This window comes from Capsicum annuum, chromosome 9, assembly GCF_002878395.1.
Source record: "Capsicum annuum cultivar UCD-10X-F1 chromosome 9, UCD10Xv1.1, whole genome shotgun sequence".
Lineage (NCBI taxonomy): Eukaryota > Viridiplantae > Streptophyta > Magnoliopsida > Solanales > Solanaceae > Capsicum > Capsicum annuum.
Window position 1 is genome coordinate 13,252,276 of NC_061119.1, and position 72,089 is coordinate 13,324,364.

Sequence of the window (72,089 nt, forward strand, 5' to 3'; positions counted from 1 at the left end):
TCTTCTTTTTCTTCTTTTTCTATTATAATTATTATTTTTCTTTCTTCTTCTTCATTTCTTTTTTCTCCATTCTTCTTTTTATTCTTCTTCTTCTTCTTCTTCTTCTTCTTCTTCTTCTTCTTCTTCTTCAATGGCATCCAAGAACTCATCAATGACATTTCTTTTTCTTTTTCTTCTTCTTCTTCTTCTTCAATGGCATTCAAAAACTCGAATTACGTGAGAATGTTGAACAATTCAGATTGGAAAATTTGAATTAATTTTTGGGTTAGAATCATTCCTTAGCTCTCAAAAAATTGATTGATGTTCAAAATGTTGAAATCCATCGAAAAAAACAAAGTCGTCGGAATTTTAAATTTTGCCGGCACCGTCACTGTCCAACGGCATTTCATTGCTAGAAATTGTGCACTATTGAAGCTGCACCATTGAAGGCGGCATCATTTTGTGAAAATCGAATATTTTTTGGACATTAATTGTTGATTTGATTTTGATAAGATTACCTATCGTGTGAATTCTATATGATTCATTTTGCCATTGAAGAAGAAGAAGAAGAAGAAGAAGAAGAAGAAGAAGAAGAAGAAGAAGAAGAAGAAGAAGAAGAAGAAGAACCCATTGAAGAAGAGGAAGAAAAAAATAGAAGAAGAAGAAGAATTGAATGGCATATGACGTAGCATGATGTGGAATTAATTTTTTATAGTAAAAAAAAGTAATATGACGTAGAATTATGTAGAATGACACATGGCGGTGCATGTAGACCACAAATTAAAATAAAATATGGGTATGATCTTTTAGATGGGTAGATATTCCACTTTAAAATAGTTCGGGGGAGGGTAATAATTCCATTTTAAAATAGTTCAGGGGGCTCATAGGACCCCTGCAAAGTATAAGTGTGTAGTTGAGATTTGGGGTAAAGGTTGGGGGGGCTTTTGACCATTTTCTCTTGCAGAAAATCTTAAACAGAGAATAGGAATGTTCATGGAGTGTATCAGACACAGTTGAGAAAATATGGACATTAATGGCAAGCAAGCAAGTTTAGTACCAACATATATTCAGGTTGGGGAATCAGCTAGCAGATTATTTAGCTAATTTGGCAATATGCAGAGGAAATTTCACATTCCCAAGCTTTTAGCAACTAGAGTCCAAAGGTAAAAAAAATAGTTAACAATGACCAATTACAATGCCCATATTTAAGATTGTCACCAACAAAAGGGTAAGAGGGTTGGGAAGGTTGAAACTTAGTTTTTCACATGCATTAATTTACAAGCTATGGAGACAACAAAAAAAATGAAACAACTATTTAGCTTACACTACAACAACCAACAAAAAGGGATCATAGCAAAATGGGAGGGTCAATTGGTTAGATGAAAGATGATAAACTTGAAAGACTTGTTACTCTCTAAATACTAGTGATTTCGAGCATCCCATTATCTCTATACCAACCATATCTGCAGATTTGGAAGTGTTATATAGAGCAAAGTACACGAATACAAAAATGAAAAATGATCAATTTCATGCATACTCAAAAAAACTAAAGGCTTCAGTTGACAGGATCCTTCAATACATTACAAAATGAAGATAGTAGTCCCATCCACCGAAAAGCACAACTACATCACAAAATAGCAAATAAAAAGCAACGTAAAATGAAAATAAAGGTAAAATGGAGAACAAACAAACAATACGCACTTCTGCAAGCTGAGAAATGCATATATCAGAAGCATCTATTGTATGGAGTTTATCATCCAAAGCTTCAGAAGGATGAATCACTGATTGAAAAAAGGTGACATAGTTGGGTATTATAGGGCTGGAGAGGAAAAAAAGCGGAGTCTGATTTTGGAAATCCTACACATCTTTTTATATGTAATAGAATGGTAGGATGGGGTGGGGCAGGTTGAATTTTAGGAGTAGATTTAACTTTTTTTTTTATGTTTTTCGGAGGGTTGCACCATCTGTTTAAAGAACAGGTTTTGTTTGTTCTTTGATTTATAAAGCCCCAAAAATTTAATAAAAAAACTCTATCGACTATCAGGTTCTAAATACGTACCATATACACCACGTACATGAGTATATTACCCCATAATGCAACTTATTTCATATATACTCTGAGGAGTTATCGGTTAATTTATCTTACATTAATATAACTTCAACAGTACATTATTACTTCAATCATTTCAAATCCAAGTATCCAATATATACTTGGGTACATTCAGTTAACTTTTGACTTACATCATATATATTATGTATATATGTACATATATACGTATACACACACATACACACTTATATACACCCAACCCTACACACACTCTATCGACTATCAGGTTCTAAATTAATATTATATACATCACATACACGAGTATATTACCCCGTAATGCAACATATTTCATATATAATCTGATGAGTTATTAGTTAATTTATCTTACATTAATATAACTTCAACAGTATATTACTTCAATCATTTCAAATCCAAGTATTCAATATATACTTGGATACATACATACATACACACACACATACACTTACTATCGACTATAAAGTTATAAATACGTACTATATACATAACATATACACGAGTATATAATTACCCTATAATACAACGTATATACTCTGATAAATTATCACAATTATTCTAACTTCAACAGTGTATTATTAATACCTCAATTGTGTGATATCAACGTATTATTGAATATATTTAGATAGATTCAGTTAGTTTTTGACTACTACGTGCATCAATCACTACATGATATATACGGACACAAACACACACACATATATACTAGATATCGAGGGGTACGTGATATGTTGTTTTTTGTTTTGTCTCAATTAATGTGATACAAATATAATTTATATAATTAATCATAATTTTAATATGTTTTTAGATATTTTAAGCTATTAACTATTGTAATTTGTAATACATTTTATGCAATTTTTAAATAGTATATGTTACTCTCTTTGTCCAAACTTTTGTGGCATTGATAGTCAATTATATTTTAAAAATAATTTAAGTTTTTAATTATTGTAATCTATAATACTTTTTTTCCTATTCCAATTTAAGTGGCACTGACATAATTTTGAGGGTCGATTAAATATGTTATGTCTTTTAAACTTTTTAAGCTGTTAATTATTGTGATTTACATATTTTTATGTGTTTTTTTTAAAGTATATTACATATTATTTTTTTATATAATTAAGTTTTTAATTATTGTAATTTATAATATTTTTTATGTGATTTTCAAATAATACATATTACTCTCCTTATTCAAACTTTTGTATTGATAGTCAATTATATATATATACACACACACGCACGCACACACATATATATATTGTGGTAAAGCATGTAGGTGTCCGTCGACATGCCTGCTTGTTGCATGATTTTACTATATCACCCCTAATTAATTATTATATGTCATCTGCATATAGAAAAGTAACGATATTTGATAAAAAGAGTAAATTATATATTTATGACATGCTTGCATATATATATATATATATATATACATACATATATGTATGTATGTATGTATACACGTATTCCTTATACTATGATGAACTATCAGTTATTCACCTTACATTATTATAACTCCAATAGTATATTATTACCTCGATCGATTGATCGTATGATATTAACGTATTCAATATATAATTGGATATATTTAGTTAGCCTTGGACTACTCAATAAGTACATCACTACATGAGATATACATACATACAAACACACAAACACACAAACGCACACTCACATATATGTATGTATATATATATGCATACACCCACCCACCCACACTCCATCGACTATCAAGTTCTAAGTATGTACTATTTTCATCACATACACAAGTATAGTACCCCATAATGCAACGTATTTCATATACACTCTGATAAGTTATCAGTTAATTTAGTTTACATTAATATAGCTTCAATAGTACATTATTATTCCGATCATTTCAAATCAAAGTATGCAATATATACTTAGATACATTCAGTTAGCTTTTGACTTACATCACTACACGATATATATATATATGTGTGTGTGTGTGTGTGTGTATGTGTGTGTGTATGTGTGTGTCATACATGAGCAACCTTGAAAGGCAAGTGTAGAAGAAAAGTAGGGTACACGGTAGAGTTATAATAAAAGTATAAGGTAAAAGGATAAAAATAAGATTATTAAATAACAAGAAAGGATAAAATAAGAAGGAAAAAATAAGGTTGTGACACAATCATACAAATCAGGTGTTACATAAAATGAGAACGATGAATTTAATGATACAATAAAATATAAATAACAATCAAAATAAATATTGATTTAACCCAACTATATAGTATAATAGGTAACAACCATACAAACAAGTTGTAAAGGGCGGGCTGCATAGATAATTAAGAACGCGACGATTGACCTGGAGAGGAAAGAAAACTCGAAAATGTATGAAATACTAGTATAGATACCCGCGCGATGTGCAAAGAATTTTTTTTAAAGACTATTTATTAAAAATATTAACTTCTTCACACAAAATTGAACAAATTTTATTGTAAAAACTTAACATATTTCAAGTCCAATGAACTATAAAAATAACCATTAATAGCAAAATTACAATTGACACTTAATAACCAATCACAATTATAATTGCTCTATATGTTTTAATATAAAAAGATATTTTCTTTATATTCTATTGACTAATTTTAAAAATAATAAAATATTAAATATTAAATAATTATTAATTATATTGTTGGAATTTTAACTTTATATTTTTAATCAATTAAGACTTGTAATTAATCCCTTACCTTTCATTTTATTTTTATTTTTAAATTTATTAATTCAACTTCATCTACCAACTGTACTTTTTTTTTTTGGGGGGGGGGGGGGGATGTTATCTTTCAATTCAATTCAAACACTAAAAGTACTTAACTTTGTCAATTACAAAACTTTTAATTTTAAATTTTAGATTTCACTGCTTCAATTTAAAAACTAATTAAGCTCATATAATTTATTATTTTTTCTTTTATATTTCAAACTTTGTTCTATTATTCTATTTTTTTCATTGTTTGATTTCATCATTAATACCTTTAAATATTTTATTTATACTTATTACTATATCTTCTATATCAATTCAATTAAAAGTTTTTATGTTACTTTCAAAACCACCCATGCCACCAAATTTCACACTCATCCTTCATCTCTGTTCCACCACCCCACCCTCAATTTTTATTTTATTTTAATTTTTTTAAAAATTATTATTGAATTATTTTCTCACCCCACCCCAAATCCGCTCTCCCAACAAATAAATAACTTTTTTATGCTACTTATTTATGTTGTTTCTTGATAATATTTCAAACGCGGAACATTTTTAAAAAAATATTCATAAAAATGTCTGTTTATTCACATTGAAATAAAATTTTATTTAATTTTTAACATACTTTAAATTAATTATGAAAAAATAAAACTAAAGATAATATTAATTGTGAAATTACAACTAATACCTAATAACTAATCACATTTGCAATTATTTTAAATATTTTGATGTGCAAAGAAATAATATTAGTGTTTTATCATAATTCATTAAATAATTTTAAAAAATAATAAAATATCAAATGTTAAATACTTGTGAATTTTGTTGTGGACTATTATCTTTATATTTTTGATCAGTTAAGAAACATAATTACATTTCTTTTCATATCACATTTTAATTTTTTTGTCTATCAATTTAACTTCAATAACTAACTTCGCTCATTTTAATTTTTTTATCTTTCATTCCATTTGAACACACCAAAAGAATTTAATTGTGCAAACTACAAAACTCCCAAAAGCATTCTCAATTCCAAGACTAAGCACCTACAATTTTATTTTTTTATTTTAAATTTTCAGATCGTTTTATTTTTTATAAGTTTTTTCGTGTTTGATTTTGTTATTTATAACTTTAGGTATTTATTTATTAAGTTCTCTCAAAACACTTTCAAAATGACCTACTCCATCAAATTCCACCCCCCTCCCACTCCCCCCCCCCCCCCCCCCCCCCCCCCCACAACATTTTTATTTTAAATTTTTTAATTTTTTTATTAAAAAAATCTTACCTCACCACCTCTTACCCCTAACCAGCCATCCCAAACAAAAAGAATATTTTATTTTTTAAATAAATTATTTTTCTTTACCCCACCCCATACATGCTACCACCCACCCCGACCCTCTACACAACCCAAAAGCATTTATTTTTATTTTATTTTTAAAAACTAGTTTTATAATTTTTTTCTACTATCGCCCTGCCTTGCCCCCCCCCCCCCCCCCCCCCCCCAACACACACTTACAAATTTATTTTAATTTAAATTTTTTTAATTCTTTCTCTACCCTTAACCCCAGTCCACCTACATTCACCACTCCCATCTACCCTACCCATCGCTTCACCTCAACTACTACAATTTTCTATCCTTCCCCTTCATCACAATATTCATCACTTCACTCGTATTCATTTTATTATTTTGTATTAAATATAAAAAAGAAAATTAGAACAAAAATTTATTGTACTAATAAAATATCAAGTGTCAATTTATTTGCTATTACTAATACCAAATAATTACATTAAATAAGATTATCTAATTTTTAAGTTCAAAATCAACTAATAGCTACTAATTAGTACGTTCGTTATCCTAAACAAAAAAAAACTGATTAAGTTCAAGCATGTTATCTCTTCAAATATATTATGCTTTTTGTGTATTTGAAAATAATTTGAGATACGAAGGATTAGCTCATCATTGAAATAAAACAAAATATATAAGCATCATTTATGGTCAAACATATAAGCATACTCTGTTAATAATGATCATAAATTCATATACAAAGGTTAAGAGTAAACATTTAATAATCTACTTTCAAGGAAATCTTTGTAATAAAATTGATATGTGAATTTAGATAAAGAAACTGTCATAAATTTTAACAAACATGAAAGCGATAAAAAGAGAGAAAGATAGAGCTATATGATTATGGTGAAAAAAATAGTGACAATAATATTACTTCGTTAGTCAATTCATTGAAAAAGATGAGATATTAATATCAATTTAAATTGATAGACCTTGAACAGTAACAAAGAAAGATGAAGATGAAAACATTATATCATTCCTACATACAAAAAGAAAAATGTTAAATAAAATATATTTTTTCATAATAAAAAACGAAGAATAAAAAATGTAGTAAATAAATCTATGAATAAAACTGATGAAATAGGAGTATATATAATAGTATCTAAGTGATAAAACTTCATTCTAATTAAAAATTCATTTAAGTTGAACTTCTATTGCAAATTTGTTAAAAGAAAGATTAGTTTACTATTCTTCTTTATCTTCATTGTTTCAGTATGATACATATTTATATTATAATCTATATATTTGAATTGAGATGAATATTGAAATCAATGTGATAATATTATTTTATTATTATTAATATAAATTACAACGTGAGGTCTCTTGACTCTCGTTTTCAATGTTCAAAGTCATTATCCAATCAACCAAAAAGAATAGAAATTTTTTGTTGAATCGGTCAAAGTAGCCAAAAAACTAATCCTTTAATTATAACTATTTTAGTGGGTTCAATTATTATTATTATTATTATTGAAATCGACAGAAGAGGACAGAAGAGGGCAGTCCCCCAATCCGTATAACAACGGAAAAAGGACTTAACATCGCCATTAAATGGCCTGAAAAATGAAGATTCAGATTTAGAAAGAAATTTCAAGTTGTAAATCAACTAGGTGTTTTATTTTGAGTTTCGAATCCGGATTTTCAAGTCTAGATTCACCTATAAATTGAAGTCTTTCTATCTCCATGAGGGACAAGTTGGAGCTGAACAAAAAATTTCAAGATTAAGAGAGCAACAAAAATCAGTGAAAAAAAAGAGTTTTTGTTTAATTTTCTTCTTTAAGGGAAATTCGAAATAGGTTTCTGAGATAGAAGGAGTTGGATATTGGTTTGAAATTCAGAAGAAGAAGAGTTCCGAGGGTTCTCGCTTCCGTTTTGGAGTGGTTTTTTTCAAGTTGGTCACTTCCCCGTCACTCATTTCGATTTTGGTTCTAGAGTAAGTATTCTTCGGGTTGGAGTTTAATCATTGGAAATCCCTTGACGTGAAATCCCAGTTTTGCTGCCCCAAAAAAGATGCGGTCTTCCCCTTTTAAATTTTAAGTTTTCATCTCTACGTGCTTTCTTTTTATTCCATTTCCTTTTTGTGTGAATATTTGAATTCATTCCAGTCTTAAATTTGTGATTGTTGTTGTTTCCCGTTACCTTTATGCATTGAAAAAATAAAAATTCTAATTTTGTGAATTTATCTTATGGTTGAACATTTAAAGTATCAATGAATATGTGATCCTTTTGGTTTTGAATCGACTATTGTGGTTTGTTTATCTAGTTCCGTGAACATGATTCTATTTGAAGCGTATTGATTTAATACATATGGTTGATCTCTCTGTTCTATTTATCGTCAAAATATAAGCCTGTGAATTATGGAAAAGTATGTCTTCTCTCCGTATTTCACTTTTTTAGTAAACTCCTTTTGTGCGCTCTTATTATTGTTGTGATTTAAATTTTAGAAAGGGGTGCGTGAAATCGTCCTGTCTCGCCTCATGCAGCTATTATGAGTGGTTGTTTGTGGTTATGGTTTAGTTTCATTATTCAAGTGACAGAGAAAATATGGGTTCACTCTCTTTAGTTCGACTCTTTCTTTACTTTGTTGGGATCTCACAGCTGTGGTTCGGTTCGTACCTTGCTCTTTTACTTATTTATGCTTCTGCCAAGAGCACCTCTTTTATATTCGTGTGTATGAATGAACCAGGATGTGTGTGTAAGGCTTTGTTTTTCTTTTACTTCCTTTTCAGATCTCAGATATGTGTTAGGATGTGGTTATAATTGATTAGAGGTACATAATTCCCATCGTGTCTTTGTTGCGCGAATCCCTTCTCCATCCCGCTAATCTATTTCAGTTTCAGGAACACATGAACTTATTATTATTATTTTCAAAGTTATGTCTTTGTTGTTATTCTGAAAATTATTTTGCCTAATTGTAAATATGCGATTTTAGTATTTCGAGTTTGTAATGGTATGGCTAATTGATTTCCACTGAAACCAATTCCAGAGAATGATTTCGTTTTAAATTTCGGGGCTGCTTTGTCGCTAAGTATGCGAAATGTGTGGAACACCCCATAATTTCCATTATCTTTGTCACTGTGTAATTGTTTTAGGATCGAAAATCATGTAGGTCATCAAATTTCTACTTTTTCTTACGTATGTAGCATCTTTTGCCGCTTTGCAATAGGTTAAGTGAGTTTCATGTGGGGGGTTGTGTTGTTTAAACGCTGAATAATAATATGGTTCGAAGTTATGGCTTTATTTTGGGGAAGTCTTGCACTTAAATAAAAGGGTAAGGGATGTCCTCTTTTAAATCTAATTGTTCTTAAGCTCCAGATGTTCTTTTATAGAGTCAAATTTATTTTCTCCTTATGAAAGGCCTTCCAAGGTAAGATTTTATGGGTTGAGAGTGAGTATATAGTTGTACAGGTTGTTGGGTTTTGACGTCTGGGGTGCATTCGAGATGAAATGACATGTATACCGATCTTAGTCTGTTTTGAGTTGATAAAACTCTTTAAAGTGTCGTTTATTTTCTTTGAGTTTTCAAAAGTAATGTTTTTTTTTCACTGCGTCTAGTTTTCAGTGACTTTCTTTGGGTTACAATGTCGATAGAGAATCAATGGTTTGAGGTAGAGAGTAAATCATTTACTTATTCGTTCATTCACTTTTCATTTGCTTTTATGTTATTTTCTAAAAATCGGAACTAAAAGAGATACATATTTATTTAGATGTGTTTTCATCTTAGGATGTTTCTAGTCTATTCTGAAATTTAAATGTTTGAACTATTCTTACGAAGGATCCTTACTAATTTTCTGTATCAACTTGGGACTCTAAGTAGCTAAAAGTTCTTTTTCTTTTGGGGTAAGCGGAAGACATATTTTTTACAATGAGTAGAGGAACTTATGGGAGCTAAGACTTTGTTTAGCCTAGATTTGTACGTTAACTTCCACTGTTATCTTCTAGCTTGGTAAATATGAGTGTGACGGCGTTTCTCAAGCTGAAATTTAAACAAAGAGTGATCAGAATTTTTATTTTTAAATAGGGAGCATAGCCTGTATCATTAGCATGTTAGGCATATTTATATCTATATTTTTGAAGAGGTCTTCACATAGACGTTGAACACAACCTCTTTAAATGTATTTCATAGCTGTACTAAATAGGTATTGAAATACTACTTTGCACCACTTTTAAGGGGTAAGGATGTGAGTAAATTAGTTATAAGTTTATCTTGAATTCACAAGATTTCCTTCATTCTGCCTAACAATAGAAATAAACTTTGCATGTTAAAGCGATATTTAATCTATTCTTAAATATCCTCATGTGATGTTTTTTTTACTCGAACCGATTTCTAATCCTTATTTCTTTTATCTTACATGTACATATAATCGGGAGTTGGGAGTTCCAAAACGGAACTCGTTTGACCCAAGCATCGGGTCAACCGCTATTAGGATTGCAGAGCTTCGGGATCGCACTACTTGAAAATTCAAAATCCGAAACGAAGTCTAGTTATCCCCCTTTAGTTCGTTCTTCGTTAAATTATTCACATGCTATTATTATTATTATTATTATTATTATTATTATTATTATTATTATTATTATTATTGTTGTTGTTGTTGTTGTTGTTTTGCAACTAACTTTATGTTCATCGTTGTGTTGTGATACCTTTAGTAACTCATCGTTTATAATCTCTTTATTTATGTGCCTATTTTTATTTAAAAAGTGAAATATTTTTTTCATTAGCGATTAACGCCTAATTAATTTGTAGAAGTGATTTTTAAAGATTAGCGAACCTTAATTTGGATCAATCGTTCAGCCAAGTCATCTTTCCTTTAAAAAAAAATTAAATTTTTTTTTTGCTAATAAATGGATGTGGTAATTTTCAAATTTTGTTTTAAAATAATTTTTTTCAAAAATGTTTAGTAATAAATGAGTCGCCAATTTTATATTAACCGACTTTAAATTCATAAGTCCAACATGTCAATCTATATCCTTTTTTATGAACATTATTAGAATTTTACAAATCTCCAAGGAAAGAAATGCAAGGTATAAATATTCATTCGCCACCACTCATGAGGTACATTATTTTCGATACTTCTAAAATTATTTTCATCATTATTTTTATACATATTAATTGCTAATGCTACTATTTCATTACCTACACCATAATCATCATTTTTAAACTTCATCAATATCATCATTATTGTCATACTGGATTACTACCATTATCGTGATTATTATTATTATCATCATCATCATCATCATCATCATCATCATCTTTACTATTTATTATCATTGTCACTATTTTGCATAAGCCCAACATGATTATATGTTTTCACACTCTTGAAAGTAGATTTCGTAAATAAATTTCATGCTATAAAATATGTTATTGATTGTTTGAATAATTAAATTAAATATTTAAATTCACATATCTTCTAAAATTACCTCATAGAACTAAAAGTTTTTTTTTTTTTTAACATATAGAAATTATATTATCATCCTATTCATTAAGCATGTATATTTTCATAACAATTACATTACTTTCCCGTACATGGTAGCATCATGTTTTGTTACACCTTAAATTTTAGTTCTTTTTATATAAAATAACAAGTAGAAAATAATGATGAAAATTTTCTTATCACCATTTTCGCAAATAAATAAAAGCAATAATTTTCCTAAATTAAGCGTAAGGACTATCTTCGGATAGGCTCTGAGGGGTGCCTAACACCTTCCCCTCGAGTAACCAAAACCCTTACTCAGAATCTCAAAATATTCTCGATAGACTAAAACAGAGTTTTACAATAAAAGTAGTTTTTCCTAATTTTCCTAAAAAGTTAGGTGGCGACTCTAAATATAATTTTTTTTAATTCCAAGAGTCACGACACACCACCATACGTCGTGTGTTGTTTCGACCGGTTCGAAATAGGGCTCGACATATATCATCTCCAATAATTTTTCATGTATCCTGATAAAAAGCACCTGTCATTCGATCTGGTCCTCCTGCACTATGTCTATTTATCCCCATAACTGCAACTTCAACTTCTTCTAGACTTGGAATTCTATTCAGTTTCTCATTAGGTGCACTGAAAACTATTGTTGGCAATTCTTTCAACATTGAAAAATCTTCCCAATACTGTTGTTTGGTGAATTATTTCTAAAAAAACTCTTACAACAATATCAACAATCTCTGCTTGATCTTCTAACCATATACCTTCTCCATCCTGAATTCTCCCCACTTTTAGCATGTTTTCTCCCTCAAACAATTGTATGAAAGAATTTAGTATTTATTTTTCCATCCTTAAATCATTCAAAACCTATTTTCTACACCCAAAATTCTTCTTCCTTTCTAAGTTATAAGCTTAATTATGCCTAAGCTTTCAACAACTTTTCTTTGTTGGAACCTGATGGATCTTCTTCAAACTGCAACTCTCTAACTCTAATGATTTCCTCTAGAGTTGCAATTTCTTAAAAGTTATTACCAATTCTTTCCTTACTCTATTGATTTAAGACAAATTTAGTCCTTTTCGGTTTGTGATGAAACATGGTAAATGATTACTCAATACACCAGTTTTTCAAGTTTGCCTTATCACTTTCATACAAGATTCTTCCTTAAGCCAAGAGTTTAGGAATCTAAATAATTTAACAATTTGCTTATTAACACTGTTGAGCTGTAATAATAAAGGTGTATGATCTGACCCACTTCTAACTAAATGCTCAACTTCTATTACTAAAATACACCCTGCATCTTGTCATTACATATCACCTTATCCAATCTTTTAAATATACAATTCGTATATGTTTTTTCATTCCACCATGTGTATTTAATTCCCTTGAATCCATAATTTTATAAGTTACACATACTTATGCAATGCTTGAAGTCTTCTGTTTCAGCTATAGTTACAGGCAAACCCCCAACTTATCTTCATCTTTGATTATTACATTAAAATCTTCTCCCACTAACCAGAGGTCCTGAAATGAAAGAGCCATATCTCTCAAAGATTCCTACAATGCTTGTCTCTCAGTCTGTGTACACTTCGCATAGACTAATGTAACTATGACTGTTATCCCTTCTTTTAATTCTCTAGCTTTAGTGTCAACTGCTGTTCCTCATCTCTGATCATAGTAAAATTTATAATTGGATCCATAAATAAATACCCATATCTTACCAGAAGTATTAGCTATTGCATGCTTCATCCCCACTCTTCTTCTGTGTTCTTCTATATTGTGTTTGTCTTGGATTAACTCCATCAACCCTATAAAGTAAAAGTTATGTCTTTTTTGTAGAGATATCAATCTGATGAATGTTTTTTGACTTTTCACTGATTTTATATTCCATATCAAAATATTCATCTTGATTTAGTTTTGGATGTGTGCCTCCTTGTCTGCATTGTATTTGTATTAGTGTATCTACCTTTCTTATGTTGCTTGCCCTGCGTTGCTTTAATTGTATCTATTTGCTCTGGAGATTGAATTTTCTTTTTTTTGCTCTATATTTTTCTACAAATCATTACCATCATCCAGGTCTTCTTTCCACTTAATGAATTCCATTTGATTTCCAGTTTGTATTGCTCGGGGTAAAACCCCTTCTATCATCATTACTTTTCGAGTGTTATTATCGTGATCAACTATCAACTATTTCTTTGAACCCTCCTCTTGATCCGCTACATCTTGTTGTGTATGATCTTTGTCTGATTGATCTTCACTGGTTACTGTTATCATGTTCTTTTCTTTATTTAATTTTTTCTTATCAATTAATGCCTTTGCTGGTTCTGTGGCTGTTGAAGATTTACCAAACCTATTAGTAACCTATTCCTTAGTACTTTCTTTGTTGTTATGCTTTTCTTTCTTTTTATGCTGTGCTTCTTTTTCACCATCAATCTTTTATATCCCTTCTTCTCCTAATACTTCAAAAACATTCGATACAACTATCACTTTCGTGGATTTCTCTTCCTCAACTTTCCCTATAATGTGGCCATACCCGTTCCTTTTGTATTTGTTTTTTCTTGTCAACCATTGTTGTTTATTTGTATTTTCTTCTCTTTCTTTATTAGTATATATCTCTTCCTCATACCCTTTAATTTATTCATCTGATTGTTTATTAGTTGCTTCTTTCTTTTCCTCCAATTTCTTCTCATGCAACTCAAGGTAAATGTTCCAGCAACTTTCTTCATCATGACCTTGCAAACAACATTCTTTGCAGTATTTGGACATATAATCATACTGAATTCGTATATACTTAGATTTGATTTCTCCAGTAACATCATCTTCCTCATTGATTATCTCTATTTGAGGCAACTTAGCAATTAAATTTGCTTTTACCTTAACCTTTACACAACTGGGTCTCATTTGATTTCTAGTTGCCATATCCGTTATTTGGGATTTACCAACTGCTGAAGAAATTGAAATAATTGCTTCTTTAGCAAAGAATTTGGAGAAAGATCGGGCATTAATATCCAAGCCACTCTAATGTCGTTTCAAAATCAAGATCAAACCATGGACCCTATTTCAATGTTCTCATCTGCCAATACATCTCCTTAACTTTTATGTAGTATGTTGCAGTTGAAATTAGATGCACATAATCCTCTAATCTTTCTAACTTAATTAGAACGTGTCTTACATCTAATACACCTATTGTGCATTCACTTTTGATGCCACACTATCTAGGAATTGTCTTTCTCAACTCTTTAATATTCGATTAACCATACAAGAATTTCCCAATTATAGCATATTGTAGATTTTCTTGAATGGTCAAACTTTTAATTTCTAATGATTTTCATGTTATGATGGGTTCTTCATGCATCGTGACAAGAGGTTTGGGTAAAACCCTAGGTATGTTAGTGTTGACAGTTTTAGGTTTCAATATATTTGCATAATTAAGTGTATTAGCTACTGACTGAGGATCATTGTTTAGTTCACCAGTGTTATTCTTATTTGGTTCTTTCGATGGGTTAGTCCCATCAGAGATGGTGGCCATAATGGCCGGCGGCTTCAAACGAGTAGGGTTTAGTATAGTAAAGAGCATTTCAAAGATGGTGCTAACTAAATTTGGACTATTGGGCATATGCTTCGATAGTTGATAGTGTGTGTGTGTGTGTGTATGTGTATATATATATATATATATATATATATATATAACCTCTGCACAACTAGGTCTTGTTTGATTTCTAGCTGTCATATCCACTGTTAGGGGTTTACCTACCGCTGAAACAATTGAAAAATTACTTCTTTAGCAAAGAAATTTGGAGAAAGATGTGGCATTGACATCCAGACCACACCAATGCTCGCTTTAAATTTGGTTCAAACCATGGATCCCATTTCAATATTCTCATCTGCTAATACAACTTCTTAGCCTTTATGTAATATGTTGCAGTTGATAGTAGATGCACATAATCCTCTAATCCTTCCAACTTAATTAGAATGTGTCTTGCATCTAATACACCTATTGTGCATTCATCTTTGATGCCACACTGTCCAGGGATTGTCTTTCTCAACTCTTAATGTTTGGTTTACCATAAGATAATTTCCCAATTATAGCATATTGTAGATTTTCTTGAATGATCAAGCTTTTAATTTCTGATGATTTCTATGTTATGATGGGTTCGCCTTGCAACACGACAACAGGTTTTGGTGGAACCCTAGATATGTTAGTGTTGATAGTTTTAGGTTTCAATATATTTGCATAATTAAGCGCATCAACTAATGATTGTGGATCATTGTTTAGTTCACCAATATTGTTCTTATTTGGTTCTTCTGGTGGGTTAGTCCTACTGGAGGTGGTGGCCATGACGGCTAGCGACTTCAAACGAGTAAGGTTAGGTTTAGGGTTTAGTATAGTAAAGAGTGTTGCAAAGATGATGCTGACTAAATTGGACCACTGGGTATATACTTCGATAGTCAATAGAGTGTGTATGTGTATATATAAGTGCGTATGTGTATATATAGCATGTAGTGATGTACGTAGTATGTAGTCAAAAGCTAACTAAATGTATTCAATTGTCTATTGAATACGCTGATATCATAGGATCGATCGAGGTAATAATATATTGTTGAATTTATAGTACAATAATATAAATTAAATTAACCGATAATTCATCACAGTATACATGAAAATACATTGTGTTATGGAGTAATATACTTGTGTATGTGATGTACATTATACATACTTCGAAGATGATAGTCAATCGAATATATATATATACATACATGTATCTCTCGTATAGTGATGTACATAGTAGTCCAAAGCTAGCTAACAAAATCTATATATCCAATTATTTTGAATAATATATTGATATTATTATACGATTGAGGAAATATACTACTCGTATTGATGTGACGATGAATTAACTAATCATCCGATTTATATTCATTGCATTAAATTATACAGTTTATTAAATTTATTATACATTACATTATAAATAATTTTGTATTATAAATATTCTTTTACATCATACATTGAATCACTAATTATCCATTTTACATTGCATTATAAATATTATACAATTATTAAATTTTTTAAATAAAATCAACCACAAGTGATTGATTTTTAAATAATTAATTTTCTTTAAAAATATACCGACCACTTGTGATCAATTTTGCTATTTTTTTTTTTAATACCCGACCTAATTTTTACACTCTAAATATTTATTTATATTTTATTTATTTTAAAAAATAAAAAATAAATTCTCCCTTAAATCTACAATTTTTTTTTTTCAATTTCAATTTTGTTTTGTTTTTCTCAACCAACAAATTGGATATACATACTAAACAAACAAATTGGAACAAATTTTAGGTTTCTCTTTCATAGCTCACACTCAAATTCTCATATTCCGTCGCCGCCGCAGCCGGACCAGCCAACGCAGCAGCAGCCGCCGGAGACATCCAACGTATCAGTTGTCGTTCTCACTCTCAAACGCGCGCGACCACTGTCTCTCTTCCACTCTCAAACGCCACCGGCGACAGACTACGCCGCCGACGGACGGTCAACGCAGCAGCTGCCAACGGCGTCGTATCTCTACAGAAACGCAGCAGCAGCCAACTCTCTCTCTCTCTCACTCTCACTCGGGTCTACTAATCCGGGAGAAGGTAAGGTTTTGTGAAACTTTATATCAGCTAAATGCATATTTCACTGTTATTTTTTGCTAATTTTGTAAACTGTGAGTTGAAATGTGTCCTTTGCTTGATGAATTGAGAATTTGATGTCAAATTTGTGCATAAAATAACGTTTATGGACATATTTTCTACTAATTCCCGATGTTATTCCTTTTCTTGGACATACACCTTAGTTTTATGTAAAGTTGAAGAAAGAAAAATAATGCTCCCGGTGAGTAGTTCAATCGAGTAAGATTGAACGGGAGCGAACTAAGCATGGTATTTAAGTTGAGAAAGGTGCTTAGTGCTCATGCTAACACTTGTAGTATTTTCTTTTTATTAGCTATTTTGTAATGTCAATCCGGAACCTCCCTTTTCTAATTTTCTTTTGCTCTTTGGTTACTATATTTGATCTTTTGTAATGTGTACTAGTGAGTTGAAAATGATTAAGTGTAATCACTTGAAATGTGAATTATTTACTTGAAAATGGTTTACGTGTAGTTACTTAAAAATGTGAATTAGTTACATGAAAATGGTAAAGTGTAGTCATGTGAAATGTTAATTAGTTACTTGAAAATGTGAACTTGTGTTTTGAAATGGTAAGTGTAGTGACTTGAAATGGATTAGTTAGTTGAAAATGGTTGAGTGTAGTCACTTGAAATGTCAATTAGTTACTTGAAAATGGTTATAGGTACTTATTTGAAATGCCAATTAGTGACCTGAAAATGATTAAGTGTAGTTACTTGATATGTGTACTAGTGAGTTGAAAATGGTTAAGTACTTAAGTATAGTGACTTCAAATGTGAATTAGTTAGGTGAAAATGTGAACTTGTGTTTTGAAAATGGTTAAGTGTAGTTACTTCACTTGAAAGGTAAATTAGTGACTTGAAAATGGTTAAGTGTAGTTACTTGAAATGTGTCTTAGTGAGTTGAAAATAGTTAAGATAGTGACTTCAATTGTGAATTAGTTGAAAATGTGAACTTGTGTTTTGAAAATGGTTAAGTGTATCACTTGAAGTAGTGAACTAATGACTTGAAAATGTGAATTAGTGATTTGAAAATGGTTAAGTGTAGTTACTTGAAATGTGTACTAGTGAGTTGAAAATGGTTAAGTATAGTAACTTCAAATGTGAATTAGTTAGTTGAAAGTGGTTAAGTACGATAGTTTGAAATTTGAATTTGTGACTTGCAAATGTTTAAGGGTAGTTACTTGAAATGTGAATTAGTTACTTGAAATGTGTACTAGTGAGTTGAAAATGATTAAGTGTAGTGACTTGAAATGTGAATTAGGTACTTGAAAATGGTTAAGTATAGTGACTTGAAATGTGAATTACTTAGTTGAAAATGGTTAAGTGTAGTCACTTGAAATGTGTACTAGTGAGTTGAAAATGGTTAAGTGTAGTAACTTGAAATTTGAATTACTTGAAAATGTGAACTTGTGTAGTTACCAACAGAAGATGAGCACTAAAGAGAGAAGATAGTACGTAAGAACAAGTAGGAAATTGTATAAGTTGAAAGCCAAATGAGAGAACAAAAATGAATTACTTAGTTGAAAATGGTTAAGTGTAGTCACTTGAAATGTGTACTAGTGAGTTGAAAATGGTTAAGTGTAGTAACTTGAAATTTGAATTACTTGAAAATGTGAACTTGTGTAGTTACCAACAGAAGATGAGCACTAAAGAGAGAAGATAGTACGTAAGAACAAGTAGGAAATTGTATAAGTTGAAAGCCAAATGAGAGAACAAAAATGAAACTGTATGCATCTCGTTTAAAGCCAAAGAAGAGTCATAATTGGTAGGATTCACATGCTCCAATTTCCCACACGTATTTCGAATTTTAGCAACATTAAATGCTCTAGGTTAAAGTTACTCTTCTACTAAATTTCAGGTCATCAAATTAATATATTTAACTTGAACAAGCAAAAAATTTTGAGAACATCAACATTTTCGCTCCCCCCTCCTTTTTGGAAGGATGGTTAGTTACCTGTGTGGATAGGGTTTGAGTGTCCTGTACAGTGACGTTCCACTTCCCTTTACTGCTAAATGCGTCTCCCCACAAATTACACTCTCCACTAAGTGATGAGTCGTCATTACCTTCATAGCTGAGGCTCAACACTTTGCTGTTAAACTGAATGTGTCGGACCAAATCAAAGTGATTTGCGTACGATTCAATGTACTCCAATACTCTTTGCTGGTTAGGGAACAATTTGGTTACAGATTCGGGCCATGGATAATCAGAGAATTGGTAAAGGGGTTTTGGTGTCTGCAGCTTAGTACTCCCAATTGTCTTAGTCCACACGCCCCCAATGCTACTCTCTGACTTGAACACTATGGGATCAAATCCTTTAGAAAGGTATTATTTGCAGGCCAATAGACCGCTTATTCCAGCTCCAATAATCGCTATAACCTCCTTCATTTTTCTGTCTGTCATCCAAATTTGCCATTGTGTTATTGGTGATGACACTTTTGCTCCTCCTTTTTTCTGCTATAATGTGAGGATAATGGATAGCTAGACGGCTTGTATTGCCCTTTATAGAGATAAGTCGGTGAAGGAAGATGAGATAATTCTATTTCTTGCATGGCTCAATTAGTTGTATAGCCTGTTTGGTTCTGCCTATAAAGTCAAAAGTGCATATCCTTTTCAATAAGGCAGAGTTTCAGGTTAAAATGCTTTCACACTATAGAAGATATGTGTGCTGTTAGTTTAATCTGTGCTACAGTTATAGCATATAATGTTGGTTGCATCTCTTAGGTTGATTTAGATGTTGAGGCTTGTTTCGATACGCCAATTTGGATATCTTTTACAATTCTGGACAATTGGATGTGGAAATACTCTAGTCAGGCTGATACTTCAACAGACCCAGATATCCCTAACATTAAGCGACAAAGTATCTCTGAACTTGAAGGAGATGCTATTGTTGATGGTTGGTTGGTTTTTCTGACTTGACAGACAACTCGTGTATGTGCTTGCACTTCGATTAAATTGCTAAATTCGTTGTATGCTTATGCAGCAATTGTGAATCAGAGCACTTGAGTGGCTCGGAAGTGCCACCTCAATTCTTGAGTTCGAGATATCTTCCAAAGTTTCTCTAGAAGTCATCCATCCTTCGATTTTCTGCCAGCTTTTGTGTCTCTGTTTGATTTCGTTGGTTTCTTTGATGCAACTTCTCCTTGTTGGCCAGGAACAAAATATTTCTTGAAATTTATGCCCTCACTCTTATTAGTATTGACGTCAGTTACGTGCATCTCCCCTAACGCCTCCTTCGTTGAAGTAACTGAGTCAGCATTTCTGACATTTTCTCTAGAACTCCCAAAGTTGGAATGAGTACCAGAATTTTTCTGATTTTCCGAATTGTTACCAGCCAAATGATCAACGTGACTATTTTTGTCTGACTCATCCATCTCCATTGGCTGTGGCAAGAGGGTTCACATCTTCCAGCTTATCATTTGAAGCTGCTAAGTCTTTGCGACCGACTTCCTGGTCTTGAATAGACAAAATGGATTTGCTCTTCTTAGAACTTTGGCTCTTTTTGGTTTTCGTTTTCGGTCTCTTTCCTGTAATGCTCAGAGTCTCCTGATTCTTATCTGCTCAACCTCATTTCCCTTTTCCTCAATGGGCAGAGGCTCTGCACCAATGCAGGTTGCCTTCTCAACTTGGTGATGAGAACCTGCAGTATGGCACTCTTTGATACTTGTTCTGATGCTCCTTTAGGCAGTGCGTTTTTATCTTCATTAGACCCTTGAACGAAATGATTAGTAGGAGGGTCATGTGTTGCCGAAGGACATAAATGCCACTTCGGGTGAAAAAATTGTCACCGAATGGCCATCCAATTTTATTTCCCCCTTTTTGGCTTTTTTTACAAGCCTTCTGCCGCTTTCTTGTTCCTTTTTTTTTTAAAAAAAATTGCTACTTCTTTTTTCTTTATAGATCTCGATAAAATTTGCTTTCAACTTCAAAAAAATAATTTCATGCTAATTAACACGTTCAAAGCACATAAAAGAGGTCCAATTCTACTCAAAGCACATCTAGGAATATTACTTTCCATGTGTGCTCTTGCATGTACCTCAACTTCTCTACCTCCTTATACGTGTCACATCTCACCTCATTCTTGTCTCCATTAACATTCATTTATTTCATTCTCACTTTTCCTTCACCCATATTTATACACTCCATTAATTATTACTCATTCATTTTTCATCTGTAACTAAAGTAACTGATCAACAATAGTCAACATACGATCGTCCACAACAATTAACCTACTATCTTCGGGGCATATTTGATCGCAGATACATGTTCTTCTATACACATCATATACATCTACATATTATATACAACAGTGACATAATTTTTATAAACATCATATACAAATATATATACAATGATTATACCATTTCTATATACTTCTTATACAACCTTTAGCTGCTATTATTATTTAGATACGCATTTTCTACAACTATACAGTTCATATATGTATCCTACACGGTATATATTATATATATATATATATAGAGAGAGAGAGATACACTGCGCACAAACACATTATACATATACATATTTTATTCAACAACTGTACAATTTATATACACATTGTATATTTGTATGCACATCCTATACATATACATATTTTATACAACGATGATATAGTTTCTACTCACATCCTATTCGTATACGTATTTTATATAACACAATGATATACTTTCTTTATACATCATAACAATTTTTATACACATTCTATACAATTTCTATATAACAGATAAATGTTCTATACAACAATTATACGGTTTTTATATAATTGTATTTAATTTTTTTTTAAAGAAAAAAACAGAGGTTTTTTAGCCAAAAATTATAGCCAAAATAAAGAAAATAAATTACCTAACACCACAACTTATCTTTATTAAATTACATAAAATCCTTACCCTTTTTATCAAATACCTAAATCCCTCTTTTTCTTAAAAAGGCTGGATACATCCACAAACCCATAAATTTTAGGATACATAAGTTTAATTATGTATCTATCTTTGGTTTAGTTAATGTATTATGTATCTTGACCAAATAGTTTCAGAAATGGAGGTATCTCAGTAATCAAAATTATGTATTTGATTGCTAATTATGTATCCGAGCAAGAATGAAGTAATTAACTGTTACATTTTTAAGTTTAAAATTATGTATCTTAGCTTTAAAATTATGTATTCGAATGCTAATTATGTATCCAAAAATTACAAAATAAGTGATTATTTGTAATTTAGTAAAGAGTAGGGATAAGGAGTAATTAGGAATAAACTTGTTGGAATTTATATGTCTTACAAAAAAAATAGAACATAAAAGGCCTGAATGGCTTAAAAAAGTCCGAGTGTCGTTGGTTGGAATTACTTGGGAGTGACTGGCTATATTATGTCCAAACTTTAAAATGGCCACTTTTGATGGAAATATTGTTTCAAAGTGGCCAGGTGGTGTCCTTTTTCCTTTCAATAAGTGTTCATTTTAGAAAATTGAGACACGTAGCCAAGCTTTTAGAAGGAAAAATCAGATAGTTTTAAATAAAGACAAGGGACAGATTTGTCCCTCTATTTTTTTTAAAGTTGATTATACTTATCCTCTATTATAATTTTTGGTCATATATAGTCTCACGCTCCTATACTTTTAAGTCTCTAGTTTAGGGTACGTGCTTTTCACTAAAAGCATATAAAAAAGAACAAGTGTTTGACTTAATTACGTGATTTTTAAAGATAGCAATTGACGTTAAAATAATGTTATTTCTATCTAAATGATAAGAATTTCATATAAAAAGGTCAAGGTCAAGTGTTCTACTTATGTAATTTGAGGCGGAGCGTTAATGCATAATTAGATAGATTAACTTATCGATATATTTCATCAATGTATTATATTATTATTTCTCATCTAAATATTTTACATTATATTAAGAGTAATGTCTTGATGATTAGCAATTAAAAATCACATGTGATACGCGTATCCTAAACTAGTAACTTAAACAACTCTCCATGCTTATTTATCTTTCAACTTCTAATTTTTTCCTCCTTTTACATTTTGCTTTGATTTTTATTTTTTCTCAACCTTTAATTTTTTTCCCTTCTCTGCTCTCAACTTCTATTTTTTTCCTCTTTTTTATTTTTCTTTGCTTTTTACTTTTCTTTTTCAAAATTTTCTTTCTCAGTCTTTATTTTTCTTTTATTTTTTATTTTTTTCTTCATTTTTTTTCTCAACTTTTTTTTCTTTTTCTCCTCTCAACTTCTATTTTTTTCCTTTTTCTTTTTCTAAAAATATTTTTTCTTCATTATTTTCTTTTTCCTCAACTTTTATTATTATTATTTTTTCTACGGTCCCTTCAAATCACTTTTTCAAGGGTTTTCACACTTTTAATATATTAGAGGGGAGAGGGGGGAGGGGGGTGAGAGCGATGAGTGATTTTTTCTTGCTATAAAAACGTGTTAAAAAGGTAATCGAAAGACTTACCACATATTTAGGAGTTTGACTTCCTAGATATTTAGAAGTTCACAAAAATAATTTATATATTTTAGGATTTTGTAAGGGAAGAATAAGAAGAAAAAATAAGAGAAGAAAATTTTCCATATATTTAAGAGTTTGAGTTCCCACATATTAGGAGTGCATCAAAAAACACAAAAAATATAGATGTACCTTTTGTTTAAAAAAACGTTTTTAATATTTAATTTAATAAAAAATAAGAAAACATTTTAATATTTAATTTAATAAAAAATTAAGAAAAATAGGATGAATCTGCGAGTCTGCCTATTGTAAAAACCTTTGATGAAAGGCATAAAGTTCAGATCAAGGGTATTCATGAGATGACAAATGTAGTTAATTTCTCATAAAACCCCAGAATAAACAACACCACCTTCCTGATTACACACTTTCTATACAAAATTATTCTAGCAATTAATAATTTGTTATGTGAATTTTTACTATGAATCCACCACAAACCACCTCTCCAAGCCTCTGCATTTGTCATTTACCACTGTGAATTCACGAGGAGCTTTGCAAAATCTTTTCTGATTCTCTTAAGTTTTTGTTCACGATTTCAATCGAGGTTTGTGGTCAAGCTCTGACCTAGGCTCTGTCAATTCACATTAGCATTGAAATTCAAATCTAGAGACATAGAGGTCCATTCCTTTTCGTTGTGTTCAGAATTTTACTACTCATATGCTTAATTTTAATTTATTGAGCTCAAATTGAATCTTCACTGTTAAATGTGTTTTTCATATTTATTGATGATTTGTTCTTAGTTTGGAATTGTTGCATTTGTGTTAGCTTTTTCATATTAATGGTTAATGCCTTAGATTGTGTGGGAATATAGTATTAATTCAAGTGTTAACAAATGGAAAGGAAAAAGTATCATTGCTTGTGAAGGGTTCCAAAACAGACGACCTGTTGGGGCTTGTAACAAACTAAACTTTGGATTGATAATAAAAGGAAATTACAAGCAATCAAAGAACAAAAAGGAATATTGAAAAGGAAGATTTCAGACTGCTATTACAAAATAGCTAATGAAAATAAAACGTAACTCTTAGCATGCGTCCTAGATTATGCCGAATGGTAATTGGTAAAGTTGTTGTCATGTGAGCAGGTGGTCACGGGTTCAAGCCATGGAAACAACCTCTTGTAAAAATGTAAGGTAAGGCCGCGTACCATAAACCCTTGTGGTTCAGTCCTAGAGGGAGCTTTAGTGCACTGAGCTGCTCTTTGCTCTTTATATATAGGATTTTTCCAGGTCCCATTGTAATTTAACATATTTCCACACGAGTCCTCCACTATGGTAGATCTCTAACATTCCTCCGCCCTCAAGGAGAACCTAGTACTCCGGTTCAAATAAAGTAAAAATTAGCAATATCCACTTGAGATTGGCAACTTTAAACAAAGGATTTTTAGCAACATTAGTGTCACGACTTTCCACTTTTTCACAAACAACGATTGAGCTACTCGCACTATGATAGTTCATCCTCGCATCACCAAACTTCATAGAGAAAATGAGAGAGTGCCACCAAATAGGTTTAATGATGCAAAGGATATCCAAGTTGCTGTTCTTTCAAGTGCAATTACAAATGCAACATGATACTCCCAACAACCTAAAGTCTCACAAATACCATTTATGACACCTCTATTGGAGTAATACTCCCACTAAAGTGGAGAAAATTGCTTCATGTCCTTGACAACAACTTCTTCAATCAAATTTTCAATAGAAAAAGGAAACTGCTGCTCCCCATGGAAATTGGTTATAGTTGTTGTCAACACCGATGAATATGATAGCCAATTATTGAACCTAGCAATATCATTTCAACACTCCCTAACAAGCAAATTTCAACAGAGCTTGTGTCAGCCCTTTTTTGCTAACAAAATAAATACTGTCCATTGTCTTAGGTTCAGGAAGTGGAATACCTAAAGGATAACAATAAATAGCAGCTCCATCACATTTCACAAGTTCCGTAATGCCTTTTCATTCCAAGAGCTTGGCAATTATTATTTTTGCTTGATTTATAATGTCTCCATCTCCCGCATGCCTCAAGAAATAAAGTAAGCACATGGTGTGCTTCTAAAATATCAGTCTCTGTCATATGCCTTCTAACTGAACCTTTCTCCACGATACTACTGATTTCATTCTCAGAGCATACCATCCCCTGGTCCATGCCTCTATCAAACGTTTTACTCTTTCTATTTCCCATGAGAGCTAATGATTTCTTGGATTTGTCAACTCATACATAAAATTTGCAAATTCTTCTGGAGCTAAAGATCTGTTATGTCCTCGTTATACAACTCTAAAAGTGTTACTTTCATGTTATATTCAACACTTGAGTGTCCAATATGACAAAGATTGCAACTCGTGAAAGAACCCTACATCACTTAAAGCTTCGACCGAGTGAGATGTTGAATATACTATCGTGCCAACATTTTAGCTCGTGTATCTAAATATTTGGCCATAGAAGCACTTGTATAAATTGAGGCCTCTTGAGCAGTTGAGTATTAACAACAAGTATGGTATGAGCAGTTGAGTATTAACAAGAAGTAGGTATGTTTCATGATAGACTCTTCACGACTCTTGGGCAATGTCATTTTCAACTTGAGGATCCATTAGTTCCTTTTTATTTCATTCCCATTTTCCCCAGAACCAACATACATTGCATTGTCTAAATTAGAGTACTTAGAAAGAGCTTGACTAGCCACGGTTTCCCCACAGCCAAATTCACTCAGGACAGCACAAATACCAACAAGCAATGGGGAAAATAGAGCTTCAAGAACGCGATGTCCAGTAATAAGAGTAGCAACAACTTTATTGCAACAGGCCGGGGTGTATGCACTGGCCAAGTCTGGAGTAGAGTTATTTGCTTTTTGGTACCGTGAATCTCGAGCTCAAGAACAATAAACTTCAGAGAGTATTGACCAATTGGGCAATGTAAGTAATGTTTCCTATGATATCAGAGTAATTTGCTTTTCTAGCACTTGCTTCAAATTGGAATGAAAGGAAAGACGACAGTAGCATCCTTAGCCGTCTTTGGAGCAGGAAGGTGGGAAAAATTGTAGGGTTGAGCAACTACTTTCGCAATTGTTTTGCCAACTTCAGCCTTTCCATAGAGAACATAAAGAACGATATCTCTACTGTTATATTTTTGTCCATTTTTAATTTGTCCACTTCTTACCCTCCCAGACCTCACTATGTGGGAATAAACTGGGTTTGTTGTTGTTGTTGTTCAATTTGTTATTTTTGTAGGCTTGTTAGTGGGATTGTATATAATTTTTACATCGATTTGATTGCTTGTGTGCTTTTACTCGCTTTTGGATCTCATGTATTCATTTCTCGAGTGGTATGTATAGGAAGAGAAACTAAATATAAACATGAAGGTTGTTCGTGGACAAGACCTGAGAAGTTGGGTGAAGTATAGTTTTAGATAGTATAGGTAGTGTGGGCGTTGATTTTGGAACTTTTTTTATATATTTCTATTTGTAATAAAATTTTGGATGCATTTTGTGCGAATGCTTGCGTGTCTATGAAGTTTTTCCAATTGAGTTCTATATGCAAGTCGAAAAAGCAACCATGCTGAATCAAGGGACTCAAGGGGTGCCTCACACCTTTGCATCGATCAACAAAATTTTTATCCAGAATCTCTTTCCTTTCTGTTGTTGACCATTCTTTTATAGTCAAACTTATTTTAGAAAGGGATATCTGTTTTTTCAAGGTGACTTGGCATTCCAAAACTCAATATCAAGTGGCGACTCCAAATTTTGAATTAATCCTCTTTGAAACACAGTTTTTTCATTTTCAATCTTGAAAATCCTTTTGAAATTCAAATATATTACTCTTTCTTTTTTTGGAGAAAAAGGTGCGGGCCAGTTGTATTACCGAATTGAACAATAATAGGATAAGGTCGATCTTGTATTTTCTTTGATCTCTTGCTTTTTAGGTGTTATATTTCTTTTAAATTGTTTGAAATTTTCTCATCAACATTTTTGTATGTTTGAATCTCTCATTTTTCTTTGGCTAAATTTAGAGCAGATAAAAGACGGCTATATAACATCTCTTTTGTACCTCTGTCAAATATTTGGTTCTGCTTTCCTGGTGTTGTTTCAAGCTCTGCAATTATTCTTGATCGTCTTTTTTTTTTTGCCGAGGTAAGATAAATCTTGTTTCTTTTCTAAATTTTCTTGTTACTCTGTTTGGGTGTATTTTGTGATATTGGAAGCTCGAAATTTCTCTTCATTGCTTGTTAGCATTGATATGAAACAATTTTGTCCACAATTCTCTAGAAACAAATCTCTAATCTCTGGGTCCATATAATTTTGAATATTGTAAAATATAAATTCTGGAATATATTTCATTTGTACAGATTTTCCATAATTTTTGCTCTTTAAAATTCAAGAAAAACTTGCATATTATACAATCCGTTGATCTGGATCCTATGGTCCTGATCCCCAATACATTTAGGACTTATTTGGTAGTGTGTATAAGATAATACTGAATATGTTGTATTAGTAATATTGAGATTAGTAGTGCAGAGATTAGTAATACTGGATTATTTTTTATGCAGTGTTTGGTTTGATGCATTGAAAACAATATGTATTGTTATATTTTAAGAAGAATATTGTTTGTTTACAAAAATACCCTCGACATATTATAACTGTGTATTTTTTTTGCAAAAGTTTATTATTCTTTTTTTAAAATAAAAAAAAGTTAACAATATAACTAATTATTTACTTTAGAATTTTAAGATTTAATCATTCACTTACAAAAATTATTTTTTTTATTATCTTTTCTTTGTTTGTTCATCATTTGCTTGTTGTTCCCACTTTGTGTTGTTTTTAAGTTGGAGGGAGGTACGTATAACTTTTGGATGAGATAATAAAATCATTATTAAAAGAAAATTGTATTCTACACAGTGTTAAAACTAAGTAGAAAAATTATTTTTATTTATGAATATTCTATTTACAAAATTAAAGCTTTTATGCAATTTGTTTTCGAATTTTGACCAATAAATATTTTTTTGAGTTAATGGAGTAGTTTTTTTTATAACTAAAATTATTTGGAGGGATATTATTATTTTGATAAATTGAAAAGAAGTAATTCATATTGAATAAATTGAAAAAGATTTAGAAAAAAATTAAAGAAATTTGAGGACATTTTTGTAAATAATAATAAAATTTGTAAACTAATTATTTGAACAAATTTATTAGTACAAATATAAAAAATAAAATCAAGAAAATAAAGAAATGTTTAAAAGAATTTGAGGGATATTCTTGTCTTTACACATACTGATCCCATGGTGTATTAAAACCCATGTATTACTAATACCACCATATGTGATGTATTAGTAATACACCCTATAATACCATGTAATACATGGTATTAATAATACATTGGTCTAAAATCCTACCAAACATAGTATTAATTAATACCACACTTAATACATGGACTATTTCTCCTAATACGGCCTACCAAACGACCCCTTAATGGTCATGGTTCATAGAAGTATACTTCCTCAAGGTTGAGAGCTTATATGAAGACCACACAATCTTGTCTCTGAACGTAATAGCTCCTAAAGGACATACGAACTTGAAAGCAGAATGACTAATCAAAGAAGTATTATGCTTATTGCATAAACTTGTTCATGTCTATGGCGAGAATTTTGAGTATTGGTTCACACTAGTATTTTGTGCTTGGATTGACAATTTACTCATATAAAAGAATTTGACTCAAGCCTTACCAAACCTAAAAAAGAATTTTGGGGGGGTTGGGGGTGGGTTTCTGGGATATTCAGCTACCTTGTCTAGGGTCCTAGATTTAGAACTTTGGATTGACTTATTTTAAGTGTTTTTATGCCAAAGTAACTTTTAAGCACTTTTGTGGTATTTGGTAAAATGAAAAAGTGCTTTCAAGCACCTGTTTTTAAGCCAAAAAAAGGCTAAAACTATAAGCCCATCCAAACAGGCTCTTAATCTACCAGCCTGTATGACACAACATGTCAAACAAGTAAAGTCCAATTGATTGGATCACAGACTTTGTTTCTCTTTTCTAATTGTGGAGCAAGGTATTCATAGCTTTTAGAGAAGCATCAAATATTTATCAGTCCGCAATGAGACATTTCCTCTATATGAAGAAAAATTACCTTATGGACTTCCTTTTTCCATTATTCTGGCTCATTTCAATTGGTTCTTTTTTCTGTCCTATTGTATATGATTCTATCAGATTATACTTCATCCTTTTTGTTTTATTCCACAGGTTGACAACAACGATGGTGGGAGTTGTTAATAAGTTCTTTATTACATCTTTGATTATGTGGGCTGCTCCAATTGCAATTTTGTACGCCTTTAACCACAACTTAATTCCTGGTGAGCTTTACATAATTTACTTTTTTGAGAAAAGCTTTCCCAATTTTGTACGCCTTTAACCACAACTTAATTCCGGGTGATTTACATGATTTGTTTTTTTGAGAAAAGCTTTCCCTGAATTGTTCTGATACAAATTTTACTTGATAAAAGATTTCTTTATAAGCCTGGGCTAATCATATGAGCCAAAAGTTGTTGGCAATCCTAAAGTAGGTATTGTTTGGTCTTAGATAGTCTTCTAACTAATTCATTATTAAAAAACCTTGGACTATGCTTTCTTTTCATTATTATGCTTGAGAATCTTGCCCTTTTTTTTGTGCTTTTACATTTGATCACAGTGGTATTAGTTCGTACTCACATTAGTTTGTTGAACATAAGAAACAGTATGACAGATTTGTGCCGATTAATTGTTCAACTATGTGCGCTGCCTGTTGCTTGAAATGTTATAGCTCTTTGCCTATCTGAGTCCCTGTATCCAAATCCCTTTCACACTTTTATCTGAATTCCAGGGAACTATTATTATATGTTGCTTCACAATATGTTCTGCCAATTGAATTAATGGGATATTGGTGAGGGGACTGTAGTAGTCATGTTTTATGCTGATTGCTACGCGATATACTGATGCTGAGCTCTGCTCGCGAACGGGAGAGGTTGGTCATGGTGAATATAGAATTTCTGAAGATAATTTATCTCTTGTCAAATATTCAAATGAGGTAGAAGAAATCTTGTTTTGTTGGCGGCGGTTGTAAGGTTTGGTACAACACTCTCATGTTCTCCTTGCTTATGACTTAAATAGTATGTCTGGTATGTTTTCTTAAAGTTTTTGACCAGAACATGGTTAGAGTGGAAGATGATGAAATATAGCAGGTACTTATGATGGATTTGTGACTAGTTCATCTCCTCGCACAGCCAAGTATAGCTGTGCTGAGCTTCTAGGATACATATCTGGGTGATTACCCAATCAATGCTTGCTGATTCCTGCTCTATCTATTAATGGTTTTATGTAACAAAGAATATCAATTAAATGCATGATACAATATCTAGGAGAAGGGAAGTATAATATCCATGCTCTGTAGGCTAGAGAACTTGTCACCATTTGGAATACTTCTAGATAGTATTAATAAGAAGTTACTGGAAACTTCTTTGTAGTCATTATGAAATGAAGTTCTAAATTGGATAAGTTTTTGAGACACTTTTTGCTAATGTAATAAAGGAATCACCATAAGATACTTCCACCTTAGATTATTAAGTTGAAATTATGACCGGCTAGATGGCTCAGCATTATCTCTCGTTAATTCCCAACCTCCGCAAAATCTCTGTTCTTCTGAATTCCGTAAATATTTACCTTTTCTTCTTTTGTTTCTCATTATCATAATAGTTCCTTTTGTTGAGTATTGTTTGGAGTTACAAATCAATTCCCATTGGAAAACTGGAAATAAGGAGTGCCATTTATCTTGTGATTGAAGACCTGTTGTATGGTGAATAACAGAGTTGTTTATCTTAACTAGCCACAATGTTAACTCAAGTCTTTGTTTATGGGTTAGTTCTGTAAACCTTTAAGGTTTCTCTATGGTTTAACTTGCCTCCAAAATGGTTTTGTGTGTCGCACAAATATCGCTTATTTCAAGTTGTCTTATGTTTTGATAATTCATTAATAAAAATAAGCAAATCTCAGCACTAAGTTACTGCTGAAAGAACCAAGCCCTAAGATACAAAACTTTCAGAAAGGAGAGAAAAACCAAAGGCAAAAAACAGTATTGTGTTAGTTACAACTTACAAGGACCCAAGAAGGTCAACTAAGGACTCTACATCTTGTACTAGAGCTTGTTTACACCAAAAGTCAATAACAAATATACAATTCATTTTAATCTTATGCTTAGAATTTGCTCTCCTCAAAACATTTCGAGTTCCTTTCCAGCCATGCTGTTTACCATATACATGCCGGGATAATACTCCACCTCATCTTCTGACTTGGTCCTGCAGCTATGTTGTCCAACATATCAAAAGTTCCATAGTATCTCTAGGCAGTAGGCACTACCCAACTCTGACCTTTAATGCTCAAAAAGTAGTTGCCAAAGTCTATTAGTGACCTGACAATGGAGGAAAAGATGGTTGTTTGTTTCTATGGCCCTGCCACAAAATAAAGCATTTTGAACATAGATACATTGCTCCCTACATTCTGATGTTTCAGGACGGTTTGTTTAACCAACTCCATAACCACTGTACCCGAGGTCCACTACTCTCTATCCTATATTTTCCACATGCACTTGCCTCCACAAAGCTTGTTCCTCTAGCGAAAATTGCCAAGGCTATTTCATAATTACGCTTCTATTTCTGATTCCCAAATCTCCATCCATCTTGTTAGTTGTGAAGATTTTCTATCACTCATTTCAAGTTTCCAAAAACCAAAGCAATTTTTTCTATATGAATTATGAATGAGCGTAAAGTTGTTAAATTTGATCTATTAATGTTTAACTGGCCCATTCCCTGCAAGTTTTAAAGGGTTGGGTCAGTAATTATTTTACCGGTCAATTCGGGTTGTAACCCAAGATGACCCCTCTTTTAGATGGATCAACTTGGGCTACCTAATGGGTCATAACCCAAATTGACCTCTCTTTTAGATGGGTCAACTTGGGTTACCTAATGGGTCAGTCAATCAACCTGTGAAGAGCAACGCCCGAGTCTTCTAATTTCAATTCTTGTGTTATATACGGACGATTAAACAAGAAAATCTAGCAGCATACAATATTGTAATCATCATTTGTGTCCTTTTTTGCTCTTTCTCTCTATCTCTATTTATCTATGAGTATTATTAATCATATAAAGTCTTTACTGCAAAGAGTGAGAAACATAAGTCGTCGTGATAATCGTTTCTCATTTTCAGTTTCAATAAGCAATAGACAGTTGATGAACTAGCTATGTTTGGAAACATTATAAAAGATATTAATGTAATGTTGTATAATCATTAATACTAATTGAGCAGAGAAGAAAAAGTATTTCAGTTGAAATTTCGTAATTTGGCCAGAGTTGCTCAAATTAGAACCTGTGAATAAGTATTTGGGTTAGTTTAATAATTTGGTCCTGGGTTAGTTTAATAATTTGGTCCATTTATAAGGACACAATACTCAGGGTTATGCTTAACCAGTTATTTTATACGTATCGACCTAAATAAAATTTGGGGATAGATCTCTGTGTAAGGACTGTAAGGTCATCCCGAGTGAGAACCTTGCGACCCAACATAAACTTCTGGTGATGGACTTGGTTATTAAGAGGGGCAAGAATAGGGATGGAGAGGGCAGGCCTAGAGTTAGGTGGGGTGGCCTGACTTCGGTCAGTGCTTTGGAGATAGGGGCAAGGTTGGAGGGGATGGGGGTGTGGGAGTGTAGGGGGGATGTGGATAGTATGTGGGATAGGGCTGCGGGTTGCATCAAAGAGGCGGCTAGAGAGGTTTTGGGTGTCTCGAAGGGCGGGTTTGGCCGGTATCGGGGGGATTGGTGGTGGAATGAAGAAGTCAAGAATAAGGTGGAGAGGAAGAAGGCAGCTTACACCAAGTTGGTTGAGAGTAAGGATGAAGAGGAGAAGCGGGTGAATGGGGATGAGTATAAGTTAGCTAGGAAGGAGGCTAAGTTAGCAGTTACGGCGGCTACGACAACATCTATTGAGAGATTGTATTCGGGATTAGAGGAGAGAGGCGGGAAAAGGAGGTTGTTTAGGCTTGCTAAAGTTAGGGAGCGTAAGGGTCGGGATTTGGACCAAGTGAAGTGCATCAAGGGAGAGGATGGCAGAGTGTTGGTGGAGGATGTGCTTATTAAGAAGAGGCGACAGTCGTATTTTCACAAGAGCACACCGAGGAATCTCGCGATTTCGGCTTTTGTCGGTGTTTTAGGGTGGATGAGGTAAGTGAGGCTATTCGCAAGATGCGAAGGGGCAGGGCGACGGGGTCCGATGAGATTCCGGTGGACTTTTGGAAGTTCACGAGCGGGGCAGGGTTGAGGTGGCTCACCAATTTGTTTAACAACATTTTCAAGTTCTCTAAGATGCCCGAGGCGTGGAGATGGAGCACGATGATTCCTTTATATAAGAACAAGGGTGACATTTAGAGTTGCAACAATTACCGTGGTATTAAGTTGTTAAGTCACACGATGAAGATTTGGGAGAGGGTGGTAGAGTGGAGTTTGAGGAAGGTAGTGTTTATTTCGGAGAATCAATTTAGATTTATGCCTGGTTGCTCGAGGACGGAGGCAATTCACCTTGTGCGGAGGCTGGTAGAGCAGTATCGAGAGAGGAACAGGGATCTTCACATGGTGTTTATCGACTTGGAGAAGGCATATGACAAAGTCCCTAGAGAGGTTCTTTGGAAATGCTTGGAGGCAAAGGGGGTACCAGTGGCACACATACGATCGATTAAGGACATGTATGAGGGGGCGAAGACCCGAGTAAGGACGGTGATAGGAGATTTCGAGCATTTCCCGATCTTGACAAGGTTGCACCAGGGATCGACTCTTAGTCCGTTTTTATTCGTCTTAGTGATGGATGTGTTGACGCGGAGTATTCAAGGAGAGGTGCCTTGGTGTATGCTTTTTGCGGATGATGTAGTATTGATTGATGAGTCGCGTCGAGGTGTTAATGATAAGTTGGAGGTTTGGAGACAAACCTTGGAATCTAAAGGATTCAGATTAAGTAGGACTAAGACAGAGTACTTGGAGTGCAAGTTTAGTGACTCGAGGCAAGAGGAAGAGGAGGTAGTGAAGTTGGATTCGCAGGTGGTTTGTAAGAGGGATAGTTTTAGGTATCTTGAGTCTATGATTTAGGGAGATAAGAGAGATTGATGTGGATGTCTCTCACCGTATTGGGGCAGGTTGGATGAAATGGAGGCTTGCTTCGGGGATTTTATGCGATAAGAAGGTGCCCCTCAAGCTCAAAGGCAAATTCTATAAAGCTGCGATCCGGCTAGCTATGTTGTATGGGGCAGAGTATTGGCCTGTTAAGAACTCTCACGTCCAAAAGTTGAAGGTGGCGGAAATGAGAATGTTGCGTTGGATGTGTGGATTCACGAGGGCTGACAGGGTTAGGAATGAGATTATTCGGGAGAAGGTGGGAGTGGCGTCGGTGGAAGATAAGATGCGGGAAGTGAGGTTGAGATGGTTTGGTCATGTGATGAGAAGGGGCATGGATGCCCCTGTTCGTAGGTGTGAGAGGTTGGCCTTGATGGTTTCAAGCAGGGGAAGGGTACATCGAAGAAGTACTGGAGAGAAGTAATTAGACGTGACATGGAGCAGTTACAGCTTTCTGAGGATATGACCCTTGATAGGATAGTATGGAGGAAAAACATTAGGGTAGAAGGCTAAGGTGGGTGGTTGAGTCGTAGTCTGTAGTTAGGAGGGTTGGTGTAGCTTGGTTGGTAGGTTTAGGGGTGGGGGAGGGGGTCTATTTTCTGTTTGTGTACTTTATTGTTGTGTTATTTTATTCCTGTTGCACGCTTTTGACGTTTTTGTTCTTTGTCTTTTTGTCTTGAGCCGGGGGTCTATCAGAAACAGCCTCTCTACTCCCCCAGAGGTAGTGGTATGGACTGCGTACATTTTACCCTCCCCAGACTCCACTAGGTGGGAATATACTGGGTTTTTTGCTGTTGTTGACCTAAATAAAATTGGGGCGAGTCGGATTATGAACCATTTATTGGCTTGACCCATTTTGATCCACCGAAATTTGACCCTATCCGCCCATTTGCCACCTCTAGAATGATATGCTATTTGCCACCTCTAGAATGATATGCTGTTAATGGAAATGTAAAGAATTAGCACTGGATTTTAGATGGCTTCACAATGGCCTTTTACCATTAGTGTCAAATGATACAATTCGACTTACGAACTAAAGGAAAATATGGATACGAAAAGATGATAAAATAAAAGACAGAAAGATAAACACGAAATAGGTAATCGAAAGCAACTAAAGGGTGTTTTAAACCCCAAAACTTGAATCGACACAATCCTAATCTCTACAATAACCACGAGGGAAATTTTATTCACCTCGAAACCATCGTCTCAAAGCTAAATCACCAACAAAAGTATTACCAAAGTCCTCAAGTCTCTCACAAGAGAAATATTCAATATTCATCAATAATCAAAATAATCTACCTAATGGATGAAAAGACTACCTATTTATAGTCTTGGGTTAAACTATTACATGGGCCCAAAAGTGACCCGCTCCAAAAAAAAGGGAGTTGTCTTGTTTGTCGATGTGGATGCCAATTAGGCGACATCCAAGCCACTCTGGCGATGGCTTAACCCATCTGGGCGATGCTATTCATGTCGCCAAAGTGGGCGCTCCCTTGCTACAATGGACTTCCCGTGCTCCAAGCTATCTTCTTAGCATGATGCTGCGCATTCGAGAGTTCCTTCCAAGCTTCATACCTTCATTCCAAACATTTACCAAGCCTTCAAAGTAGTGATTTGAGGACAATTCTACTAGCTTCTTGTCCCGACTTGGTGTGCCACTTTTTAAGGAAGCTCGGATTGCATCAATGGTTCCTAGGTTTGTATCATTCTCCCCTTCTTGAAAAATAGTCGTCCTTGAATCGAAATCCTGCAAAACATGGAAGAGAATAAATTCGAGTTCTCGCTCAACCCAAGCAAGATAATCATCATGAGGCCAATGATAATACCTAAAGTGAGCGTAAGATGTAATCAATACCCAAAATTGCTCTCTTCTAGTATGAACATGATCCATGAAAAGTATAAGCTCGTACAAAATTATGGACACTTGGGCCTTGGCTACACAAAGAACCTTGACAAAGGGAAAAAACAAAAGAACCATGGCTTTTAGACATCAAGACATGCAAGTCCACCTTGGTTCCAGATTTCATGAAGCACATGTCCGCCTCTAAGTCAACAAACTCGTGACAGCCCTTATAGCTAAGTGCAAGGACATAACCAAGGTCATCCCAAGTTAAGACTCCACCCAATGCACTAGCTATCTTCGAGTGGGATTACTCCCACATCATCGTGGTCAAATACAAAGGGTATCCCCTACACAAGTCAACAAACATAGTGCATTTGATCTCACAATAAGATCAAGTAATAACACCAAACTAATATTTCATGAATGTAAGGAAGTCCTCTATGGCTCTAGAAAGTCCATGAATAAGTATAAGCCACAAGTACATGACTTCATACCAATTTGACGCTCCATGAGGTTTTCTCCTATGATAATCCTCCTTTGATAAGACTTAACAAACAAGTCGATCAAACAATGAAGTTCATTAAGAGGAGTTTTACCTTTAAGCTCATTTGTACTACATCAAGCTTCAAGTAGAATTTGTGTCCATTATTTGGGTTAAAAGCTTTGGCATGGTATATACCAAGAGAATGCTTTTTTACCTTCTCATTGCTCCCCCTTCTCGAATGATCATTCTTCTTTGTTGGAAGTCTCTCTCATACACAACTTGAGTCCATCAAGTGGATTATAAGTCCTCAAGAAAGACTCTCCGTCATAGGGAAGGATGCCAACAACCTCAACTAATTTTCGCTTATCTTCTTGACCAAGTCGGGTGTCTTACAACGACTACATTCCAAGTGTTCATCGGGGTCAAATGGATAGAATGTCCATAGACATGGGTCTAAATGACACCCATTTTTCCCACGGGTACTACCATCACAAAAAGATATACTCTCCACTCAAGCATAAGCATTTAGAGAGCAAAGAAATGTGTCACATAAATTGATTTTATCTAAGATGTCCTTAAGGGTATGCTCACTACTATACTCAAGAACATTGTCAAGAGTATGCTTAAGAATTAAAACACTCAAAGAAGAAATAATTGAAAAACAAAGACTGCCTTCTATTTCATCACAATCCGTCCCTATACGAGTACTCTCATCTTATTATAAGAAGAGATTACTATCTCTGGGAGGAATGCCTTCACACCACAGGGGGTTATTATAGGGAGTTTAGTCCTCAAAAACTACACTACTATTAAGGTTCACTCTACTAAGTAAATCACTAAGAGTGATCTCATCACCTTCAAATGTGATATTGTACCTAAAAAGACAGTGATCTATCCAAGGAGAATTAGAACATGTAATTTCATTCTCAAAAGGACAAGTATCAATTTTTGAAGTAGTTTTAAGCGCATGATCACCTCCATAAGCAAGGATAGTAATAGGATCTTCAACAAAAGACAGGCTCGAACAGTTACTCCTATTCAAACGATCAACTTCAACAACATAACCACTATCTTAAGGCTCAATAATCACATCACAAGACCCCTCTAAGTAGTGGAATAGAATCACAACCAAGTTGATCAACATAATTATCACAACTAGTGTCTTAACATTCTCACACATGGTAAAGAATCATTAGGCTCACATAAAGTCAAGCTATCACTCACAGTTTGCTCATTAGACTCTAAAGTGTTAAGTTTAGCTAATTTACATTGAGGCTCACAAGTAGGGGTGTACATAGGTCGGGTTGGTTTGGTTTTTTATTAAAATATAACCAAACCAATAATGTTGGTTTTTTAAATCTATACACCAAATCAAACCAATATACAATCGGTTTTTTTATTTTTGTTTTAGTCGGGTTTTTTCCGATTTCTTTGATTTTTCGATTTTCTCGTCTTTTTTACAATTATAATGTGATTCAAGAAAAAAATTAAATGTTTTCACTAAAAAGATTAAAAAAAAAATAATGGTCATAGAGTAGTTTCAATAAAAATTAAGTTGGCAAACTACTAAGACGTCTAAACTACTATCTCTCAAAGTTATATTATGTGGATACCCAAGTAGTTTAATTTCTAAGTCACTAGTCACAGTAGCTTGTCTGAAAGTTCCCTTCACATAAAATGTGAGCATACAAAAGAACGAAGAATTAGAGACAACTTATTAAAAACTTAACTCCATAAAGTAATTAATTATAACATAATTCCATAAAAAATAGAGAAAGAAGGGAAACAAACCTAAATCACAACTTGACGAATGAGAAAAGTAAGATGAGGAAATAATGAAAACTCTCTGAAAACTTGGAAAGTAAAATGTAAAAAATGAAGCAATTGAAGAGTTTTAGGTTTTTATATTAATTTGTTATTAATGAAAAAATACTATAATTAAAGGCCCAAGAATATATATCTATTTTCTGAATATAAAAAAATAATAAAAATAATTAGAAAGTAGATTATAAGTAGTATGTTTTTACGTATAAAGAATTAAAATTATATATGTATTACGTCGGTTCGGTTTGGGTTCGGTTTGATTTTATTTTTGCTAATACCAAACCAAACCAAGAATGATCTTTTTTTTTTTGCCAACACCAAACCAATCAAACCAAATCATAAGTCGGTTTTTTTCCTCGGTTTGGTTTGATTCATTGGTTCGGTTTGACTTAACGGTTCGGTTTGTACACCCCTACTCATAAGAAAGATACCTTGGGGGTTAATTCCCTTACAAGCGTGGGAACACTCTAGGATTGCCCTCATTACATCTTCAAGGGTAACCTTTTTTTGGGGGCATATGTTTCTCCATTTGCCATGGTTGTACCTACACAGGTGTCCTCACTAAGAGGAGGACAACTAAAAAGGTTAGATCAGTGTTCAGGGAAGCGTGTTGCGGAAAAAAGTGACAAGGCTCCGCATTATGCATTATGCAATGCAACCGCATCATTGAAGTGAAGCGCAATTTAAAAGAAAAAAGACCAAATGGAGCATCCACAAACAGTAAGTCATAATTGGAAAGACCACAACAACTATATAATCTACAATAAATACAGTATATATAAGCAAAAGTTTAAACGAAACACCAAAATCACAAGTTTGATAACAAAAACATCTGCTGCGAAACAAATCAAATAGTTCAAAAAAATAGTAAAGCAAATAAGAAAAAAGAAAAAAAATAAAATCTAATTTAATAATGTTTCAACACTAATTCTTGTTTTTCTATAGCTCATCTAGTTCATCAAGATTGTCCAAATCTTGGTACTCATTATCATCATAATGCTCAGCATCATCAACTTCCTCATCTCCCTTATCTCCTCTTGAAGTATCAACTTCTTTTCCCTCGTTATGTGAGATTGAAGTATTCCTCCTTAAACCATAACTACGCTTATCAACTCCACTTGCCTCGGTAACGACACCCCAAGTGAAATTAGTATCTACATAAAAAATTGATCTATTTTCAACATTCTCAACTCCAGTTAGCCATTCATTGGCATTACCGATATTGTCCAAGCTAATTGATCAAATCCACTGTGAGTGTTGTAACAACACTTCAATGTTATGTTGTATTTTATGAACATCAAGTCACTAAGGCGCTTTAGAGTTAGTCTATTTCTCTTATTGGTATAAATCTGCAATTAAATTTTGGCAAGTATAAAGTCAAGACATTTGAGATATAGTAATATACTTATCTCAACATACTAAAACTTTCCTTTTAACTCTTATGTGTTTGAACATGCTTCAGTTTCTTTCACACCCAGGTGACTACAAGTTAGACCCAAATTCTGATGGTGAACTTTTGTAACTCTGGAGTTTCTGAACCATAAAGCCGCCACCATTTGACTATTAAAGTAAAGTAATTACTCAAAATTAGCAACTATAAAGAAATAACTTAAAGTGTTTTTTAATATAAACATAAAAAGCGTCGTTCAGCTGGTGCCTTCTTGTCTATTTGTCTTATGCAGTTGGTATTCCATAAAGTCCCTTAGCACTTCGGTAAGTACTAATCTAATCGGTTATTTTATCTTGCAAATCTTCATCAACAACTATCATTCCGATGCACGTATGGAATCCCACCATCACTCTTATTCAGTAAATCATCCTCTCGACTATAATAGAGTGATGGATTCAAGATATTATCAGTCGTATATAACGGTTTGTGGAGTTGATCACTCCACCTTCTATTGATGGTCTCAAAGATCTTTGCATATTTATGCTCCTCAGCAAAGATCTTTAGCCTTACTCATCACTTCATAAATGTGACCCGTTAATGGTTTAGCCTCATCGTCTACCAAAAGAAGAACTGGAAACCTAGGGACGAGAAACTTTAAGAGCATAAACAACATTGTTCCAAAAGTGGTAACAAAGCATTATCTGTGCAACTTTTTTTTCCTTGAACTTCTTTTGCAAATTTGTTGTTCCATTCTTCTGAAATGAACATGGTTCTCAAATTTTTCTTTTGTTTCTACATCCTCTGCAAGGTCAAGAAAGCAGTAGCTAATCTAGTCTTGCCAGGTTTCACCAAGTTCATTTGATTAGTGAATCTTATCATATTCAACAACAACAACAACAAAGGCCTTTGAGCACCGTAAGAATGCACCTTAACTGCCTTAGCGAAAACACCTTGAAAGGGTCTTTCCTTGAAAATATCCTCGAATATATAATTTACACAATGGGCTGCACATGAAGTTCAATATATTTGCGGGAACACTCGCATCATCATAGCACCTGTCTTAACATTTTCAGTTGCGTTATCTGTAACTACTTGAACAACATTCTCTGGTCCAATTTCTCTCTGTCTCTTAAACAAAGAGAACATTGTGATGAAATCAGTAGATGAGTCGCTCACATTTTAGGACTCAAGAAATAAGCTTTATTTCCAAGAATTCACCAACACATTGATGATCATTTTTCGGCTCTTCCTGTCCACTTATCCATCATAATGGAACATCCGAACTTGTCCCATTCCACCTGACGATCCTCCATAATTTTTTGTCTCTTCCACTTCTTTATTTAGATAAATGACACTAATCTCATAATGAGTGGGTTACTTCATGCCTTCATCCCCGGACCACATTGGCCTACGACCTTGATGAAGTTTCCAAAAGTGTTGTAATTGACATAATTGAAAGGTAGCCTGCATCATACAACTACCTTGAAAAAGCCGGAACTGCACGATCTCTCAAAATTTCCTTGGCCACAACAGGCAGATTCTTATTGCAACTTTTGCCCGCATCATTTCTTGGCTTCAGCGGAAAGTAAAAATCTATCATCCTTTTGTCCGGTTGATCCATATCTTGAACAGGATGATGCATTTTTGTGATTGTTTTTGTAATTTTGGAGGAAGTGACAAATCAACAGCTTTTTCAAGTTCATCATCATCATCAAGATTTGTAACTTGTGGTTGAGATAACATTTGACGTGTTAGGTCCTTTTTTCCCTCAATATACTCTTTTATTTCTTTTCTCACAACATCCGAACACTTTTTATATTGTTGTACATCACTACAATTACCAATAAGATGTTTATGGGGAAAAATTCCAGCAATAAATGTCAAGCTACAAAAATTACATGAAACTTTGTTTCTATTGTTCTCCCTTGTCTTTTTGCCATCTTTCCAATCCGGATCAGACATTTAGAATCTCTGTAAAGAAAACATAAGAAACAAATAAAAAAAAGTCGCAAAACAGTAACAGATCAGCATGTTATCAGCAATAAGAAAACAGAGAAAAAGAAAAAGAAGCGAGGAGAGAAGCGAAAAAGACAGATTAGGAAAAAGAAAAACATAGAAAGAAGATAGAGAAAAACTATAACTGATCTCAACAGTGAACAATAGAAATGAAAAAACAAGAAACAATAAAGTTGCAATAGTGAAGAGCAACGAAACAAAGAAGAATAAAGAAGGAATAACGAAGAAAAATTACCTTAAAATCTCAGTGAAGAAGAGAGCTTGCAACAGTGAAGAGCAGCAACAATGAAGTCGCGACTCTAGAGCTAACCCTTAAAATTCGCAGAAGTGAAGGCAACAATGACCCGACTCCTTTTTTAACTTTAAAATTGACCTGATGCTTTTATTTTTTTATTTAAAAATGGCCCTACAAATAAAATCAACATGATGCGAGTGCATCGGCTCGCATCTCGCATCTCGCATCATAGTTTTATGTGCCTGTTTTTGTAAAATGGCATGGCCTCACATCAATTACTTGTAGCGAGAAAGCCTCGAATCGCATCACATCACTGCATAATGAGCTGGCATTCCAGAACACTGGGTTATATTGGGCTTGTGGCAACCCCCTCACTTCATTCCTCACAACTTCTTTTTCACTTTTGGGTTCCATTTTACCCACTCTTCTCTCGATCTTTTCTCTCTCATTTTCGGGAACTTGGAGTAAGAGCCCTCATTTCCTTGATGACAGGGAAGGTTAGGTGGAATGAGATGATGTCCCTATCGGACAATACAATTGTGCCAAACTTGATGTTTCCCAAACCAAGCAAATCCAAGGCCCAAGTCACAAGTACTCTTAGGAAGTCCCTCACACAATACTTCTTCTTTGTACCCTCTACTTGAAAAGGTTATCCTTGCCATCGTATCAACTCAATATCCCCTTCGATCGCAGTTGAAATCTCTCTTCTTTGTACATTTTGCCTTTTAACTGTTCAGCCACTTGTGGAGTAACGCTAAGTTGCTCGGAATCTTCAAAAATGTCATGGGGTGAGTGTTGGATCCTTCAAAAGTAGTGCATTTTCGGAGGATCGGACACGGGTGCGGCAACATATTTGGAGAGTCCGAGCAACTTAGGAGTAACGTAGCAAGCACCATAGAAATCATCGATCTCGGGTTGAAATCCCTTGTGACTATTTATACACACCTCCATACAATGGAACCTAAATTCAGGATCGATATTCACGTGGGTCTTGGATGGCAACTTACTAACAACTCCATAATGGCTGTAGGATAGGGGAAATTTCCCATATCCCGCCTTAGTTCCTTCATCCAGACATTTGTGCATTAGAATGGGAGGTATAAGATGTATTTTCCATAGACATCGGAGATGCACACTCTCTTCTTCCCATCGGTTGACCTCAATCAGAACTAGCATAACCACATACCACTTCGACTCAGATAAGTAGTTCCACAAGTCCAAGAATACGAATCTTCACAAACCTCGTAGGAATTCTGAACATATTGCTTATGAGGTGCATATAAGAAATGTCTATACCTCACGTTATCTTCATTTCCGGAACGGGAAGTGTATGATCCTTCGCATGCTCCATTGTCTTCATAGGAACGTTCACAAGGCTCTTCGTCCTCTCCATCCTCACCATAAGAGCTGTGTTCACTGTTCTCCTCATGTTCGCCTTCGGAATAGTAGCTCTCATCTCCACTCGATACTTGATCATAACTATTTTCATAGCCTCTATAATCACACATCATTATTATACTCATAGCCGTGGTTGCTACAAACATAGTCTTCCACATGACCACATCATAATCACAAGGATCCAAAGCTATTGACGACATACCTTAAAACCTAAGTTGCTTGGACTATCCAAAATGTTGCCTCACCCATGTCGTATCCTTTGAAAATACACTATTTCCGACACTCACCCGTAGTCATTTTTGAAGAGTTTGGGCAACTTGTCTTAAAACTCCTTTGTATGGTACGTACAAAACGAGCAAACGAGGTTTGTAGTAAAAGCTCCTCACCAACACTCGCTATCTCTCACCTTTGAATTACCTTACCAATTGGCGCAACTAATGTTGAGGATTGCTTATACCCGACAGCAAGCGAAGTGTCAATTTGCCACTCGTGGTCGGAGTAGTTTCTTGTTCAATCATGAACGGACGACTCAATATATCTAAAAGGACTAGAATTAAAAAATTAACTATGAAGCTAAAAGAGAGAAGCACACAAAGAAAAGGACTCAAGAAACTAACCAACAACCAAGTAAAAGGTCAATTACTAGTTGGTGATTAAGTTTAAAAACCAAGAAAAGTGATTAAAGAATCAAATCACTTTGAATCACCCAACTTTGGTGTGCACAAGTGCACTTTGGCATTGGGAGAAGGGAGTTTGGCGATGAGGCAGAACTGGTGCTTGACCTCGCCAAAAGGGACAGTAGGTGTTGAGAGAGTTTGGCGACAGAGGGTGGTGTTTGGCGATGGGGCATAGTTTGGCGAAGGGGGCTTTGCTGCGAAAGTGGGCAGTCTCACTTGGGCGATGAGAAGGTTCACTTTGGTGTGTAGCTAAAGATTTTTGCGATTGGGGGAGGGGGTGCACCAAACTTGGCAGTGTGCTTCCTCTTTCCTCCGAATTTTCAGCCTTCTTGTTGTCCCCTTGCACTTCTTTCCTTGTCCTTTACCCCCTTTTGGTATATTTCCTTTTTGTACTACTCCCAAGCACTTTCCTTTTCCTTTCCTTTTGGATCGAAACACCTTTTTCTTTATTCTTACCGTTGAAGATATGAAGATTCCTCAAAAACACCAACAACAAAAATGCAGATCCCAAAATTCCAACTCGATCTTTTTAACTCGGAATCACGCCAAATTTGAGATCCGAACTCCTTTTGATATGGGGAACAAACCCCAACGCCTTTCAACCCTCAATTTCACTCCAATTTCTTTTGATTTGAAGACCCATTTGTAATTTTTCTTCAAGTCATGAAGAGCACCAAATTCCACTGTGTTAGCTCAAATTTCAGATTTGAACTCCATATGAGAAGGAGAACAAACCCCAATATAGATCAACCCTCAAATCAACCTAGATTGACAAACCCGCTTGATTGGTTTTCAAGTTCCACCTCCAACAATGGTGGATCCCTCAAAACTCAACCAAATCAAACAAAATCTTAAATCTAGACACAATAGATACTAAAAAACACGATTCTAGTATCGGAAACTCAAACAAGACTCAAACCAACAAAATATTTTTGTTGGGGGGATTTTCTCAAATGCGTCTTTGACTCAATTTTTTTGTTTGTAAGAATGAGCCCAAGACTAGAATCGTAGAGACGAATCTAAGCTCGATTTTGATACCAGATGATACAATTCTGCTTACGAACTAAAAGAAAATGCGAAAATGAAAAGACATAAAATAAAGGATAGAAAGATAGGCACGAATAGGTCATTGAAAGCAATTAAGGGGCGTGTTAAACCCAAAAACCTCAATCGCTACAATCCTACCAATCACCTTATCTCTGCGATAACCAAGAGGGAAATTCTATTCACCTCAAAGCTAAATCACCAACAAAAGCTTTAACAAAACCCTCAAAATCTCACAGGAGAAGTAATTCAATATTCACCAATAATCAAAATAATCTACCTTGATGCCTTCATTCTAAGCATCTACCAAGTCTTCACTGTAGTGATTTGAGGACAATTGTACTAACTTCTTGGCCCGGTTCATGTGCCACATTTTAAGGAGGCTCGGATTCAATCAATGGTCCCTAGGTTCGTATCAAACAGCCACAAGGCAGGCCCTATGAATGTAATGAATTATTTTCACCAATATGAAAGAATGGAGAAAAGATTTAATGCTTCATGCATTTTCTAGAGAGATTCACCTAAATGTCATAGATAGTATGAGGTCTGAGTCAAGCTATGAAATAGTGTCATCGTTATCACAACTATATTACGGCTAAGGGATATTCCCCCAATATGCATTTCAAGGTGCTGGCGACAATGTTCTTTTCTTGTTCTTCTTGCTACTATTAGCATTAAGATTACTATTTTCTGCTTTTAAAAAATCTAGAAGTACTGATATCTTCATCAGATATCGTACTCATTATGCTTTCTGCAACTGATATTTTGTTCCTTGTTGTCAAGCAGATTATGAATTTATGATTTTTACTCTAATCACTGTCAATTTGGAACAGGTGTGACCGATATGTCTCCCCATTCTATGACATTAGTGAGTGGATTCGTTGCTGTCATATCGGTCAATGTGGTTATTGCATTTTATATTTGTCTGGCAATGAGAGAACCTGCTGATAAACATGAGCCTGATCCTAAATTCCTGGCAGAGGCCAAAGCTAGCGTAGAGCAGTTAGGGAAAAATCAAGACGGGGATTCATCAGGCAGCCGAACAAAACAAGAGTGATTGAGGGATAAACGCAGGCCATTAATGTTCTTGAAGACATTGGGCACAGAAGTGTCACAATTGGAAAAGAAGACACAATTTTTGATTATACAGTTAATATTCTTAATGGTACTCTTAACTTTGAGGGAGAAAAGGGTACAATGATTAAATCTTTTGAGCAGGCTGTATTGTTTAAAGATTTTGATCGTTTGCAGGGAGGATGTTCCTAGTTTAACTTGGTAATATTGGTTTGCTGTGAAGTACAAAATTCCTTATATATTTTGTTTATCCTTTATCTTCTTACTGCAATGTTTTTCTTGTTATTCATTTATATTTATGCTATATATCTGGTGCATATTTGTTTTATGAAAATATAAGTAATCATTAGACACTCAACGGACTTCTCTTCTCTTGACCCATATATTTGGTTAGCTGCTTTGTTTATTTTTTTGTATGTTAGGATATTTTTACCAGTTCACAATGAGGGGACCCATTGAACACACAGCTAATTTTCTGTAACATTTTTCTTCACTGTTGCTCGTAGCTCGTATGCATTTTTATGATTATGTCAGATTCTTCTTATTATTTTGCTCTAACTTAAATCCCTGCTACAGGTTTTAGTCGGTTCCACGGGAAAATTTCACTTATACATTAAATAGTTAAGGTTTTGTTTATTACTTCAAATGATCATTATTACTTAAATAAATTATTATATTTTTGCTGCATTTTTCTTTATAAAAAAACTTTTCATTTTTCTTTCAAACTTTTTCTGTATGACTTTTTTTATATGTATCATTATTGTGTAAATGGTATATAAATATGTATACATGATGTACAAATAGTTATGTAGTGTCTGTAATATATCGATATTGTATAAGTAATATAGTGTAATGTATCAATATCTATAATCTATAATCTATATCTATAGTCTCTAATCTATATTTATAATATATTAAAAGTGTGAAGACCTTAAAAAAGTGATTTGAATTTTTTGTCCTTTATTAAAAGATCGTTCTTTAGACAAAACTGTCTTTTCACTATTTTTTTTAATTTATTATTTAATTATTTTTATTTTATTAACTAAACTCCTAAAATATATGGGACTTCTAAAATATATGGAATGAGAATCAAGTAATATTTTTCTTTGTACTGATCAATTAGAAAAATACTACTAAAATAAAAAATATTTCCGTAAATATTGAGATGTACCTCTTTCCTCTATAAATATTGAGATGCACCTCTTCGCTGATTTTTGGCTTATAAGCATTCTAGTGTTTACCAAATTATAGTAAATACGCTAAAAATTATTATAAGTTGGTTGATCAACTTCTAATAAAATTAGTCAAACACCCTCTTATTAATATAGTACCATTTTCCTTAAATTATTCAATGTTTTGAAGGATACATAGATACTATATGATATATATTACATAAGTATTCAGTATCTCTTCAAATTATGATCAAAGTTACTACGATACACTCCAATTTCACAAGTAAAAGTTAGGTTTAATTATATTATTTTTATATCTCTATTTTGTGATTTTTTTTGTGTGTAAAGGTTAAGTTTAGTTATATTATTTTGATATTTATATTATTGTATTATTTTGTTATAGTTTACAGATGGTAAATGAGTGTCAAACGACTTTGAATTTTTTTTGTGTAATTATATTGTTTTGATGTCTCTATCATCGTATTGTTTTGTTGCAGTTTACAGATGGTAGATGAATGTCGATCGGTTTTGCCAAATTTTTTTAGTAAAATGTTAGGTTTAATTAAATAAATTCTTCAAAAGATGTTGAATTTAATTATTGTATATATCTTTGTTATTTAGAAAAATATCCTACTTAGTGTAACGGTTGAACTTAATAAAGTGAGGTACACGCACGAGACGCGTACACCTAAACTAGTATATTAAAAGTGTGAAGATCCTTAGAAAAGTGATTTGAACTTTTTGCCCTTCATAAAAAACTGTGCAATTGACAAAATCGTCTTTTCACTATTTTTCTTAAATAATTATTCAATTATTATTTACTCTTTAGTACTTTAAAATTAAATAAAACCTCTATTTAATCTAGGTAAGAAATTATATTATTTAATACTTCTAAATCAATTATAATTTTACCTTAAATAGACAAGAATTTTTAATTTTATTTAAGTTATATTTTGGCAGCAATATTCTTTGCTTACTGTGACGTAGGTTATCAAGGTATGTAGAATAATCCAGGAGCTAAAACAATCGAAGGTGATTTAGAAGAAGAACTATATTTGGAGCGGTAGAAAAGAGATACCGACTATTTGATCAAAAAGAGGGATTGAAGTGGTATGAAATCTGCAGGTCAATTTTTGCACTTCTAGGATGGAACCAAGTCAAATTACGCAACTTTATAAATTATCAAGCACTAATCATTTGCTTACTGAGACATCAATCGTAATTTAAGGGGTTAGCAATGTATTTCACCTGCCTATTTTGCATCTTAGATATTTACAATTGCTATATAACTAATTAAATAAATTCTCCATCTTTACACGCCCAAAAGATATTGAATTTTACTATTGTATATATCTTTATTATTTAAACAAATACCTTATCTCGTGTAAAGTTTAAACTCATTAAAGTGAGGTACACGCGCGAAGCGCGTACACCTAAACTAGTTGTATAAATAATAAGTGTATTGATGTTGTATAAATAGTGTATAAACCCGTATATATGATGTACAAATAGTTATGCAACACATTTATACTATACAAATAGTGTATAATCATGATGTATATCTATGTATTAGAGATGTATATACATCCACATATTGTGTTTATACATACATATACGTAATATAAATAGTTACGTAATGTATCAATATTGTGTAAGCATGTATTTATAATATATAATTATGCATCAGGAATGTGCAATAAAAAATGTTCACGTGTTTGAGCTTTCTGGAGAGCATGTCTCTCAGCGTCGGTTGCTTTCTCTTTCAATGGTTTTGAACTTGACCCTTAACCAAGCTCATGAACTCACAATACATCGCAAATTATAAGAACGTATTTGAGCCTCCTAGAGAGCATATTTCTCAGCCTCGATTGTTTTCTCTTTCAATGATTTTGAACTTGCCCCTTAACCAAGCTCACAAACTTAAAATAAATTACAAATTACAAGATTTGAGAATAACAATAACCACAACTAACTATTGTTATTTCAGGTACAAAATTCTGTATATTTTAATACGGACTTTAACACTAAGTTCAAGAACTATTTCAAGAGCTACAATGAAATTCCAACAACTTCAATCACGAGTTCAAATTAATAATCAAATGAACTATCAAAATGAAGTGTTTATCAACTTTAAGAAAAAGAAGATGAAACAGAAAATTATAGAATCAAGTCCACCGAATGCATGGTTAGGAATTTATTCTCCTCAAATACCTGAGGTTATGGAATCTTTCTTCCCATGATAAAAGGATTCTCTTTCTGAAAATAGTAGTAACTCAAGTTTCAGAAACTTCAAACACACTCAACGATTTGATGATCACACGAGAGTTTTTTGAAGAAGAAGATTGTTTTTCAACTCAAAATTATGTCTTTACCTGAGGAAAAAATTCAGGTATTTATAGCCATCAAGGTGTTGCTTCATGAAGAGAAGCAATGGTTCAAAAAGATGCACCCCTTCATAAAGGTGCAACACTTCGAAAAAGGTGGAACTCTTCGATAAAGTCACAACCTTTTGAAAAGGTCATAACCAATTCAATTCGAAAAGTTGCGTATTCAAATTGCATCCTTTCTCTTGGTGTCTTTCCGAAAAAAAAACACCTATTCATTTTGCATTCCAACCCCTTAAAAAACCAAACCCCCCCCCCCCCCCCCAATGAATGGGGAATGACTATTTTAATAAAAAAAAAATTATGAATAAGTGTGTGATCAATAAGAAAAGACTAATTGCATCTGGATAAGTAGTTTCCTTTTGAACTTTCCTTAGTGAACATGCATCGGATGCACTCGGTCAATCGGTAGATTTGATATCTTTGAACCGTCAAACTTTAATGTACACTTAGACAACACAAGTCACACAGTCAACCTTTTACCATTTATGGTTCTCACGTTTTATTCGTTTCAGCCATGAATACGTCCTGATTTCATGAGAGCGTAAAGAATAGGCCTTTACTAACATTCTCCTTGAAGCAGCTTCCACTTCATCCTTACATAGGTGATTCCTAAATATTTAATCTTATAGATCAAACTATTTGGTCAAACCTGCCAAACTTAGAAACCACTGAAAAGCTTCAAACCATAAGTCTTATCCTTGTGCTCTAAATATTGTCTTCATCATGAGAATGGATTGAGTATATTGACAATATTGAACCATCAGTCACAACTTTGTTTGATCTCCTTGAACTTAGATCTTTGGATCTCTAGTTTTCTAGGTAGAGTTACCGTCATGCTGACTTGTCTTAGGCCGTAACTTATTTTCTTCGATGATCTCTCAACTCCTTTTCTAGATAGGTCTTTTGTAAGTGAATATGACATATTATCATTTGACTTCACATAGTCAACATCAATAATTCCACTAGAGAGTAGTTCTCTAAGGGTAATATATCTCCATCTTATATGACGAGATTTACCGTTGTACATCATGCTCCCTTCACTACCTATTGCCGCTTGACTGTCACAGTGTATACATACGGGTGCCAAAGGTTTTGGCCAATAAGGAATATCTTTCAAAAAATTTTAGAGGGATTCAGCTTCTTCACCGGTTTTATCTAACGCAATAAAATTATATTTTATTATAGAGCGGGCAATTTATGTTTGTTTGGATATTTTCAAGAGAGTGCTTCTCCACCTAAAGTAAATACATATCCACTTATGGATTTTACTTCATTTGATCCGGTGATTCAATTTGCATCACTATATCCTTCAATTACCGCTGTATATTTATTATAATGCAAAACATAGTCTTGAGTATGTTTTAGATACCCCAAAACTCTTTTCATTGCCATCCAATGAGGTTGATTGGGATTACTCATGTACCGACTCAATTTACTAATAACATATGCTATATCTGGTCGCGTATAGTTCATGATATACATCAAATTTTCCAACACTCTTGCATAGTCTAACTGTGAGTCACTTTTATCTTCATTCCTTTGAAGTGCAAAGCTCACGTCTAATGGAGTCTTGATAATATCAAAATTCAAATACTTGAATTGTCAAGTATCTTTTCAATGTAATGAGTCTGTGACAACGCCAATCCTTGTGGAGTTTTATGGATTCTTATTCCTAGGATTACATCTGTAACTCCAAGTTCTTTCATATCTAACTTGCTCTCCAGCATCTGTTTCATAGTATTTATGTCAGAAATGTCTCTATTGATGATCAACATATCATCCACATACAAACAAATAATGACCTTATGATTTGGAGTGTCTTTAATGTAAACACATTTATCACATTCATTTATCTTGAAGCCATTTGCCAACATGGTTTGGTAAAACTTTGCAAGTCACTGTTTGGGTGCTTTTTTTAGTCCATAAAGTGACTTAACAAGTTTGCACACTTCTTTTCTTTACCAGGAACCACAAAATCCTCAGGTTGTTCCATGTAAATTTCTTCCCCCAATTCTTTATTTAGGAATGCTGTTTTTACATTCATTTGATGGATTTCAAGGCCATATACCGCCGTTAAGGCAACTAACATCCAAACGGACGTTATCCTTGTTATAGGCGAGTATGTAACAAACTAATCAAGGCATTCTTTTTGTTTAAAGCCTTTCGCTATAAGTCTTGCCTTGTATTTGTCAATAGTACCATCAACTTTCATTTTCTTTTAAAGATCCATTTAGAACCTAAAGATTTATTTCCTATAGGAAGATCAACCATCTCCTAGATGTGGTTGCTCAAGATTGAATCAATTTCACTATTGATTGTTTCTTTCCAAAAGGATGCATTCAAAGACGATATCGCTTATTTAAATGTTTGAGGCTCATTTTCAATAAGAAATGACACAAAATTTGATCCAAAGGAAGTTGACGTTATTTGTCGTGTACTACGCCTTTGATTCTCATCATTAAGTTCATTCTTGCTTGGTTCATCTCGAGGTCGCTTAGACCCTCCGCTAGACTATTCATGTCCAGTTTTACAGAAAATATGTTCAAAGAACTCAGCATTATCTGATTCAATTACTATGTTTTTATTGATATCTGGATGTTTGGATTTATGAATCAAAAATCGACATGCTTTAATGCTTTTAGCATATTCAATGAACACGCAGTTCACAGTCTTAGGTCCTATTTTAACCCTTTTAGGCAAGGAACTTGGACTTTCACTAGAAACCCCCACACTTTAAAATATCTCAAGCCGGGTTTTCTTATTTTCCATTTCTCATATGGAATTGAAAGTGTCTTACTATGAACCACTCTATTGAGTATTCAGTTAGCTGTAACGATAGCTCCCCCCTACAAGTTTACGATAAATCCAAACTTATGAGTAAGACATTCATCATTTCCTTTAATGTTTGATTTTTTCTTTCTGCAATACTATTTGATTAAGGTGAATAAGGGGCAATAGTTTGATGGACAATATTATTTTCTACATATATCTCCGCAAAAGGAGATTCATATTCTCCACCTCTATCACTTCTTATCATTTTAATTTTTTTATCCAACTGATTTTCTACTTCTGTTTTATATTGAATAAATGTATATATTGCTTCACCCTTACCATTTATCAAATGAATATAAAAGTATCTAGTGCAATCGTCAATAAATGTTATAAAATACTTTTTTTCCACCACGAGATGATGTTGACTTCATATCATAAATGTCTGTGTGGATTAAGTCTAAGGGATTGAAATTTCTTTCAACATACTTATATAGATGCTTAGCATATTTAGATTCCACGCACGTTTGATACTTTGATTTATCTCACTCAAAATTAGGCAAAACTTTTAAATTAGTCAGTTTTCGAATTTTTTTTAATTGACATGTCCTAAATGTTCATGCCACAATTCATTGGACTCAATCAAGTAAGAAGAATTTGAACTTTTATTGATCTCAATAGTCATTACATGGATCTTAAACAGACCCTAGGTGAGGTAACCTTTTCCTACATACACTTCTCCTTTGCAAATTACAACCTTATAAAAATAAATACACATTTGAATCTATTTTCGGTCAGAAGTGATACAGAAACTAAGTTCTTTCTCAACTCCGGTATATGAAGGACGTTGTTGAGTGTCAACGCCTTGCCTAATGTAATCTTCAAGAAAATTTTTCTTGTTCCTTCAACCTTTGTTGTTGTGGAGTTAGCCATATAAATCTTCTCTTCATCTTGAGCTGGAGCATACAAAGCAAACAACTCCTTATTGGCACATACATGACAGGTGGCATCGGAATCAATCCACCAATCTCTAGGATTATCCACCAAGTTGCATTCTGAAATCATGGCATATAGATCATCCAGTTCATTTTTCGATTCAACCATGTTGGCTTGATCCTTCTTCTTGCCTTTCTTAGGGGCTTGACAATCCATGGACTTATGGCTAGCCATGCCACAATTAAAGCAGTTTTCTTTGAATTTCTTTTTTGGAGGATTACTTTGTTGTCTAGATGCTTTCTTGTAGTTCTTTGATTTGTTAGGGTTATCCTCCATAATATTTACCCCATTAATTGTGGAATTTTCTTTTGACCTCTTGTTGATTGCTTTGTTATCTTCTTCAATACGTAACCTCTCAATGAGGTCTTCAACTGACATCTCTTTTATTTTATGCTTCAAGTATTTTTTAAATTCCTTACAGAAGGTCACAACTTCTCTATTATAACTGTTACTTGGAAAACCTCAATCACAATCAAACCTACAACAAAGGTTATGTGATTATCAAGAACAACTTTAATATGTTCAAGTAAGGTATTCATTATGTTCATACCTTCTTCCAGGAGATCATGGATAATTACTTGCAGTTCTTGTACTTGAGATATGACAGTCTTACTGTCGATGATCTTAAAGTCAAGAAATTTTGTAATAAATATCTTTTTGGTTCCAAAGCATCCCATAATTTTTTTGAGGTTTTCATATCGTTGTACACATTGTACAAGTCATCTTGAAGGATATCCAGTATATAATTCTTGCATAAGAAGTCTAGGTGTTTTCACGCCTTCATTACTATAAAACGTTCCTTGTCTAGTGTCTCTTCACGCAATTTTGAAACATTTTCAGGGATGAACATTTGAAGACTTAGAGTCGTCAAGTAGAAGAACATCTTTTACTACCAACATTTGAAGTCCACACCTAATTTTTTTTTTAATTTCTCAGCAGGTGCCATTGCGGGCGCAACACTAGTATTGGAACCCTGAGGGTTAGACCACACAGTAAGGGACCAGGTCCCTTAAGGTCAATCACAAAAAAATACAGTAAAGCAAACAGGAATCAAAATACAGTGCAGGAAGAGTAAAAACATAAGATGCTTACGTGGAAACCCAGGAAAGAAAAAATCACGACTTGCCCACACAAGCACCTCAAATTCACTATTATCAAACTCTTGATTACAGTCCAGATTTCAGCCTACATCTAGGCTCATTTCGCTTGTAATAAATCTATTATAGAATCATCTTGAAAACTCTACCAAGGACTCTCTACACTGATTAACTCTAATCAGCCACAAGCTTAGGCAACTCTACCTAAGAACTTTCGAGCAACAACACGATAAAACATTACTCTTATAGACTGAATATATAGACTGAATAGTTTTGTTACAACTCAGGATATACTCAATAACACTCACTACTTCAGTATATAGAGCAAGCTAAGAACATGAGTTATGCTTGAGCATTATTGTAAACTGGGTTTTTGCCTTTTTCTCTCTTCAACACTCTTTCTTTGTATTTGCAAAAAAAACATTTGATGAAGAGGCGTCTTTTCTCTTTTATAGATGAGTGATGATTAGAGATGAAATATGATTGGACTAGCTGTCCTAATCAGTACAAAATATCACCTACAAGCTTATTACACAAGAGGATAAAACTATGTAGACAACACGTGTCAGCTGTACTATACCTTACACATCTAGGGACCTGGTCCCTTACAGTTTAGTTGCTTATCATTAAAACTACATATAGAATTTTCCCCTTTTTTGATGATGACAAACCAACCATACAATTTTGAGTATCAATGCACATTCATTACATTTAATCAGTATGATTACCACTTGAAGATGAATATTCCCCCGATCATCATGCTTTCCTCTATCATTATTCAATAGAGGGACCTGGCCCCTTGTTGTCATTTGCAGTAAAAACTTTTGTTTGCTTCCCCTTGTCTGTTTGCTTCCCCATGTCACTATGCCTTACCATACTTCACCTTATCAGCATGCATCATATGAGCACACAGACCAGGAAACTGGTAACCTGGTCCTTACATATGAAGTCAGTATTCCCCCTTTTGGCATCTTTAAAAAGGGTTAACAGTAAACTAAGAGTAAAAATAAGTACAGACTAATTAAAACATGGCCACTGGGGCAACACTAACATGAAGAGTAGTTTTAAAATAAAAAAGGCAAGAGGTACACAAGCAGAATTCATTTATTTTCAAAATAAAGGTCAATACCAGTACAATCATACTAAAATGATACATAAAATAAATTGTCTTCAAGATCCAACCCAATATAGAACCTATAAGACTGACACATAATTGATAAGAGGACAGGGATAACAAGGCTTAGGTAGAGGGAGGTTGGGGGAAAAGAGACTTAAGCAACATCTCTATTCTTGCATTTTCAGCATTGTGGGCATCTAACAACTGTTTGGTGAAGACTTTCACTTCAACATTCAATGCTTGAATTTCACCAGTCAGTTCTGCCACTTGTGCCTGGAGTTTCGCATTTTCAGCTGCAAGCTCATCAGTGGTACCTGGTCCCTCAGAAGACAACTTCTGATTCTGCAACTTCAGATGCACTATCTCAGTATCTTTGGCAGCCAGCATAATCCTTAACTTTTCTATTTTCTTCCCAACCTTCCCTGAACAACTAGAAACTTAGATACTTGAGACAGAAATCTAGTTTTGCCTTCTATGCATTCATTCTCCATAAGAGTTGTTAGCTGATCGTTTGCTTAGTTGTTCCAGGTGTTCCTCTAGTTCCATTCACACCATAATGTTCAAACACCCTGTTCAGTAGATATCTATATAGCATTCCATGTTTTTTTTTTTTTTTTTCATAAAGCACTTTATGCATATGCTCTATCATTAAAGCAGGAAGACTAACAAATTCAAACGTGCTCAAGCATTCAATTAAAAACAAGTCAACACTAGAGGAAATTGTTCTTTTTTAGACCTTGGCAACATGACCTTGTTGGTGAACTCAAATACCAGCTGATGCTTACTCTTCATAAACTTTTTTTTTTCACTGCAGCTGTTGAGTCCCTCCTGCCTTTGATGCCTCAATCATGAATTAAGTAGTAAGTTGTTGATTTACCACAGATCTCACCCCTAAAACAGGTACATCCAGGATTCTTCTTAGTATTTCTTCATCCAGCTTAGGAACCTTTCCCTGGATCTGTGTGGTCATACTTAAACCATCTTCCGAGAATCCCATGGAGTAGTAGAATTCTCTCACTTCTCATTCAAAGACAATGGGAGCTGGTTCTTCTAGCAGGTGAAACCAGCCCTGATGCCTCACATACTCCACCAGTTCTATCATACCTGGTTTGTCATAGATTTTTGGATTTGTTGACACCTAATTTTTGTCCTCTAAGACTAAGTTTAATTTTGAGTTTCTTCGATTTTAAATAAAATTACAACATTTATTTTATCCGAATAAAAAAATTAAAATATTTTTTGTACGAATTTTTTCATTTTAAGTAGTGATCATATATTTTTGTATTTACGAGATTTATAATTTTGTTACTTAAATTATTATTTTTAAGAAAAAATTGAATTTTAATCAAGGACTATATTGAAAATTGATTTAAATGGGCAAAGTTTTGATTTAAATATATTTTGTTGTCAAACATAATTTATTTGGAAAAAAATATAAGTTTAATTTTGTTAAACCAAGTAGCTTCGGATTAAATTGATTGATAATTAGTATAGAATGTAATTTAATTTCAGCTAATTTATTGAAAATTATCATAATTGAAATCAATTTGGCCACAATTATAATGCAATTGGCCAATTGATTTTCAATATGATTTAAATCTTAATAAAATTAACTGAAATTATAACTTAGCACCATTTGTTAAACTCTTAAATCCTAATATAATTATGGTTATTTAAAAAATAACCCCAAAACCCAACTGCTCCAGCTCACTCCTTAGCCGACCCAACCAAAATCTTTCCTTAACCAAATTGACCCGGCCCAACAGGCCCAACAAACAACCAAAACTAATCCATTCTTTATTCCTCTTTCCTGACCCGATCCAAAACAACATCAGCTTCAACGTACAATTCCAACGACAACAAACTTCAATAACAACAATCGTATCAACAACATCAACCACGCCAAAAACCAAAACGAAAACAACATCAACAGCGAAAATGACAACAACTCGAAAACCGACGATCCAAACCCGAACAACCTATCCAGTAACGTTAAACCAGAACCTTTCGACCCGACCCGACTACAACACAACTTTTGTAAACGGCAACAACAACTTTCAACAACAATAGTTGCAATAACAGCGCTCCTACACCAATAACAAATCGAACAAGTCAATAACGACAGCTATTAATCTAGATATTCCTCAAAATTGTTCAATTTCGTATGAATACAGATGATCACGATTAATTTGTGTTTGAATTTTAAATTTTTCATCATCAATGTCTTATTTGTTTCCCTTCAAAAATCAGTTCCGAATCTTTTATAAATACCCACATATGTAGAGAGAAGGGAGGGAGAATTTTGGGGGGAAATTTGAGGGTTTTGGAGGCGCATACTTCTAACCTCACGCAACCGAAATTTTTGAAGAACATAATTAAAAAAAAAATCAATATTCGATGAAATTATTTTGAGTTCCTGTGAATTGAAATTGAATTTAGTGTTGGAAGTCATCATCGACTCGTTGTTTCAGTTTGCTGCCCGAGAAAAGTTATTCGCAGGTTGGCAATGTACGCACTACAAGTCCACTAACAGTGGTCCGTTCACTGCATTTTATATCTGTTGAGATACCGCTTGTATTTTAGTCATCACGATCTTAGCATGATGAACATGCTAATTGTTAATAAGTTTTTTTAAAAGCAAATATTTAGCAAAGATACGTCACTAATAAGATCTTACCTTTGAGCATGTAAAGCTAATAATCTAGTTTAATACCACTCAGTTTAGAGAAAGTGAGTTTGATTTATTTTGTGTTTTGATAAAGTTTGATAGATTATGTCGTTTTCAAATGAAGAAGATAAAGGACAAAAATGTTTTAGTCATTGAAAATTAACTATTTTTTCAACTACATTTCAAATGGTGATTGAACAATTTAGCAAACCAAGGAAGGGCCTGCCCGCACCATTTTTAAAGTAATTATCATTTTAATTATTGCTCCTTAGCATGTTTTTATGACTAGAGAATATGATTTTGCCATCTTTCAAAAAAAAAAAGATTGATCATTTAAAGTTTATGAACTATATGGGCCTAAAGAAATTATAAGAAGGAAAAATGTTCCTAGCCTTAGATTACATATTTGAATTTCCCACTGATTTGTTTTCGTCTTAATTTCTAAATATTGAGATGTTTTTCAGTGATCCTTTATTAATGTATGCTTTTGAGTTATAAACTTTTGGTCTAGAGTTGGGTTGTTGTTTTACATAGCTTTGATCAAGATCGATATTTGTGCTCTTTGTTTTAATTTTTATACGCTTTTTCTCCTCGACCATCTTATCTATCTATGCTTGTTTTCATAAACACATGCATGTATTTTCTGAAACTTGTTTCAATTCATTGGAAAAATCGCATAGGAAGTTACTATTTTGTAAATCTTCTTTCGGAAATCTTTTGTTTGGGAAAGTTTGTTGAAATCATTTTGGTCTTTCTCTTCTCTACTTGATCGCATTGATTAAGTTTTACTAAACATTCATTGGGTTCTCAACCTATTGTTTGAGTTGTTATTAGCATTCATCTCCGGCTAATTCTTATCTTCATTTTTTCTTGCATGTAAAATTTTTCTTGAGTCCCAACGAACTACATTCCTCTCATTTCTCAATGGGCCAAAGAGGCCTTATCTTCTACGAGCTCAAATGTCTTTATTTTTGAAGAAACAGTTGCTGGTATACACAGTATACAACTAATATACAAGGTTTACAGTTAAATATGGTCGGTATAAGTCTCGACGTATGGTAAATCTGGGAGCAGGTAAACAAGGTTCTAAACGCTGATATACAGAGTATATACAAGAAAACGCAGGGAAAATAGCTGAAGTATACAGCTGATATACATGGAAAAGTGGACTGAAATTCAGGGAAATTGGGCCCAAAAGCTGGACAGCTTGCTAATGGGCCAACAAAGGCCCAAATCTTAAACCTTTGTTCCTTTTTTTTCTTGTATTTTATTCCTGTTTTTATGTATTAACTCTAATTTTATTTATTTAAACTAAGTAATCCCCTAAGTTGTCGTCATTCTATTTAATTTTAATTTTTTTACTTAACCTATAATTTTCTCACATAATTTTATATTGTCTAGAACGAATTTATTAGTTCCTTTGAACAACTCTTTTAAAGATTAGTATTTTATTCCCAAAATGACGTTTGTTTTGTTCATGCAACTGATAGTTCATTTAGATTAAAGTAATTTTCTTCAAACTCAAGAAACTAAATTTTCTTATAAATTTTAACTTTCTATAATTAGTAAGATACTTTTAATTTGTTACGCTCTTAATTTTTTTTCCAAAAAGTGTTATTTATAAAATGTCATTTTTAAATGTTTCAGTAAATAATTTTAATATTTTCTATAAAATCAAGTCTTTACAAAAAAATTAGCCTCTTTAATTAGTCAAGTTAGTTCTTTTTGGTAAACTGTTTTAAACGGACGCTCCTAAATGCCTTAAAAACCTTCTTAGGGCGTTAATTAAACTCTTACCCAGTTTCTCTAGTTTTGAAGGTTTATTTTTGTTTTTGAACCTTTGAAACTCTTTTAAGTTTTTCTTGATTTTTTCTATAAAATTAAGTGGCGACTCTGTGAATTTCTTAAAATTATTTCAAAATTTCCTTGAATCTTTTAAAATAGTTTTAAGAAGGTCAAACCATTTTCTCATTAATATAAATCCGAAAGGGATAAAATAGGATTAAATACTCTCCCAGCAGAACCTTCAGTGTTCTCAGGTTCTCAATCCTCCTTTCTCTGGACATGTCATTCTTTTTCTTTCTCTTAGGTTCACTACTTAGCTCTCCTATTTCATCCGTTTTTCTATTCATGGGACCAGGCTCAAAATTTTTTTTTTCTTGACAGATATATGTTTCTGCCTCATTTCAGTTGAACCACCAGTCATTGACTTAGATAACTTGGTCTTTTCAGCAACCTCATCTTCCTTTTTTGTTTCCTCATTAGTAGCAGCAGTTTTGAATCTATGTCCTCCCATTTTTCAACTTTCACAACTTCCACATTTTCTTTCTCCTCTAATGAAATAGATTTCTTAAGCCTTCTTCTTCTTATGGTTGAAGGTTTTTTGGCCTTCATGGCATCTTCCAATATTTTCTTTTCTGAACCTCTTGTAGAATAGGTTCTAGTCACCTTTACCTATGAGTTTATCACTTTCTCCTTACGTATACTTTCTCTCAGTTTCTTTACCGACTATCTTAGAAGTAATTCATCCTCATCCTCTTCTTCTTTCTCATGTGGTGGTAACAACATGTCCTTTCCTTTATTCCCTTTATCCTTATCACTCATTTCCTATTCTTTTCCATTTACTGAGCTTTCTTTGGTGCCGTATGCAAGTAGGAGTAGATTCTCAGCTACCTAGTTTTCATTAGAGGAAAGATCAATCCTTTTCACCGGAATTTCATCACCAAATAACTGGGCAAAAAGAGGGTTTGAATCTGAGAGTGTAGGAGAGTCAGATGCTTTTTATGTTTTAGCATGTTCAGCGTTTTTGGATTTTTTGGATGACTCAGGAATTTGGAAGTTTTCAGGCAGTTTTGAATTTTCTGGAGAAGAGGGAGTTTCAGGTTGAGATGTTTCTTGCTCTATTGGTGATCCAAATCCTTGGTTTGAATTCTCAATCATGATAGGCTGAGCATAAGCTTCTGAGGTTAAAGAGGATTCAATAGAGACTAATTCGATTGTGGGTTCTGGACATTCCAAGAAAGATTCAGTTTGTTGTTAGGGACTGCAGATAATGTTTTCCGTTGTTTCAACTTTTGAAGAATCAAGATGTTCAATTTGAGGATGTCTAGAGGAACAAGCTTTGTGGAGGAAAGTGTATGTGGAAAATATAGGGCGGAGAGTAGTGAACCTCAGGTACAGTGGTTATGGAGTTGGTGTGTGGTTAAACAAACTATCCTGAAACCTGAGAGTTTAATGTAGGGATCAATGTATCTATGTTTAACATGTTTTTTTTTGTGGCAGGGCTAAAGAAACAAACAACCATCTTTTCCTTCATTGCCAGGTCGCCAATAGACTTTGGCAACTATTTTTTTAGCATTAAAGGTCTGAGTTCGGTAAAGATACTGTGGAACTTTTGAAATGTTGGACAAATTAGCTGCAAGACCAAGTTAGAAGATGAGGTGGAGTATCATCTCGGCATGTATATACTGAACATCATGGCTAGAAAGGAAATCCAAATGTTTTGAGGAGAGCAAATTCTAAGCATAATAATAAAATGAATTGTATATTTGTTATTCACTTTTGGTGTAAACAAACTCTAGTACAAGATGTAGAGTCCTTAGTTGACCTGATTGGGTCCTTGTAATTGATATAATACTATCTTTTGCCTTTGGTTTTTCTTTTTTTTTTTTTGAAAGTTTTGTATCTTAGGGCTTGGTTCTTTCAGCAGTAACTTTGTGCTAAGATTTGCTTATTTTTATTAATGAATTCTCAAACACACAAAAAACAACTTGAAATAAGAGTAATTATGCGACACACAAAATCATTCAGGAGGCAAGTTAAACTATAGATAAACCTTTAAGCTTTACAGAATTAACTCATAAAACATAGACTTTAGTTAATATTGTTGCTAGTTAAGATAAAACAGTTCTGTTATTGGCCATACAGCAAGTCTTCAATCACAAGATAAATGACACTCCTTACTTTCAGTTCTGCCAATGGGAATTGATTTGTTACTCCAAACCATACTTAACAAAAGGAACTATTATGATAATGAGAAACAAAAAAAGAAAAGGCAAATATTTATGGAAGACAGAAGAATAGAGATTCTGCAGAGGTTAAGAATTAATGAGAGATAATGTTGAGCCATTTAGTCGGTCATAATTACAACTTATTAATCTAAAGTGGCAGTATCTTATTGTGATTCCTTTATTACATTAGAAAAAAGTATCTCAAAAACTTATCCAATTTAGAACTTCATTTCTTAATGACTGCAAAGAAGTTTCTAGTAACTTCTTATTAATACTATCTAGAAGTATTCCAAATGGTGACAAGTTCTCTAGCCTACATAACATGGATATTATACTTCCCTTCTCCTAGCTATTATATCATGCATTTAATTGATATTCTTTGTTATATAAAACAATTAATAGATAGAGCAGGAATCAGCAAGCATTAATTGGGTAATCACCCAGATATGTATCCTAGAAGCTCAGCACAGCTATACTTGGCTGTGCCAGGAGACAAACCAGTCACAAATCCATCATAAGTACCTGCTATATTTCATCATCTTCCACTCTATCCATGTTCTAGCCAAAAACTTTAAGAAAACACATCTGGAATACTATTTAAGACATAAGCAAGGGGAACATGAGAGTGTTGTACCAAACCTTAAAACCCCCGCCAACAAAATAAGATTTCTTCTTTTTTATTTGAATATTTGACAAAAGATAAATTATATTCAGAAATTCTCTATTCACCATGGTCAACCTTTCTCGTTCATGAGCAGAGCTCGACATCAGTATATCACATAGCAATCAGCATAAAACATGACTACTACAGTCCCCTCACCAATATCCCATTAATTAAATTGACAGAACATATTGTGAAGCCAACATATAATAATAGTTCCCTGGAATTCAGATAAAAATGTGAAAGGGCTTTGGTACCCTTTGGATACAGGGACTCAGATAAGCAAAGAGCTATCACATTTTAAGCAATAAAGACTGCAAGGCAGCACACATAGTTGAAGAATTAACCGAAACAAATCTTTTACACTGTTTCTTATGTTCAACAAACTGATGTGAGTACGGACTAATACCATTGTGATCAAATGTAAAAGCACAAAAAAGAAAGGGTAAGATTCTCAAGCATAACTATGAAAAAAAACATAGTCCAAGGCTTTTTAATAATGAATTAGTTAGAAGACTATCTAAGACCAAACAATACCTACTTTAGGATTGCCAACTTCTTTTGGCACATATGATAGCCTAAAATTTTAAAGAAATCTTTTATCAAGTAAAATTTGTATTTAAAAAATTTAGGGAAAGCTTTGCTCAAAAAAATAAATTATGTAAATCACCAGGAATTAAGTTGTGGTAAAAGGCGTACAAAATTAGGAAAGCTTTTCATAAAAAAGTAAATTATATAAAGCTCGCCAGGAATTAAGTTGTGGTTAAAGACGTACAAAAATGCAATTGGAGCTTTCCACATAGTCAACGATATAATAAAGAACTTATTAACAACTTCCATCATAGTTATTGTCAATTTGTGGAATAAAACAGAAAGGATGAAGCATAATCTGATAGAATCATCTACAAAATGATAGAAAAAAGAACCAATTGAAATGAGCCTGAATAATGGAAAAAGGAAGTTCATAAGGTAATTTTTCTTCACAGGGAAGAAATGTTTCATTGCGGACTGATAAATATTTGACGCTTCTCTAATAGCAACGAATACCTTGCTTCCACAATTAGAAAAGAGAATTAAAGTCCGTGATCCAGTCAATTGAACTTTCTTGTTTGATATGTTGTGTCATACAGGCTGGTAGATTAAGAGCCTGTTTTGATGGGCTTATAGCTTTAGACTATTTTTGCCTTTTTGGCTTAAAAACAAGTGATTGAATGCACTTTTTTATTTTACCAAATACCACAAAAGTACTTAAAAGTTATTTTAGCCTAAAAACACTTAAAATAAGCCAATTCAAAGTTCTTAATCTAGGACCCTAGGCAAGGCAGCTGAATATCCCAGAAACCCACCCCCAACCCCCCAAAATTATTTTATAGGTTTGGAAAGGCTTTAGAGTCAAATTCTTTTATATGAGTAAATTGTTAATCCAAGCTCAAAATACTAGTGTGAATCAATACTCAAAATTCTCTTCTCTCCATAGACATGAACAAGTTTATGCAATAACCATAATACAACTTCTTTGATTAGTCATTCTACTTTCAAGTTCGTATGTCCTTTAGAAACTATTAGGTTCAGAGACAAAATTGTATGGTCTTCATATAAGCTCTCAACCTTGAGGAAGTATACTTCTATGAACCATGACCATTAAATGTATTGGGGATCAGGACCATAGGATCCAGATCAACGAATTGTATAATATGCAAGATTTTCTTGAATTTTAAAGAGAAAAAAATATAGAAAATCTATACAAATAAAATACATTCCGGAATTCATAGTTTACAATATTTAAAATTATATGAACCCAAAGATTTGTTTCTAGAAAATTGTGGACAAAATATTTCATATCAATGCTAACAAGCAATGAAGAGAAATTTTGAGCTTTCAATATCACAATATACACCCAAACAGAGAAACAAGAAAATTTTAAAAAGATACAAGATTTATCTTACCTCAGCAAGAAGAAAAGATGATAAAGAATAATTGCACAGCTTGAAACAACATTAGGAAAGCAGAAAGCAGCACCAAGTTATCTAACAGAGGTACAAAAGATATGTAATATAGCCGTCTTTTACCAGCTCTAAATTTAGCCAAAGAAAAATGTGAGACTCAAACATACAAAAATGTTGATGAGAAAATTTCAAACAATTTAAAAGAAATGTAACACCTAAAAAGTAGGAGATCAAAGAAAATACAAGACCGACCTTATCCTATTGCTGTTCAATCCGGTAATACAACTGGCCCGCCCCTTTTTATCCAAAAAAGAATGAGTAATGTATTGAAGTTCAAAAGGATTTTCAAGATTGAAAGTGACAAAAAGAAAAATAATCTTGGGCTCATGCAAAGAGTTATGTTGTTTTATTCATTATTTTCATTAGCTATTTTGTAATAGCACTCTAGAATCCCTTTTTCTATTTTCCTTATTTGTTATTTTATCGTTGTTAGTTCCTTTTATTTTAAATTCAAAGCTTAGTTAGTTACATTGGTGCTTTCACTGATCCTACTCCATGCGGTTCTATTCTTCTATCATGCTTAATGCTCAATTCAACACCCTCTTTGAATCGGTGAACATACTACAAGAATCCATGAATTTGTCGTGTGCGACCACTACTGTAGGAGGAGATGCAATTAGACTCCAAGGCTTTGAAGGGACAAAAAGAGATGAGGCCAATGTGGAAGACATAAAGAATGGTGCTTCCGTAGTCTGTATAGGCGACAAGGATTCTGATTTAATAGACGGAAACTCACGCTCTTTGGACAATTTTGAGGTACCTAATAAGATGTTAGAAAATCCCATAGCAGATTCATTAGTGGGATATTCTGCAATTCTTAGAAACGAGGTGTTCAACACAATGTCCGACATACACTACTACTCCAAGTCCTGGGAAGTTGTTTGTGCAATATTTGGTATTAATTACACTAACCGATACAAAGGTGATTTTGCTTTCCAGTTTGAGAGAATCTTTGTCTACTACAACGACATTAGGGGTGTTGCTGAGGTACAAGATGAACTGAAGAAATTTGTTCACAACTGAAGTGATCCCAAGCATTGCATGCATCGTAGTGGTATGTTTGCACATGCATTGTTATTTGTCGGTTTTCTTAAAACTGGGAACACTATATTGGCTGGCCAGCTGGGACCCTAGATAAAAATGTGACCATGTGTATGTTACTTCATTTTCCATTTTATCCCTGTTCAATTAGTGGAAACTCAAGCTATGTTGCTAAAATGTTCGACGTAAATCCCCAGCGAGTTAAGGCCAAGGTTTTGGATCAAGTTGCAAAAATTCATATTTGATTTCATTTGACGGGCATGAGTATGTCAAAAGTAGTTGTCCAGACAATGAGAAAGGTATATTCGATGACATAACTGGTAGGTACTCGTTCATTGTGCTTCACAAAAATTTCACTTGCGTTTTGGTTGTTCACTTTGATATCTTTAAGAATTGGCAACTGCTAGCCAAGTATTAAATTCTCATTCTGTCGGATAAGAGTATCACGTTTTGATGTTTTCTTTTTTCGATAAAGAAGAATTGAAACCTCATGAAATTTAAATGTATAATAAGGTTCTATCTGTTGTTGGGCTTTGGCAAGATGAAGTCGATCCAATATCTGTCATGAAGCTTCAAAAAACTCCTTTAGAGTTATATATTGATTTTGGTGGGTTAGGCATGCTAATTCGGGAGATTACAGAAGTCGTTGAGTGTCTTTTGACTCACCCCAAGCTGTCCTAAGACGTTGGTATTAAACATCCTATATATATCATTCTCTATGTTTTCTAAAGAAAGGCGGAAGGTAGCAAAACAATTGCAAAAGTAGTTGCTCAACCCTATAATTTTTCCTGTCTTCTTGCTTGAAAGACGGCTAAGGATGCTACTGTCGTCTTTTCCTTTATTCTAAGATGAAGTTATTTGCAGCAAATACTAGAAAAGTAAATTACTATGATATTATAGAAAACATTACTTACATTGCCTAATTGGTCCATTCTCTCTAAAGTTTATTGTTCTTGAGCTAGAGATTCACGGTACCAAAAAGCAAATTACTCTACTCCTGACTTGACCAGTGCACACACCTTGGCCTGATGCAATAAAGTTGTTGCTACTCTTACTACTGAACATCATGTTCTTGAAGCTCTATTTTCCTCATTGCTTGCTGGTATTTGTGTTGTCCTGAGTGAATTTGACTGTGAGGAAACCGTGGCTAGTCAAGCTTTGTCTAAGTACTCTAATTTAGACAGTGCAATCTATATTGGTTCTGGGGAAAATGGGAATGAAATGGTAGAGAAACTAATGGTTCCTCAAGATAAAAATGACATTGCCTACGAGTCGTGAAGAGTTTATCATGAAACATACCAGACTTGTTGTTAATACTTTTGTAATGCCCCGAGTCTGTACCCCGAACGCTACATGGTACTTATGACCCCGAAGGACCACAAACTAACCCATGACTCATATCTGCAGTGAGAACTAAATAATATACTGTGATAAATGCAAAAAAATAGGCTAAAATACCATAAGGTTCAAAATATCTGAAGTACCGATAAAATGTATCAACTGGAATAACAATCTGTAAAACTGAACACTGTCTGAAAAACTAGTCTGAAAAGTCTCTAACTGAGCTATCTGAAAGTGGAGTTGATGGGACAATCCCCTAACTAATTCCATCTACTGAAATACTGAGTCTAATACAATAATGAAATAAAAAAATATCCTCGAATAATAAGGACTCACTGCTAAGTCTACTGATGGCTGAATCTAAATATGTCTATGCGCGGTCTGGAACCTAAGCGTCTGAACCTATGATATAAGAAATCATAGCATAAAGAAAGAGTATGGGTCAGTACGAGGAATGTACTGGTATACTAGATGAGGTAGGATTGAATGCAAGGGTTCATATGCATGAATAATACTAACTGAATGATATAGAGCAATTGAAATATGAGAGTACGTGGGTAACTGAAACTGCTGTAAGTACTGGTTATGTAATACTGTGCATACGTATATACTGTAACTGAGCTTATCTGAAGCTAAGTACTGGATTCTGATAAATGAGTAACTGATAATCTAAGTTACTAATACTAATTGACTGTATCAACAGTCCTGATGCTGTATAACTGAGCTGAGTTTTATTCTGAAGACTGAGATTGAAACTATGAGAGGTAATCATCTAATCGACATGCCCCAAATAAGATAAGATAACTGTGTTGGGGTCAAATCTGTAACCCCAATTAGAAGGGTGTCAGTTACGTGCCATAAGTAAAGACAAGCTAAGAGTTACCCTCATCTGGTAGGTACTCTAAAGAGAACGGTGAAACCCTCATCTGGCAGGTTAAAACACCTCATCAACCCTCAACTAGCAGGTTAGATGTCTCAACCTACGCTGGCTACGTAGTTCTGGAATGCAAGGATTACTTCTAATAATCACACTTCTGCTAGCAGGTGAGCCCCCATCCTTGGGTTCACTCGATACTGAATCCTACTCCCAACTGAAAGATACTGAACTGAACTAGACTGATACTGAGATTACTAAGTTTTTCTGAGTTCTGTAACTGACTGAGTTCTACTAAGTTCTAAAACTGACTGAGAGTGCTGCTGATCATGGCATGACTGATACTATTCTATAATTGACACTGGCTCTAGGTAAACAGCTAAATTATCGGGTATTAAATACCCCCAGGACTTGATAGCATGAAAATTAAAGCATCACATGATCTTGAATAACATAACAATATTCACTAGTTCATAATTCATTTATAGAGACACTTTATCAAACACTTGCAAGACATAAGCTTGTACATGATTTGGGACCACATAATGACATGTCATGATTCCACTATCTACTTCACATAGTCATTTTACCAAACACTTGGGGAGCATGGAATATTTCTCATGATAATGGTCAACACATGAACATCACAGTTAGCTACTAAATTTCAATTTCAAGGGTTTAGCATGCAATTCATATAATCCATCACATAACTATCTTAATATCAAGAAAACTTATAATTAAATATGAATTGGATCCCAATTTCTATAATGAATCAATACATTCAATTCCAAGCATAGAAATCATAAATCATAAATCTTGAAGTTTTAAAAACAGATTCTTGGGCTCTTTGGGCAAAAAGAACCCATAGATGAATACCTAACATACCTTAATTGATGAGTTTCTTGAAGTTCTTGGGGAAATCCTTGAGATTGACCTTGATTTTTTGGATCTAGGGTTTGCTTTCTTTAGAGAGAATACTTCGATTTAAGGGAAAGATTGAATAAATGAATGAGTTAAAACATTTTTAGGTCTTAGATCTCACACCTGGGCGGATTAAAATCATAGAAAAGGACCAATTTAACCTTGGACGTCACTTTTAATTTTCGAGAAAATTTTCCGATCCAAACCCCTATCGCGAAGCGGCGCTATCGTGTCGTGTCACTGAAAATTGCCAATTGGGAAAATGCATAGTGGTGCGATGCGGTGGTATCACGTTGCCACTTTTGTTGAGGCCTGGAAGCTCTCCATGATGTGGTGACATCGTGTTGGAACACTGAAAAAGGACAATTGTAAAAATGGTTGTGTAACGCCCCAAATCTGGTACCCCAAATGCTACATGGTGCTCATAACCCCGAAGGACCATAAGCTAATCCATGACTGATATCTGTACCTGTATGCTGCATAAAATACTTTATAATGCGGAAGCATAAACTGAAAGGCCATAAGGTTCAATACTGAACATGGTCTGAATGATATAACATCTGTGTGGGGTAATAGAATACCCAAAACAAAATTGAACATATTGAAGTTTGAAACATGATAGTCTAGAAAGCCTCTAACTGACTGAACTGTCTGAGTAAGGAGTTGATGGGACATGTCCCCAACTAACTCCAACTAATAAACTGATTAATGAGATAATAGGGAAATAATCATGTCCTCGAAAGATAAGGACTCACTTCTAACTCTGTCTATGGATATCTGGAATCTACTGTTGCTCTAGAGGTCGTGTCTCTGAACCTATGGTATAAGACACCAGAGCGCAAATGCATCAGTACTTTGAATGTACTGGTATACATGTGAGGTAGGATGAATACATGGGGTTCATATGCATGAACAATAATAATAACTGACTAACTATCATGAGCGTGAGAATACATGCATGAGACATAACAACTGACACTAATACTGTGATAACATGATTACTGTATCTGAATATAACCGATAACAAGAGTGACTGTATCTGACAGTCCTGAATCTGATGGAACTAGCTGAGTTCTATACTGTATTTGAGTTGATTGTATCTGACAGTCCTGAATCTGATAGAACTAGCTGAGTTCTTTTACTGAAACTGATGCTGAGACTGTGGGATGTAGTCATCTAACTGACATGCCCTAAATGATGCATTATAGCTGAATTGGGGTCCCATCTGCGCCCTGATTGGAAGGGTATCAATACCGCGCCACAGGTAAGGACAACATGTAAGTGACCCTAATATGACAGGTAACTCTAATGAGAACGGTGGAAACCCTTATATAGCAGGTTAAGCCACCTCATCTACCCTTATATAGCAGGCTATGGTGTCTTAACCTATGCTGGCTACATAGTTCTGAAATGCAAGGATTGCTTCTAAGAATCACACCCTCATATAACAGGTGATTTCCTACCTTTGAGTTTGCTCGGTGCTAATTTCTACTTCCATCTGAATAAACACTGAACATGATTTACTGAATTGAACATGAACTGAGTTACTGACTTTCGTTGACTGATGGAATACTATTGACATCTGACAACTGACTGAGTTCATAAGATCATGGAGATTTCCTGAGTAATAAAACTGTCTAAAATCTAAGGATCATAGCTTCACTGATAGTATCGTGGAAACATGACATGGCTCTAGGTACATAACTAATATTTTGGGTACAAATACCCCAGGACTCGATGGAAGGAAGCTGACCAAGCATAACTTACTTGAACATATAACTAACATCATAATCCATAATACATTTATAGAAGCATTCCATCAAAACATGTGATAGGTATAACTTGTACATACATGGGGATTTCATGATATCATACTAGTTGGGCATTGTTCCTTCATCTAGGCATTTAATCAAACACATGGTAGGCATAACACATGTAGACAACATTATACAACAATTAATCATTATGATTCATTTCTAATTTCATCATCCTAAGGTTTATTCATAGGTTCACATGAATATACATCTATACAAATCAATTCCATATAAAATTGATCACCCAACATGATTTGAATTCAATTGATCATTCTCAACATACACAAAACAAACCCAACATGAAATTCATAAAGAAATCCAAAAATTTAAAACTTAGAAAAGAGATTCTTGGGCTTCATGGACGAAAG

The 72,089-nt window shown here is 33.7% G+C and overlaps 1 protein-coding gene across 4 annotated transcripts; it reads left to right on the forward strand.

Moving 5' to 3' along the window:
• Positions 1-16,816: 16,816 nt before the first annotated feature.
• On the forward strand, positions 16,817-47,112 carry LOC107843024. 4 transcript variants are annotated; one of them, XM_016687149.2, is made up of 4 exons: positions 16,817-17,175; positions 27,696-27,816; positions 29,921-30,030; positions 46,607-47,112. In XM_016687149.2, the coding sequence occupies exons 3-4, from the start codon at positions 29,934-29,936 to the stop codon at positions 46,828-46,830; spliced, it is 321 nt and encodes a 106-aa protein (XP_016542635.1). In that variant the 5' UTR covers positions 16,817-17,175; positions 27,696-27,816; positions 29,921-29,933; the 3' UTR covers positions 46,831-47,112. The 4 variants fall into 4 exon arrangements, with proteins under 4 accessions (XP_016542635.1, XP_016542636.1, XP_047252066.1 ...); XM_016687150.2 differs by having other exon boundaries at positions 16,859-17,175; positions 27,701-27,816; XM_047396110.1 differs by lacking the exon at positions 27,696-27,816 and adding an exon at positions 26,387-26,602 and having other exon boundaries at positions 17,038-17,175.
• Positions 47,113-72,089: the final 24,977 nt, after the last annotated feature.

What these genes read in the sequence shown, in the direction of transcription:
- LOC107843024 (XM_047396110.1), top strand. An exon ending in TAACCACAACTTAATTCCTG is followed by an intron (nt 30,031 to 46,606) that starts GTGAGCTTTACA and finishes AATTTGGAACAG; the next exon opens with GTGTGACCGATATGTCTCCC.